At 46.0% G+C, this 63,218-nt stretch overlaps 1 protein-coding gene across 1 annotated transcript; it reads left to right on the top strand.

Annotated features, from left to right (window-relative positions):
- The first annotated feature begins 21,192 nt into the window (after positions 1 to 21,192).
- On the top strand, positions 21,193 to 53,168 carry LOC125758323 (glucose 1-dehydrogenase 1-like). Its single transcript, XM_049415374.1, has 8 exons — positions 21,193 to 21,324; positions 27,057 to 27,149; positions 29,991 to 30,078; positions 30,526 to 30,566; positions 34,353 to 34,422; positions 36,318 to 36,354; positions 37,586 to 37,649; positions 52,968 to 53,168. The coding sequence occupies exons 1-8, from the start codon at positions 21,193 to 21,195 to the stop codon at positions 53,166 to 53,168; spliced, it is 726 nt and encodes a 241-aa protein (XP_049271331.1).
- Positions 53,169 to 63,218: the final 10,050 nt, after the last annotated feature.

The following is a 63,218-nucleotide window of genomic DNA, read 5'->3' on the forward strand; positions in this document are numbered from 1 at the left end:
AAAATCCGGCAGATCCCACGCACTGTGGGAATCGATGTAATGCGAAGCAGCCAGCAAAGAGCTGCATACATCGCTTTGTTTATTTTTGAGCCAAATGAAATCATTCATGCCATGACATCTAGTTCACCATATATCGCATGTGTGCCGTGCACGCGTGCATGTACAATATTGTATATACCATGCCAATGAAACGTATATTCTGGTATATAAACTGCATGACCGGTCATTTATGTTCATCACGCACTCCTGTCATGCCATACCAATTTTGGTTATATCCACTTATCTAAACGGCCGGAAGCGCACTATAACAGTGTCATGTAAATCATACCGTACATGACATACATAACATAATTCGCATGTTAGGACCTGTCATTTATGTTCATCATACATTCACATCGCACAATACCAATTTTGGTGTATATCAAACGAGCGAAATGGCCGCGAGTCGACCATGAGCGTGGCATCTAAATCATGCCATATGACATGCATGTCATGGTTTTCATGTTACCACCTGTCATTTATGTTCGTCATACATTCGCGTCACGCAAGGCCAATTTTGGTGTATATCAAGCTAGCGAAACGGCTGCGATCGGACAATGAGCGAGGCATGTAAATCATGCCGTAAATGATATGCATATCGTAATTTTCAAGTTACCACCTGTCATATATGTTTGTCATACAGTCACGTTGCGCAATACCAGTTTTGGTGTAAATCAAGCGAGCGAGACGGCTGCGAGCGCATCATGAGCGTGGCATGTAATTCATGTCGCACATGACTTAACCTGTCACGATTTTCGTGTTACCACCTCTCATTTACGTTCGTCCTACAGGCACGTCGCGCAATACCAATTTTGGCGTATATCAAGCTAGTGAAACGTCCGCGAATGCACCATGAGCGTGGCATGTAAATCATGACATGCATGTCATGGTTTTCATGTTACCACCTGTTATTCATGTTCTTGATACAGTCACATCGCGCAATACCAATTTTGGTGCATATCAATCTAGCGAAACGGCCGCGAGTGCGTTGAGGGTGGCATGTAAATTATGTCGTGCATGACACGCGTGTCATGATTTTCATGTTACCACCTCTAATTTACGTTCGTCATACAGTCGCGTCGCGCAATACAAATTTTGGTGTATATAAAGCCAGCGAAACGGCCGCGAATGCGCCATGAGCGTGGCATGTAAAGCATGAAATACATGACATGCATATCATTGTTTTCATGTTACCACCTGTTATTCATGTTCTTCATACAGTCACATCGCGCAACACCAATTTTGATGTATATCAACCTAGCGAAATGGCCGCGAGTGCGTCATGAGCGTGGCATGTAAATCATGACGTGCATGACACGCGTGTCATGATTTTCATGTTACCACGTGTCAGTTATGTTCCTCATGTCGAAATGTCTCGTCATACCAGTTTTCGTATATATCCATTCATTAAACGGCCGCGAGCGCCCCGAGACCATGTCATGTAAATCATGACGCACATGACATGCGTGTCATGATTTGCACGGTAGGACCTGCCATTATGTTCGCCATGAACTCTTGTCACGTCATACTAGTTTTGGTATATATGAAATTAACGGAATGGCCGCAAGAGCCCCAAGGCTGTGGAATGTAAACCATGCTGTTCATGACATGCATGTCATGATTTTCAAGTTATGACGTGTCATTTAAGTTCGTAATACGGTCATGTTATTCCTTACCAATTTTGGTATACATCCGATTAACGAAACGGCCAGGAGAGCCCAAAGTCGTAGGCGGCTAGATAGATAGATAGATCGATACGCGCAAACTCGCAGAAGTTCGCTAAGAAATGCTTCGCATTTAAAATGCTGCGTCTCCGGCGCGCCGTTGCTGACACCTCCCCCTCTAGCCACCATAGCGGCGTGTTTCATGTCGTTGTCAGCACACGACACACGTACCGAATGTCATTGCGACCTGGATTTCCCAGTCTACGCGCGTATGAAATATAGCATTCGCAAGTGATCAGCATGGTGCTTAAACGACAAAACGTTTCGGTGCTCTTCGGTGCTGTTGACCATGGAGAGACGATGAGCGTATGTGCTGAGCATAAATGTTCATTTTGCCTCCATAATGGATAAAATTTGCGTGGTCGAATATCCGACCACGTCACCTTCGCTTAGCCGAGAGATGAAAGGGTTTATGACCATGGCCGATCGAAGCCTTCGGTGGCAGATAAGAAGAGTGAATAGCGTAAATTTCTTCATATATGGTTGTGTATGTTTAATAATGATAATTATATCTTCTGGGCGTTCCACGAACCACATGATCAAAGCATGATGTTTGCCAGGCCCGTAGTCAGGACTGTTTTTTCGGGGGGAGGGGGGGGCACTTGCTGAAGGCCTTGACTTCTTGAGGAAAACATCTATTATCATTATTTTTTTCTGGTAAAACACCACCCCTCGACAAAATTTCGGTTGCGGCAGAGGAGCCTGGGCCCCTGGGGCTCCCCCTGGCTACGAGGCTGTGGTACGCCGTAGTAAGGGACTCAAGATTAATTTTTACCACGTAGTGCACCTAAATTTAAAGCACAAATGTGTTTTGTATTTTGCTGCGCGGAATTGCGGCCGCCAAGGCTGGGAGTCGAACCGGTGTCCTCAGACTTGGTTGCGCACCTTAGCAGCTAATCCGCCACGGCGGTTGGACTGCGTCTAAAAATGATAAAAATGTAAAGAACACGAAGTAATGAGGACGTTCACTTTGGTTACTTTTTGCTCTTTCACATCAATTTTATAAATGTCTACCAAACTCGTGTCACTGTGATTACAGTAGCCTCGTGCATACGAGTTCAAAAGCGTTCAACGGGCGAATGTCAATTTCTTTGAATCGCATTTGCTATGCTCATTTATCAGTAAAAAAAGAGGCACAGAGAGACTGCGTTATCAGAACATGGCATTCTCTGAGAATAACATTAATGTGCCCGGTGAAAGGTGCACGCAGGAATACACGTTGGAATGCTCAGGGCTGCATAAACGTCGAGCTCCATAAAGAATACAATGCTTTAAAAACTACTTATTGGTCACGATAAATGTGTTGTCTAGGAATGAGGGGGGGGGGGGGGATGACTCTGCCGTTGCCTTAGCTTTCCGGGTAGATCGCGTTCTTTTTCTTTTTTTTTCTTTTTCTGCATGGAACGGGAGGCGGTGGCCTTGTACAGTCTCTAAGGCTCAGGCACTCGCATGAATGCAAGAAAACCGTCCATTTAGGCGGTAGATATGAAGTTGCATACATTACGTACATATCTATATGTCTGGAATTACCAAACGAGAAAGAATATGGCACAGCTTCTACTCCGTCACACAAGAAACGAGAACACAGCACAGGCTTCCTTTTTTGCGGAGAAAGAAGCTAGTTGTAATCGCCACGCGCAACTCGCCCACCGCATTCCTATGCTTGAATAATGAATGGGCACAGGATAACGCCAAGTATGAATCAATCATTACTAGGCAAACACACATAGTCGTGAGGCCATGGCGTGCATGGCCATAGAGTGCACATAGCAGCGCCAGAACAGCAAGGTATTAACGTAGTCAGCAGAACAAAAGGACGTTTATTGAATAGTGTAGCCCGTATTTATAGGCAGCCTAGTGGCAGAAAGATAACGAGAAACACGTACTACTAGCGATAGTCTGATAGGGTGCAGGCAGTCCAGATGAGGCGATAAAATGTGCCCACACAAAGAACACGTAAATATGCAGCATTCTCCTTGAATAATGAATGGACATTGGATATCGCCAAGCATGAATCAACCTTAACTAGGCAGACACACATAGTCGTGGGATAGGATCTACAGGCACGTCGAAGAATTCCTCTGGAATAGAAAAGCTTATACACCAAGCCACAAAACCATTGCTGCTGAGTGGGTGTGGTCGTAGGCATGCCTACGGTTTGCCATTAGGCGGAAGAAGGTTTCACCGTAGAGCCGCCCCTCCTCCACCTTGCTTCTTTGGTCGAGTCGGAAAGAAAAATACGCTTCATAACGGGTGCAAAAATGGATATGAAGCAATGAAGTGATTCTCACAAAGGCTTGCCATTGGTTTTTAGTATTCGGACGGTGAAGGCGGGAAATAGACAAAATGCAATGTGGAGAACTCGGCCGTTCTTATCGTCAAATACCTGCATGGGATATTCCTGCACTTTGAACGATTACGCGAATGGTCCGACAGAGTGAAAGTATGGCGCAGACTTCGCGCTCCGCTGGCCCCTCCGTGCGCGCGCCTATGCGTGCGGCACTCTACGGGCGCATCGTTATCCCTTCGTGTTCAGTATTGAAATAAGAGGCTTGGATCCGCTCCTCGATGATATCTCGAGGATTTCGCACGGACATTATGCGGACGAAATTACGACCTGGTCGCCCACAGGGAGCATAGGGGTGTGGAGAGCCGTGGGCCAAAGCAGCAGTCATGTGAGACTGTGTTACGCCTTGGCTTCTATCATCCATGAAGTAAGAGCTACGCCTGGTCTCACCGTGAAATAAGGTACACCCGACACATCCACTAACAAGATGCAGCAGAAAGACAGACTACAGTCTCGGTTCAAAGCGTGAAGGTGTTGGGAATGTGTTTGCACCACATGAAAGCATAACCCATTTCACCCATACCATCCGGTGATCAGCTAAAAGGAAAAAATAAGCATGTGGGAGGCAGGTACACTTCTGCGTCTCCAAGCCTTCATTGTGTCTCAAATAACTTACTGTAGGACCCCTTTTGTGCAGTTTTCGAGATGCGACAGTAGCGCGAAAACACATATCCTAGCGAGTAGCACATCAGGCCCGGCAGTGCATTTTTGAGGGTGAGACATATTTACAACATCCCAGAGGGGGATTATAGCCGTATGCCTGGTTCCTTCGTTGATAATCTGCACAGAACGAGGGCACTTTAAGTGCTCCGATTCGTTCGGCGAACATCTCGTTTTTTCGGTATCCCTGGCGGCCAGAATTCGACCCGCTGAATTCACCACAGAATTCAACCCGCCGCGGTAGCTTAGAAAGCGGAGGCGTTGCTGGCTATGGCCTACGTCACGGGTTCAATTACCCAGAACGACGGCCGCATTGCGATGAGGCGAAACGCAATAGCGCACGTGTACCTGGATGTAGGTGCACGTTAAATGACCTAGATTTATTTCTCAGTGCTGCATTACGGCGTCGTTCATAATGATGTGGTGGTGTTGCATTTGAAAACCCAGAAATTATCCCATTATTGAATTTAAGAGAATTGACACCAATGATCGTCGGGACATGCAGCAGGTGATCGGTTTTCCTATAAGCACGTCTGCAGAAAACCCACGACGGCTAAGCTTGCAGAAGGTGGCGGAGGAAGGCACATCTTTCCAGCTAGCGAACAAAGTTGGTGGTCAAGCACACACAGAGGTCGCTCATCTGACTTCCGGGACTCTCTGATCTGCTCTGCTCAACCACCCAACGCCTCAAAGTGTAACATTACCCCGCGCGATCCTGACCAACAGCGTCAGTGTGCCTGATGGCAGCGCAACATACATTCAAAGCCCCTGTAGATGGGAAGCCACAAGCCATACTGGAGTCAACCATCCGAAGCATACATGAACGTGCCATCTTAACCTTGACGAGCAGGCAAAATACTCCCGTAATTGTCAACAAGGAACACAGGAGCAGCATAAGAATCCTCTTCAAGGCGGATAAAGTAGCCATATACTTCAGTCTCTCCTAAATTGAGACTGAAGTCGTCATAACCGTCGTTTCGCAGTTTCAATGACAGCAGTATCCATACGAATGGGCTTGAAATCGTTAACCAAAGCCACGAACAATACCATTTGTGGTCATCTGGGTGCCAGTTCACCACTGCATAAAATCGCCATACTCACGGCTCCAGATATGAGCTACTGAGCCGACACCGAGGAAGCAGTGCTTAAGCCCGTGCGCCCTCCAGTATCATGCTTAGTCATCACACAGATTTAGAAGCTGACAGCCAGAGCATACCCTCCCGCACACAAGGCACTAAAAGAAAGACGTAGTATTACCCGAGCTCTACAGGTCAGTGCATTGCACTAATAGTCAGAAATCACTTTAAAGACTCTATGAAGTGCCGGTCTGAATGTCCCTTCTGCGGAGAACGCAGATCCCTTCGACATGTTTACCCGTGGTCCCCTTTCTCCCATTACTGAGAACGGGATTTCGCTGGGTGAAACTCTCAAACGTGTTATCACTAGACGAAGGCCAAGCCTCAATTCACTGGAACCTTGAGCGCTTTCCAAAGTTTTGATCATATTATGCACACTACGCGTATGATTGAGTTCGTTCTTGAACTTACGCCAGCTTCAGCGACAACGGTAGAATGCACGGTGACGCGTTCGACCCACGGGGAAAGTGGCCGTCGGCCGTCGACAGTGCTCGCCGCCATTACTGCATTGTGAGCTTTTAGTGTTGCTGGGCGCAGTACGACCGAAAAAGCAAAAAAAGAACCCTCTTGAGTCCTTACTGGTTTGTGTGCTGCATTTTTCACAGCCACTTCCACGGGACGAAGGAAGGATGGACCGGAGCACGAATAGGTGAAACAGTAACCACACCGAAAGCGTTATGCGAAAACACCTCCCTCCGCTTGGGCCTTCCGCGTGACGAAAGACGGAGCGCTCTCTCTCTTATAGAAGAGTTCGTCGGCTGTGCTCGCACGTTTTCACTCGCACATAGATCACACGAAGCGCGCTGCGACGTTATAGATTTAGACTTGATACGGAACCTCACGGCGGCCCCGATGGCAAAGACGCGCCGGGAGTGTCCATATATTTACTAGTGCAAAAAAAACGAGCTAACAAAGGTAACTGACTATGTGACGGAGAAACTGAGCCCATTGCGTGATAACGCATGTCACCTGTGGCACTGTGATAAGCGGAACCGGTCACCAGTTCCGCTCGAACATGGCGCCATTTTCCCTGCCAGACGCAAAAATCTGTGCAAAAAAATCTGCATACAATGTACCATGCCTCCATATTAAATAAACTATATCAGAACGTAACGCCTGGGCCTGCACAAACCGACAGTCACCCCTGTGCTCGTATGCTTCAGCGTCCCCGTCGCTTATTTCATAAGCCCTTGCAGTACTTGGTTATTTGTGCGGTGTGTGTACCTCGTATTACTACTACTGGTGGCATCTTCAATGTCTGCTCTTGTATCCAAAAGTTGTATGTATACATTATGATGGCCCGAGCCATTATGAGTGGGCGGCGTCTCTACGGCAACACCGTGCGGCGTAGCTTTACAGTGGTAAAAGTTTACCGATACGTCTTCGCCTGGGCATCAGAGAGCCAGGTGTGCTAGACGGCGCTTCATATAAAGGCCTCTAATTTGTGTGTACGTGTGCGTGTGTGTGTTCGCTGTACTAAAGGCGCAATACGTTCACTTTTCTAGTTTTGCTGTTCCTGTTGTATCCATTTGTGCGTACACGTTTTGGAGCATCGCTTATGTATCATCTCACGTCATCATCATTCAAAAAGGAAAGAAAAGAGAGAGACGATATCATTAAGGAATTGGATAGAACATTAGAGCAAGCGAAATGTGACTCTCTGTTTTATGATCAGCTAGCATTTACCCCTTTGCAGCTACACATGCGCGCCATAGGTCATAACAAACCTTTCAGATGAATTCCAATGGGTATTTGCGCGCAGTTTAGCAGAACCGAAAGTCGCGGACAGCGAGCGATTTCAATTCAGTCATCGCAACTGTGTGGCGACCGTTCGTGCGGACCTGCACAGCACACAGCTATTTTCGCGGCAGTCACTGTGATCACTCGTGTCCGCCTATGTTAGGAGCATTCCTTTTTCCACATCCATCTTTTTTCATTCTTATTTGTGCGCCGGCGTATACAGTGCGGCCCATGACCTCTGTGTGCGCGTAGTATAGACATAAACGAACGCCGGATGCCGCACCACTGAATATACAAGAGCATTGCCCTAAGCGGATGGTGGCTTGTAGTGAAAACAACTATTGTAGTGCCGTCATACTTTCGTAGGATTGTTTCCGTGACACCCACCACAAGACCCCGTCGAAACGTATAGGCCGCTGTGCTACCACTTGCAGCAAATCTTCTAAATGCTTTGATACATTTATTTTGCCCTGTTCACGCTTCTTATGAGACTGTAAATTGCACTATTAGGCCAAGTGCAAAGAAAAAGTACGCAGCAACTCAGGGAAAGGAAAGCATGAGATATGCAGTATGTGATGTACAGATTAGGTTCATGCCCTTTGAGGTTCGGCGAGGTTGTCGAATGTGAAAAATACTTCTCTGCAAAACGGTGCTCAAAGCGAACTTCCAAAACGGTATCAAGATGAAATAAAATTGAGGCGACCCCAATCCCTTACCTAGGTGTCTCGTAGGGGCAGTCGCACCTCGAATTTGGTGTGCCCTGGTGCAATCCTTAGGTGAAGATTGCTTTTCGTCGCGCCACCGAAGCGCATCGCGGAGGCAACACGCGTGGGTGAGATTTACTCCGCCAGGTTCGATCGGAGCTGCTCTCAAGAAAACTGTCCGCTTTTTCAACGAACTTATTCAATTAATTTTCATTACTATCCTGAAACTGAACAGGCCCTTACTTTAAGCGCACTTATGCTCTCATATCATATATATGCAATATAATTTAAAGTAAACCACCGCCATCGACTTGGACACTTTTTATCCAACTGTCGGGCTTCTCAAACACAACTTAGAACAATCTCCGATGTACATTAAATGCGTAGCGTAACACCACGCTATAATAACTGTTGGGGTTTCACGTCCCAAAACCACGATATGATTATGAGGGATGCCGTAGAGTAGGACTCCGGAAATTTCGACCACCTGGGGTTCTTTAACGTGCACCTAAATCTAAGTAGGCGGGTCTCAAACATTCTCGCCTCCATCAAAAGTGCGGCCGCGAGTCGGTCCCGTGACCTTCGAATCAGCAGTCGGGCACCATAACCACTACACCACATTGGAGGGTCCGCGTACGCCACACTAATAGGTGCGAAACTAAAAGACACGTCTGCAATTTGTGATCCTGAAGAAACAGATATCACGAGTAACATCGAAGCTTTGCCAAGCCCTGCTGCGCGATTCATTATTTAAGACTATTTAGGTCACACGAGGGTCACCTCGTTAAAAAATGACGTCGGGTTAGGCAACTTCGCAAATCTCAATAAAATTTAGCACCTTTCGCTTTCGATAAGCTTTATCACAATCCTTTGCTTCAAAAAAAATTCTGTCAGTCACCACCTTTCCAAGTCGTCATCATCCATAAAACACCAAACACGCAGGCAGTCGGTCTGTTCATTACGCACATTCGTTTTCACGGCACAATATCTAGCTGATCGCTATGGGTTACCATCAGACATCGCCACTGAACGAAGTAGTATAAACACCTTTTGATCAACCCTCGAACATGACGGATATTACCGTAGTAACTGCTGGGGCATAACGTGCCGAAACGACGACATAAATATGAGGCCCATTGTAGTGGAGGGCTCCGGAAATTTTGACCACTTGAGGTTCCTAAAGGTACAGTGATATTAAATAGTACACGGGTACGTCTCTAGCATTTTCTTCTTAATCAAAACACCCGACCGCCGTGACTGGGATCGCACTCGCCTCTTTTCAGTCAGCAGCCGATCACCGCAACCATTGTAACACCGCGGCGGCTATGAGCGATATGAATGTACATACATTTGAAGTGTTTGTAGAACGAACACTACTACAGTTTGTGCATGATGCACACAGTTAGGATATTGTGTCACATTCACTTAATGCATCTATCTATCCGGATCCGTCAATATTTCGCCTGTGTACCACGTCATTCGCTTGTAGCATTCAACTTTTGATCATCGCATGACTACCGGAGCCGCGTTGCCAATATCAGAACATTTTCCGGTGTATACAAGAAAAATGAATATTATTTTTCTGCAATAATGTTGCCAGCACACGATGCCACACACCGCGCAAAAACATTTTTGAAATATTCTTGAAAATAACAAGAATGAGATCATCTTGCCGCATCGACGAACGAACGGACGCGTCCACAATAACACCAACGCGCACCTATAAAATCTGTGCATGGTTGCGGTGCCTTTTTTGAATCCCCTGCAATTGCAGAATGATTGTACTCTCAGCACGGCATTAGTTGAAACGCATGTGGTGACGAACGACAAGCGAAATGAGTTAGGAGGCACAATGAACTCATAGAGCGCAGCTGCAATGGTTTTTACGCATTGGGAAAGAGGGAAAGCGAGGAACATATTCCGCGGTTAGCGGGACTCACTACGTATGCTTCAGTCGGCGTGAAGAAGCCCCGCCGTATTCGCAGTTCGTAACGTTGCGCGCAATATGCCGGACTTAAAGACAAAAGTTGCCCTCATAACAGGTAGGTTTCCATATGAATCCATGTAGTGCCTTCTCCTTAAATTCTCCTTTGTTTTTTTTTTAAATACGAGCCTTCAACTAACCCGGCACGCCATCTTGTTGGGTTTTAGAGATTTGTACATGATTTCTGCCTGACTGCAGTGCCTTGCGGCTTAAATTTGCGAACATGAAATATGTGCTTCCACATGCATTAGCTACGCTTAATCAGTTGCAGAATCATTCAAGTGTTTCGCATCAGAAGGGCAGGCATATCTACATGCAACTCCTGCGAAACCGGAGAGACGATTCAGCACTTCCTCCGCAGCTGCGCTCGCTTTGACATGAAGCGATGCCCTATGCAGGTGCTTCTGACCCAACTGGAATCAAGCCTATTTTCTGTAGCCAAAGTTCTAGCCCAACGAACATTTGCCTCGAAGGCGCAGATGGCAACCAAAACATTGGTGACGTGCTGAAGGTCAACAGGTCTATGCAACTGCCTTTAAATTTAATATGCTCCGCCATGTGCACGATTGATTCTGCCAATCTCTATCTTTTCTTTTGCCTCTCCTTTCGCCCGTTTATTCCTTCCGACAGTGCAGGGTAGAAAACCGGGCATGCGTAATGATAACCTGCCTGCCTTTCCTTACTTATGTTTCTCTCTCTATATATATCTCTCTCTTTCATACAAGTGCTGTATTAATTTATTAAATTATGATATTACGAGTTTCGTTTCACCTTGGCCATTCAGTGGCAGCAGCGACGTTGCCGAAGAGGTGGATGAAATTGAGTAATCTGTTAATTACAACTTTGCATCACCTGCTCGGCAGCAGCTTAATCCTTTCAGACGCCACCTATGAAAAACTTTCTGTCGATACGTCAGATTGATGCGACGTTATTTCAGGGCACTCGATATTCTATTCCAACAAAAATAATGTCATAATACGCTAATTTATGCCTGTTTAGTATTTAATTCTAATCCAACTGCATTTAAATATCTATTTATTCTGAAGTCAGTCACGCTCTGTTTTTGCATAAATGTAATACAGTCTAAGGCTAGAAATGTGGTGCAAATTCGTTTTCGGTTATGTCCTTTCTGAGCAAAGAAAAATTATACTTTTGACGTGGCGTGCGCGGAGCGAAACGCCGAGTGATTCGTCTAACACTGTAGTGCCTTCAGCCAAGTGACCATATGCAACAGTACACTGTAAAATGACGTTAATTGAAGACAAATTTATTATGCAGGAGGTAAAATTCATCTCAAGCTCAATGTATCTTCCTCTTTCATAGCCCCTAGCCGACACAACTAGCAAAAACAAATGATGTACACAATTGTGTGCATGGGGTTTCAAAGGTTTAAAAATACCAGTCAGTGAAGTCAGTGTAAGTCCTTGAGAAAAGGCCTTGCGCATTTAAAAAAAGATGAATGATCCCTCCTTCATAGGAATCGATATAGCACGAAAGTGAACCGCGACGTCACAGAAGTAGTTGATTGTTCATAGTGCATCGGTATATGAGAGCTGGTACAATGTCTACTGTTGTTTAGCACATATAGCACCGCTTGATGGTGGACGCACTGACTTTGACGCCTAGTGGCACATCTCCGTACCGACGACTAGCGCCCATGATCATGATTGAACCCTTGCGGTAGCTGAAGTTTGTGGACACCGCAAATGGCGAATCCCGCGCAAATATGGCATGAACAAGCAGATAATCAACACTGATACTCGATATTCACTCTTTCAAAGCGTCGTGAAACGCGAACAGAAACGCTACGCGCATCGTGTCTTCCCTCTAGCCTGGCCGCTAAAGGGGCCCTCCAACACTTTTTTCGAAGCGCCTACATCGCTGCCGAACGCATCAACGCGTAGTGGCGCTCGCCAGAACTATTGCGGGCGGATTTGACGAAGATGAGCGCTGGTCCATGATTGCATAAATGTAACGTTAGAAATAATAACGGCGTTGCAACCCCACAGGGGTTATTATTGGGTATAGGTTTTCTTTAGCATGCTTTTTTCACTGAACACCAACTATATGAATGATCTTAGACCTTTTCAGCTTTAAAACTGCAGCGTCCGGCAAAGAATGCGCCGAACGCCCCGGCTCTCGGGGAAACGCGCTGGGGACGCTCCAGGCGCCGTTAAAATGTAAGTTCGGTGATATAGACGCCGTCGCAACAAGAAAGATGACTAAAACTACAAAACATAATAGAGGCGTTCGCGATCTGCCTCGTTTCGCACGTGCAATTCACTCTTAATGCACCACATTGTTTGTTACTATCGCAACGGCGTCATCATTACGTTGAAAAGAACGGGCAACATTGCATGCAAGCTTCCTGTACGCAGAATATTTCAGTTCATTTCATTGGGGCGCCATCAAACGTCACAGGGCGAGTGAAACGTGGTAAGGTGACCCCGCGAAAATCGAGTTGAGGGTAGGCCTCCATTTTATTGTATTGTGAGTGCTCTAGGCTGAATAACTTCGGACTGCGTGTCCCTATCGCTACCGTTCTTGCTGCATTAACCCGAAAGTAAAAAGTGTGAAACAATGAGGTCTGGAAAAGTGTTAGTGGGTCCCTTTATTCTCACAGGGCGAACGGGGAACGCGGTGCGACATCCAGGCGAGCGTCGGAGAGCTATTTCTCGATACGGTTAAATGCTATGAGCGAGGCGTGGGCTAACGCCACCGCTTCGCGGTCTGTTGAAGCGTTGATGAAATTACACTTCTGTTCGAAACGTGCCGAATGGGACGGTCGTAGCAACGGCGCGTTTTTTTTTCGAGCCTGGTGGTGCACATGTCACCACCCCGTTATAAAGCGGACACTCGTAACGTCCATCCATCCATGCAAGAACACTGTGAGTGTGGTGGACTTCAAGGTCCGCCGGCTACCAGACTGTCGTTAAGAAAAATAGACGGCACGTCCGAACGAACATTTTTAATGGAACATGAATGAAAAAAAAAAAAAAGATGGCTTCGTGCCCTCGAGCGAGCGGCAGCTTGTGCGGAGAAATCCCGATGATGATAAAACGTTCGTCTGCTGGGTTGGTGAAGATGAAGTTATAACATCTTCCCGCGCCCAACAGATGGCGTCACTCGGCTTCCAGTGGGTGGAGCATTTGAACAGGGCATTTGACTATGGCTCCGTCCGACAGACGAATAGAACATGAGCAGGCCTTTTACACAAACTAGTCTGTCCTTGTCGAGATGAACTTAACCTGGGTCATCATATGAAAAGGCCTTCTTTCGTGAAGGCACGTCAGGTTGTCGACGAGGTGCCCTTAGTCTGAGATGTGTCGGGTAGCATTCAGTCTCTTGAAGTTCAGTCAAAAGCCCATGTGGTGAAGTCGGCTCTCCTGTCAGATTTCTCTTGGATCTCATTAAGCAGGAGGTGAATCGTAGAACATTCATACGAGAACTGAACCACTGCGTGTCAATTATTTGTTTTAATGGTGGTTTCATGCTGACAGCATGAAAAATGTCGTGGTGGCGCATTCTGGTTTTCCTACTCGTACGTCTTCACCAACGTCTTCTGGCCACCTTGAAGAATCCCTCATCCATTTTGGTTCATGCCACCACAGTCTTCTCTGCTGTAGCTTCTCTGCTGATATGTCTCTTGCCTGTAAGTCTCGGATTTTCTTTACCTATGTGGAAGGCTTGTGGATTTTTGCCACCCGGTTCCCAACGAAGATTTTTCTTGTTCAATGCTCGATGTGTCCTGTAGTTGTGGAATCTGTAAGCTGGTCCTTGATCCAGGTACATACGAATGATTTTGTTCTTCGTTTCCAAGTGACAGCGGTGCTTGTAAAACCTTCGAATCAAATTTCTAAGGCCTCGAAAATTATAGGGGCCGTCCTCTTTCGTCTGATTTCTAGTGAACTGTTGTAGCCTCATTTCGTTGTCCAACACAGTTTCTTCATCATCTCCACCGAGTAAACTTACCGGATCTCAAATATCTGTGAGAGCGTCAGAAGCACAGTCCTCTTCTATACATGTCTGAAGTATAATGACTGTGGAACAGTGAGTGCTGTTGCTTGGGAAAGGAACTGGCCCTTGCACAGACCATCCTAGTTTAGTCTGCACAGCGTTTAGGTTCTTCCATTTGTTGCGCACGGTTTTCACGTCGCCAGTCACAAAATTCCAGTAGTAGTCGGATCCCACGAGCAAAGAAATTCAGTTTTCGTTTTCACCTTTTAGACAAAGGGCTCGCGTGTTTAATCCAGTTTCCTCCAGCTTCTTTGTGACTTCTTCGCCTGAAATTGGAATGTGCTCGCTACACATGTCTTCTGCTTCTAAAGCATCGATTACAATCGGTTCCTTCATGGCTTCTTCAAAAATGCTGGCACGGACTCTTCTCATCGTTTTCTGCGTCTTGTGACCTCCGATAACTCCAACTGTCATCGTTTCTTCTCGAAACAGCTGGCAGCCAAGTTGCAGAGATGATTCGACGGTGATGAAGCTCCGCTGACTCCCTCCGTCGAAGAGTACGCTGTAGTACCTTGAAGACATCGTACCTGCTATCTTGGCTGTTAAGGACTGTAATAATATAATAGGGCTCGCTTGTTCCGAGAGGATGTTGCCTGCTGTCGCAGAAGCGTCGTTTGCCTTCTTCCGGAAGTCCGGATCACACTAGGATGTTACGTGTCGTCGAGAGCATATGCCGCATTTTTGTCTTCCCCTGCAGTCTTGTGCCAGGTGACCTTGCTTGAGACAACGAAAGCATCGCCCGGCATTGGCGAAAATCTGCTTCTTGACTGCCAAATTCGTGTCGTCGTCGCAGACTTCGGCACGATGCTTCGTCGACTTAAAAAATAGACATGGATCAGGCTTCCCCAGCACACTTTGCAGAGACGCTGCTGATGACATGGTACAGTGCCCAACTCGTCGCGGCATTCCTCCAGTTGGCTTACGGATTTCATGTCTTCTTGGGGACGCACACGCCACCAGAGTTTCTCTGCAATGAAGCTAATGTTCGATGAAGTCCAGAAGATCTTGCAGCTCTTTCTTGATTTCGGTCGTCCGGTCCTGTGGGTCCCTTTGCGCAAGAGAATCTCCTGTAGCATGGAGCAGTATGTGTTGGGGCTTGCTCCAAGCGCTTTGAGACTCCTCACATATACTTGTACTTCGTCGTAGAAGTCTGAACTTCTACGACGACAAGAAGAAGAAGACGACAAGACTGGCCTGAGATCTAAGAGGCTTCGAAGATGTTCCTGAACAATAATCTTCTCGTCCCCGAAGCGTTTCTTGAGGATATCTATTGCGTCTTCATAGCACTCTCCCATTGCCTGGAGTCGGGAAATGGCTGCAGCGGCAGTTTCAGTGACAAGCGTGCTCAAGTAGTTGAATTTCTTGGCAGCGCTGAGGTCGTCGTTGTTGTGCACTGCCGTCGAGAACTGCATCCAAAATCGATGCCATTTTTGTTGGTTGCCGTGGAATTTCTGCAGTTCTAGTTGCGGCAGTCTCGACCTGAAACCGACGGAAGCTTGGCTCGTCGTCGGGCTCGAGGCTTGAGACGCCTGGTTGTCCAGAATCGCAAAGCGAAGCTTTGCTGTCAATGTTACAATCTTGTCCCCATAATTGCTCGCGTCTATCATCTCTGCCTCGATCAGCTCGTCAGGCGTCTCGTCTATTAGGCTTTCATCTATCGTCGTTATCTGTGTGTAGATCGCGTTGATTCGGCCAATTGGAACGCTGACCCGTGACAATGACAGCTCTTGTGCTCGTAGGAGTCCTTCCGCTTCTTAGACGATGCCATTCATTCGCGAGCGCAGGCACTTGCGTCGTCGGAGTAGCCGTTCCATGGGTCGTTCGGCAGCCCGGAACTCTTCGCCAAAGGCTCAGGGGTCGCAACGCGACACCTTGAATCTATGACGCGTCGTTCAGAAGATCCCGCTTGGTTTCAGCACCATGTGGTGGACCTCAAGGTCCGCCGGCTACCAGACTGTCATTTAGAAAAATAGACGGCACGTCCGAACGAACCCTTTTATGGAACATGAATGAAAAAGAAAAGATGTCTTCGTGCCTTCGAGCGAGCGGCAGCTCGTGAGGAGAAATCACGATGATGATAAAACGTTAATCTACTAGGTTGGTGAAGACGAAGTTACAACAGTGAGAGGAAAGTGTGAAAGATAAAAGGCGCGTTCCTGTAGCCTCCGTTATGTGTTTGGCGGCAGCTTAGTAGGCTAGGCGCCTGCCAGCCATTGTCGCGAACCTAGAAGGCATGGGTTCAATCATGCCCTCTCATGACGTATTTCCGTGACGGAAATACGTAATGAAAGACTTGGTGGACCCCGGCATAAAACACTTTCGTGTCAAAAGGGAGCGACTAGCACATCATCAAAAAAATAAAGAAAGACAGGAGGGCGGGAGCGGGGGGGGGGGGGCGATTTACTCAAGCTGCAAAACATGGCCACACTAACTTTATGCCGCATCAACGTAATGCGAGTAACTAAGATTGACCACGACGATGTGTGATGTTCGCATAGCGCCGCATGTGCTCATAAGCTGTGACAAAGAGCGGTCCACTGGTATATAATATATATGCAAGGCGTCCCAGCTACCGCGCAGAACGATTTTAAAAAATATGAAGGTCGTGCGAAGCATGCACACCTTGTGAATATTGTTCCTAGTATACTGTAGCAGCCACTAGTAACGTTTTCGTTAATCAGGTTTAGCTAATGAGTCCTAATTATGTTTCTAACTCGACAAGTACTCACCAAGCCATTAAAACGTCAATGAGGCATATGTAGGCATGCTCAAATGACATCTAACTACGCTATTCTTAACAACTTACTAATTGCGTGCTGATTTTTTGCGGCTGATAAAGCCAAGGAAATATGAAAAATAACACCCCCCCCCCCCCATATATATATATATCGGGTGTTCAGTTGCTGAGCTTTATGGTTTGCTTGCGGAGCTTTATTCAGCACTGGGACGAACGTGAAAACCACATTTGCGGATAAGGTATGTATCAAGGGGGACGCAAAATGAGGCAATAATTATTGCTGTCAGCCGCCCAATTAACTAAGATTGAATAATTAACTTTTTAGTGACGGCAGCAAGCGGGCGTGTTTGTATTGGAAGGTTGGTGGCAGGCGCGTTTCCAAGAAATACCACTTGGAAGATTTCTTCTGGCTAGTTGTGTCCCGAGATATCTCGCAGCAAACCTTAATTGAGGTTTGCATGATTAAGCATGCACGACAGTGACCAGTGGCGCGAAGCTCCTCCCCGATGTGCCGCTGCAGTTGCGTGTGGCGTTTATTCTGACAACGGGTCGAAGGTATAGGCAATGATGATAGCGGTTACTCTTTTGCTACCGGCTGACGACAGCAAGCAATGACTGCTCGTCACATCAGGGCGGAACATTGCGCCGATTATCACCGTCTTTCATTCGTAATCATGCAAGCCGCAATTAAGCTTTGCAGCGGGATGTCTCTGGGCACAAACATGCTAGCAGAATTCTTCCAAATGGAACTGTGTAGAAACGCGATGGCCTCCAACTTTTCAATACAAAGATGCCCGCTTTCTGCCGTCACTAAAAAACTCATTATACAATCTTAATTGTTTGGGTGGCTTACAGCGATGAATATTTCTCACTTTGTGTCTCCCTCGATATATAACTCAGCTGCAAAGGTAGTTTTCGCGTATCTACCAGTGCTGAATTTTGAACACCCCATATGTGTGAGTGTGTGTGCTTGTGTCATTATACCGTACGTGCCGTTGTGGAGTTATCTTGTGGTGTGTCACATTAGTGGATTCAAAAAGAGACTGTCGCCATCGTAGTTGTTGAACACTTCTGTCGCCACACGTTTTTTTACGTCAGAAAGTGTCGCTTCCCATTCTGGGTGGCGGATTTACTAAAAAAACCACCTTTCGTCTTCTGCATTGACGCTCGCAACGAACGCGCAATACGTACATGCCTCCCACAGCCATTTATCTCTTGTCCTGGGTGAGTCGGTGCGAAATTATGCCTGCATCACAAATTCGCGTCCCTCACATTATCAAACAAAATATGGCGCTATATTGTCGCACTAATGTCCAGAGCATCTGTTATCTCGCATTAAGACTGCAATGATGTAGTACGATTGCGGTACAATATTTCAGATAAGTTCTGTGTTTGTTTCAATTATATGCTTTTGCCTTGTGTGACCTACGAAAGACGTTCCCGGAGACACTAACAATTCTGGCTGTAATCTGTGGTCTCTGGCTGTAATCTTTTAAGGCTGAATCTTTTACACCTGCAGGGCTACATTACGAAGCTGTACGCTGGCCTTCGTATTCATATATTGCCGACGGTGAACGCCAAGTTCTCCGCAGTAACTCACAGTCGAATAAGGCACTCACTGCAACAGATTATTCTAGGATGCATCGGTGCCTTACACGCTTAAAATGCTTTCCGATTAAAATAGAAGTCTGCGCCCGCTGGCACTTTTCCATGTGATAAAGCTATTTACTGTGCGATATTTACATCGTTGAAAAAATGTGGTGAAAGCAGTGCAAGTGCTTGGACTGAAGATTTCATCCGTGATATTGTGCATAGCTTTTATTCTTTAGGTGATATCGAGCTACCCAATACAGTGCCACTCGAGCTGATACGATGCCCTGACATTGCCACGCGAACAATGTTTGTTTCAGTTATATAAATTTCGTTACCACTCAGCATTTCCGCATGCCTTACAAGCTCATTCAATTATAATCTCTGATTTCGTTTGCACAAATATTATTTTCTACAAATTGTACAAAAGTGAAACCGGGTAACATCCGCGCCCACATATGCATTCGTCCCGTTGTGCTTGGCCTCTGCGGAGGTAAATACCTCGAAGTTACAAAAGCCAAGGAAGCCGCCCAAGACCAAGGGCTCGCAGCCGATGCTTAGGCCGTGGCTGAGGCCCACCCCGAAGCAACTTCGCTGAACTTTGTAAATAAAGTTCTTTCATCATCATCAGCTATCTGGATATTTTGTGGGACTTTAGTAGTTGCTTCTGAGCACATGTGCCCCGTAATTACAAGAAGTATTTGAGGAATAGTAGTGAAAAGCCGGCCACAGGTGTCTTTTTCGTTGGGATGCTGGAAAGGCAGCTTGCACTGAACAGCTTGAAGAATACAAGGAGCTATTTAAAAAGACACCATCTCCCGCTAAAGGGGACCATGAGCCGATGCGAAGCCGGAGCACTTGCACGATCGCGTTCCGTTGGCGTTCGTTGGGAATGCTACGAACTCGCGTCGTGGAACGCGAAGAGGGACGCTACGCGCGTCGTATCTTCCATCTAGCCTGGCCGTTAGTTTTCACAGGGCGAGCGGGGAACGCGGTCGACAGGCGGGCGAGAGGGGGGCAGGGTAGGAGAGGAGAAAGAAGGGGAGGGGATGCGCATGCGCATGAGCTCATCGCGGCGTTGCGCAGGAGAGAATTTCGGCATGTCTAGCTCGCGTTTCAGAGGAAGAGTGGAAAGGGGGAGGGAAGAGGGGAATGGGAGAGGGGCAGGGGAGAGGGGAATGGGCGAGGGGAAGGGAAGAGGGTGAGTGGAGAGAGGAAAGGAGAGAGGGGGAATGGTGAGGGGAGTGGAGAGGAGGTGTGTGGGGAGGGTATGCGCATGCGCAGTAAGGGTGGTCACGCCGCACACCACCACCACCACCACCACTGGATTGAGCTCCGCCTTAAGATACTTCGTATCTAAAAAAAGGAGCTGATGCACAGAACAATATGTACATTACTTCGTTGGTACAGCGCCTATTCATCTAATATTAGCTAGTCCCACATATTATCAGTCTGATTTTTTCATTGCGATCGGCAGGTGCCTCGGCGGGCATCGGCGAAAGCACGGCGAAGCATTTTGCCTCCCTGGGCTGCTGGCTTTCTCTGACTGGACGGAACACGGAGAATCTGGCAAGAGTGGCCGAGGCTTGCTACGAAAGAGGGCTACCTCAAGACAAGGCTAGTAGCCGGTGTGGTCTAGCTCAAAGCTCACATACTAACGTTTCGAAAGCGGCACTCAGGCACCAGTTCACTAAGAGAATAACTTCACTGTTTGTTTACCCTATTGCAAGCACCTGAAATGTGGCAGTAGGCCTCAAGTGCACAAAAATAGCCACTGTATGTTGAATATGCGGCGAATGATGTTCGCTATTATAATCACAATTCATTCACAATCGCACAACGCCTACAGAAAATCTGAGTAGGGAAACCGGAGAAAGCGGCTTGTTGAACAAGCGCGTCAGAAATATTACTATATTCCTAATGTTTATTCATTTGTGGACTGCAATATGCATTCAAACCGCTAGGTTTCACAAAGATTGTTCATATGAGCAGGATTTGGCAACACAGCGCTTAATGGCAGTAATATTTTATTTTGAAACATAACGCATATCAATAAACGAACTATAGCGGCAAGCTCGGCCTAGCCGAAGATGAACGCCAAGTTCTCCGCAGTAACTGACAGTCGAATAAGGAACTAATTGCGACAGATTATTCTAGGATGCATCGGTGTCTTACACGCTTAAAATGCTTAGCAATTCAAATTTACTTCACTTTTGTAGTTTTCTGTGCTTCCAATGCACAGAAAACTAGATAATATTCAGTAATATTGTTACGAAGTGTCACTGCCAGGGGGAAACGAGAGAAGCAGGGGAAGAGGAAGAGGACGACGACGCTGCTCCTGCGATCACTACGGTCTGTTGTGGCTTGGTGCTCATTAAATACCCCTTAGACATCTCCTGTGCACGTAACAGATTAGTGGAGGTGCGGGGTACGACGAACCTCACGACGGAAGCACTACTACCTGGACTTCGCCGCAGCCGCCGTCTTGCCGGACTCCCACCATCGCCGATCGAAATGTCTCACGACCAGAGCGCTGGTGCTTCGAGGGCGACAGCGATAGGTTCCTTGCCTTACTATCGAGTTCCGCCGAACTTTGGCGGGACCTCTGGAGAAGACGTGGACGAGTGGCTGAAGAAATACAAGAGGGTGAGCAGAAGCAACGGCTGGGATTCTTCAGAGCAGCTCAGTCATGTTGTATTTTCACTGATTAACACAGCTCTCATGTGGTATGAAAACCACGAAGACATGTTCACATCTTGGGATCGTTTTGTTGAGGAAGTACAGAAATGCTTCGGTGATTCCAACGCGAAGAAGAAGCGGACGGAGCAGACATTGGCCCAGAGGGCACAGCTTCCAGGTGAGACGTGTACCACATACATTGAAGAAATTTTGAAGCTGTGTGACATAGTGGATGCCAGGATGACTGAATAAGATAAGGTTGGACACGTTCTGAAGGGGATAGCGGAAGATGTGTACAATTTCCTGATCGGAAAAGAGAGCCTGACCTCCGTGTCCGACGTGATGCAGCATTGTCGCACATTTGAAACGCTAAAGATGCGACGGATAGCGCCAAAATTTGGCCGTCTCTCTAACGTCTCGACGGTGGCTAGTGTCGACACAATGACACCCAATGACCTGGTATCTACAATACGGCAGATTGTGACAGAAAAACTGTTTCGGTGTCAGCGAATCTCTCATGACTCCAGCGACTGCCAGGACAGCTATGCAAGAGACGCAGAACGCGCACGAACCCCGGCTACTCTGGCTCCATGGCAACCATCAGTTAATTCGGCAGATTCCGACGAATACAGAGGCAAACGGCGATCTGGCTTCTCGTATCGGCCACCCTCGAATGACGAACGACGTTTGCGCTCACCTCGTTTCCCTCAGCGAATTTCGGCTGGCTACGGTGCCCGCGAAGAGCGATATTCCCATCCTACGCCTTCTCATAGGGCTGGCTACTCTGAGCAGCCGCGTGTGTCCCGACATCTTCCGGTGTGCTACCGATGTGGTGTTCCGGGTCGCATCTCACGTTTCTGCAACTACCGCCCTTCATACCAGCGAGAGCCCTTGCCCATGGACACCCAACCTTTTGACCACACGTTCTCTACACCACAGCCACCACGCACACCTGCTAGTTTACACTACCCGTCGCCGGGCTCTGATCGAAGCTTGACTCCACCGCCAGCTCCACGTGCTCCACGATCCCCATCGCCGCGGCGTCGTACGCAATCACCGCCGCCGGAAAACTAGCAGGTGCGGCCAATGGGGGTGAGGCCGCAGGATACCAGGCACTATCGACAGACATAGCTCCGTCATTGTTTATGCTCAAGAACAAAGTTCACGTACTTGTTGATGGTGTCCCTACCATGGCACTTGTGGATACGGGTGCGACTATTTGTGTAATGAGTGTTAATTTCAAGAACCTTCTTGGGCCTAAGGTGATGTTTTGTTTGAGTCGTGGTGTGACATTACGTGGTGTGAGTGGTGACGCGTTGTGTCCTGTGGGAGTTTGTACTGTGGATGTGTCCTTGTGCGGCAAAGTGTTTCCCGCAGAATTTGCTGTTATTACGCGATCCACGCATGACGTTATTTTGGGAATCGATTTCTTGCGGGAGTGTGGGGCAACCGTTGACTGCAGAAGTGGGCACCTTTCCGTGCACGGTAGTTTTCCAGCTGCGCTCTTGGAGAATTCACCGCGTGATGATTGCAGCTTTTTTGTCTCCGAGGACACGGTCGTTCCTGCATTCTCTGTCATGCGTGTTCCAGTGACTTGTTCTAGTAACGACCTCGCCACGTTCGACACCACACTCGAACCGATTCTTTGGGCCTGTGTGAAAAAGAACATTTTAGTCCCCCATTGCGTGGTGTCTGTAGTTAACGGACGCACAAGTGTGTGGGCAATCAACAATTCAATGGAGCCTACAGTATTGCCTGGTGGCATGAAACTTGCTGCATTCAACCCCGAATCATCTACGACGCTGGTGGCTCTTCTCGATGCTGCAGGCGAGAACGGACATGCAGCTTCTCAACGGTCAGATGATTTAAAACTGCTACAAATTATCAGCAAGTCACTTAGCCAAAGCGAACGTCACACCCTCCTTAACGTTCTCTCCAAGCACTCTAAAGTGTTCGACTTCTCAAAACGCAGCCAAATGCCCTCAATTCCATCGTCTCGAATACGTCATCGAATCAACACCGCGTCCGCGCATCCCATACGGCAGAAACTTTACAGAGTGGCACGATCAGAGCGCGAGATTATCAACGAGCAAGTGCAAGAGATGCTAACGAAGGGAGTAATTCAAGAATCAGCGAGTCCCTGGGCCGCACCAGTCATTCTTGTGAAGAAGAAAGATGGTACGTGGAGATTCTGCGTAGACTATCGCCGACTGAATTCCGTTACCAAAAAAGATGTCTATCCGCTGCCGCGTATTGATGACGCCATAGACTGTTTACATTCTGCTTCCTATTTTTCATCTGTTGATTTAAGGTCCGGTTATTCCAATGCACGCAGCTGACAAGGAAATAACGGCATTCGTTACCCCAGACGGGCTGTACGAATTCAACGTGATGCCGTTCGGATTGTGTAGTGCGCCGGCGACATTCGAAAGATTCATGGACACTGTTCTGCGGGGTTTGAAATGGCAGATTTGTATTTGCTACCTTGATGACGTAGTAATTTTTAAACGGACATTTCAGGAGCATAATACTCGTCTGGATATTGTGCTCGACTGTATTGAAAAGGCTGGGCTTGTGTTGAATTCAAAGAAGTGCCATTTTGCTGAGCGTCAAACTTTAGTGTTAGTATATCTCGTCGATAAAGATGGCATTAGACCTGACCCACAGAAGACAGAAGCCGTTGCATCATTCGAACATCCTAAATCTCTGAAACAGCTTCGTAGCTTCATCGGGCTCTGCTCATATTTTCGGCGGTTCATACCCGGCTTCTCGGATATCTGTCACCCCTTCACGAATCTTCTACGCAAGAACACTCCGTTTCAGTGGAGCCCTGACTGTGATACCGCTTTTCGCCAGCTGAAGTTTCTGTTAACTTCACAACCAATCCTTCGGCACTTCGACCCTTCGTCTCCGACAGAGATTCACACAGACGCAAGTGGCATCGGCATCGGCGCCGTTCTTATTCAGCGCTCTGGCAACAAAGAACATGTCGTAGCGTATGCAAGCCGTTCCTTAAGCAAGCCTGAACGCAACTACACTGTCACCGAGCAGGAATGCCTCGCAGTCGTATTTGCCGTGCAGCGGTTTCGCTCGTACATTTACGGTCGCCCGTTTACCATCGTAACAGATCACCATTCTCTATGCTGGTTGGTCAACCTTCGCGACCCATCCGGACGCCTCGCTCGATGGGCCCTTCGTCTACAAGAATACGAATTCACTATTTCGTACAAAAGTGGCCGTCGACACGCTGATGCGGATTGCCTTTCTAGGATGCCACTACCGACGACAGATTGTGAAGCCGACAACTTTGACCATCTTATCGCTTCCCTGTCAGCTGACTTTCCGATGCTTCGACTTTCGCCGCTGAGCAGCGCAAAGACCCCAGCTTGAAAGCTCTTTTTCCTCCACGCAAGGCTCCATAAGCGAAGGCCGATTTTGCACCCGAGATGGTCTTCTTTACAAGAGGAACTTATCAACGACGGGCGCTCGCTTTCTACTGGTGGTTCCCGCGTCTCTTCAGACATCTGTTCTGCGTATTACGCACGATGACCCGACGTCTGGTCACTTGGGGACCACGCGAACACTAAGCCGCACCAAAGACCAATTCTACTGGCCTCAAATGCGCAAAACAGTTGACACCTTGGTGGCTAGTTGTAACCAAAGTAAGAGCCACAAGCGACCTAACTCAGCTCCAGTCGGTTACCTCCAGCCAGTAAATCCACCGAGCACTCCGTTCGAAAAGGTCGGCATTGACTTGATTGGACCGTTTCCACGTTCTTCCAGAGGCAACAGGTGGATAATAGTGTGTGCTGACTACATGACACGGTACTGCGAGACGGCAGCCTTATCCTCCGCCACGGCAGCCCAGGTTTCTGAGTTTATACTCCACTCCATCATACTTCGACACGGGTCTCCTCGAGTGATAATAAGTGACCGTGGTCGCCAGTTTACTGCCGATGTTGTGGAAGAATTACTCCGTTCGTGTGCCTCCAAGTTCCGTCACTCAACAGCTTATCATCCGCAAACTAATGGCCTCACCGAGCGCACAAACCGAACATTGATCAACATGTTATCAATGTACGTCGCTTCGGACCACAAAAACTGGGATGAAGTATTACCGTTCGTGACATACGCTTTCAACACTGCGAAGCACGAAACCACAGGCTATAGCTCTTTCTTCCTCCTGTACGCACGTTCACCGCGTCATTCGCTGGACACTGTCTTTCCTTTTGTTATCCATGACGATTTGTCTATCGCCGAGACATTGTGTCGTGCTGAAGAGGCTCGTCGACTTTCACGCCTACGTACATTGGCCGCGCGAGACAGCTCTAAAACACGCTATGACAGCCAGCACTGACATGTCACCTATGTTCCCGGTGAACGTGTTTGGCTGTGGACTCCCATACGCCGACGCGGCTTGAGCCAAAAACTTCTCGCAGACTACACCGGCCCGTTCGTTATTCTCGATCGTCTAAGCGAGGTCAATTACGATAGCGCGTCTTACTTCAAGTGGCCGCTGTTCACGCAAGACTGAGGTGACGCATGTTGCCCGCCTGAAGCCGTTCACGGAAAGAAAGCAGGAATGACTCGCCCGGAGGGCTTTGTCTGAGAGAGGAAGAATGTTACGAAGTGTCACTGCCAGGGGGAAACGAGAGAAGCAGGGGAAGAGGAAGAGGACGACGACGCTGCTCCTGCGAACACTACGGTCGTTTGTGCCTCGGTGCTCATTAAATACCCCTTAAACATCTCCTGTGCACGTAACAATATAAGAACACAAAAATTTCGATTTGGAACAGTGAGTGATGCAGTAAATTATACTTATCTACTAATATACTTAAGTGCCACCATTCGCTACGTTAGGTGGCGCAACTATGAAACAATCGTAAAATAACTATGAAAAGTGCAGCGACCTGAAAACAATCGGCCTAGATGCTCCCAATGTGAAACACAATTTTACATACGAGCTTCTCTAATTATTCAAGTAATTGTTAACCTTCGTGACAATTTTTACTAATGAATCAGTGCAACCACTAAAATTTCACGTTAGAGCAATGCGATGGCGAAGAAAACTCGGTTGTTCCCATAGTCGCATTCCTTCGCCTCCTTGCTCCTCATTTTCCATGGCCTATGTTAGCTGAGGAAAATTGTAGAAAATGCGCACCATCTGAAGAACTTTCCCACCACAGCATGCTGCGTAGGAATGCACTTAGTTCCCGCGGAAAACAAACTCGCACTAGTTTCTTATCTAGGCTAGGGAGTCGTGGGATATTCTCCTCGCCCAGCCTAGGGTGGAGACTGAAAGTGCCCTCTTAGAACAGGCGGAGTGGGCAGCTAGGTTCACTAATGTTGTGGCATAGGAATCAACCCACCCACATGCTGCTCTAATTCACCCCAACCCTTACATTATTAGTTTCTTGTACACATCTTGTACACAATGTCATTGACCCAACTGCCTTGTAAAGGTTTCACTGGCCTCGTCAAGCTCTCCATAAACAGCTTTTAGCCAGTGAACCTCTCCAGATTCTGTTTCTTTCTGGGAAATCAAATTTGACTTGATTTGATTTTTTCCTTGCTAAATCAATAGCTTTTCCGCGGCCGACCTACTACAGACCACACACCTCTGAGACCGCAGTGCAAATTATTTGAGTTTCAGCGGCGCTGTATATAACTATTGTAATTTGCTTCCCCATATTTTGCAGGTTCTCGTCGTGCCCGGCGACGTGTCCGTGGTTGCGGACGTCGCAAATGTTGTGCAGAAGACAGTCAAGCATTTCGGAAAAATTGATATCCTGGTGAGTCAATGCTGCATGAACGGCACTTAATATCCCGGAGCACGCCTTGTGCTCAAAGTTAGTATATCATGCAGAAAGACCAAGAAATTAGACTTGCCGTGGTTGCTTAGCATAGGCAGTGTACCGCGCTGCTAAACTCGAAAGCGCGAGTTCGATTTCGGGTATTTCCTTGAGAACGAAATTCAGGAACACCCGTTTACCCGGATTTAGGTGCAGGATAAAGAATCCTGGGTGCTCGAAATTTGTCCGGTGTCTTCAGTTACATTGTGCCTCATAATGGTATCGTGATTTTGGCGCATAAATGCTATAGGCCTGACTGGCTGCCCAGGCGGCGCTGCGAAAACGGTGCTAAAAAGCGCCCCCTACGATAAGTTATTTGGTTTCGAGTAGTCAGACTGGCGGCCGCATGCAGCACTAAGCTCAGATGCGCAATGGAGCCGCCGCTGGCGGTTGTGCTGCGCTTTGGATCTCGGCCTATTTCTGGCGTGGCTGAGTTCTTCAGGCCAAGCAATCTGCGTAAACGCAAGAAGCTCGTCAACGTCAAGTATGTTTACGACGTGCAGGAGATTGAAGGAACCATTTCGGCGCGCTGCAACTCGCAAGTGCAGCGAATCTCATACGACGATGAACTCGAGTTAAGTTTTACGAGGCATGCTCGCGCGATTAACGACAGCGCATTAACGAAAAGATTGCTGTTAAGAAAGCCGAAATGATTTGCATTACACGACGAAACGGAATCAAGAAAGGTCCAGTGACGGAGCCTAGCCGTCGGCGGCCCGAATGAGCGCATTCGCGCCGTGTGCCGTTTTCTGCCGCATTCATTCGCAAACACACTTTTTCCCTATGCACGGTCGTAATTTTCAACATTTGCTTTTAGGGAATTTGTCAAATTCTGTCAGCGTGCGGTGGCGGTCGAGAAGCGACGGCGCGATGTTTACAGCCGGCCGATGGAAGCAGCCGGCTGTAAGCTGCCGGAAAAATCGTAGGCACATACGCAGGGTGACTCATGTCATCGTTTTTCTCGTTTCCCACGAAATGCCGGCTGCACATCCTCGTGATCGCCGTCGGCAGCCACGGCGTGCCGTCTGGACTGCACACAGGGAATATATACATATATAAACGCGTGCACGCGCGTACCAAAAAGTAATCAGCACGTTGCGTTGCCAACCACGTTTTGCTCGCGTACTCACTTCACGCGTCGGACGGCACGTATCCAGCGGTTCCTTCGCTCCACTTCGTACGGCTTTCAGGGGAACCAGTAAAACCGCACATCAGGATCCTTACCCCCACTTTCGAGGCAATTAACCACGCAACAATAACGGCAGCGACCGCGCTTCGGGACCGCGCGCTGCTCAGAGCCGTCGCCCGGACCACCTGCTTTCGGCACGGTTTGTTGAAGCAGGGATCGCTCGTCAAACATGTCAGACTCTGCAGGCATAGCGGACAAGTTCCTGCGTACGTTTTAAGCTCTTTTTGAGCCTGAAAACTAGGCGCAAAATTAAGTAAAACGCTCAAAGCAACTGAGATCTGCGTAACTCGCCGGTCGGCGTCCATTTTTGACTACCCAAGCAACTTCGGCGCACGCCACCAGGCTCCGCCACAGTACTCAAAACTCCAGCGCGTCAGCCCTATAAGCTGTAATTAGCCCAACAAGCAAAATATCATAATATTGCAGCAACATTAACGTTACTTATCATAGTATTATTGAAATTGAGGTTTAGTGAACAGCCTTCACGTAAACGATGATCTCGAAATGCTGATGTTTAACTGCCACATAAATATAACGGCACGCGTTTGCTTTGGTAAAACTCATCCTTGATAGGAGCATAAGGTGTCTCATTGCAGTGAATTGGTAACATAGTTGTGAGAACGGCAGTAACTAAATCTTTTGTCTAGTACTAACTCTTTTGCGACAGTAATGTACTCACATTTGTGTTTTTGTTCTGTTCTTGTGCTCTTCACAACTAACGGTTTTGTTTGTTACGAGGTACGTATATCACTTTTTAACATTTGGATCTATCTTTCATTACCTGAACGGCAACCGAGGACCTGGCTGCTCTTACCGACGTCTTACAGCTCCCATACAACCAAACTACTTTGTGCGCGATCAAATGTTTCTTTTACACTCTCAGAATTGGTTAACTGGTTGAAAGAAGTGACCAATAAGTATGCCTAAAATAATCACTTAGGTGGTAGGAAGTAAACATAGAAAGCACTTTAAGGTGAAGATAATCCCGTACGCTTAAGCCTTTCACAATGCAATATTTATACTCTTGCGGTACAAGTATAGCGTTGTTCCGGTTACTTGACAATCACAACGCTGTTTTCCTGTTGAAGCACAAAACAAAAGTCGAAACACCGCTTTATTTCGCAGCAGTTAAGGAATACATATGAAAATGTTGCGTGGCGAGGAGACTCGCTCCACGGATGCGCTCTGTGATCGTTGCCTGCGCCGAGAAGTAACTGTTAACACTGATTTACCACAATTTTCTACGTTAGCAAAATAACGTGTTTTTTTTTATTGTTCAAGAAATATCTGCGTTACGAGTGATACTCCTCAAGGGCAGTGATCCTACTATGTGCCACAAAAACATTCCTTAAAACAATTCATATTGGTGAACGTCTCACGTAAACGAGGGAACCGAATAAAATTTTGACGAAGTGGTCTTACCTCTGGAATCCACAATCACAAGGTTTGCGCAGCCACGGATAAAGAGGCAGATGTACTTACCTACGTGGATTATAACTGAATATACATCGTGTGCCCAGCATAATCTGCGACGGCAAAGAAGTGAAACATCATTGCTTACTTGCTGCAGCCTGGCGTTCTTTTTGTTGCAGGTAAACAATGCTGGTATTGCCGTCCAAGGATCCGTTCAAAGGTCCTCAGTCGAGGACTTTACCGAAGCTTGGGAGACGAATTTGTGCGGTCCGCTCTGCATGATGAAAAACGCGCTTCCATTCTTGCGTCAAACTAAAGGCACGCCTTCATGCATATTCTCTTCAGCACTTCGAGCTATGCTAGCTAACCTGTTCGGCCACTCTGCGTAAGGTCATGTCTCAGGTGACGACACTTTCGAAATTCTGAGTGCTAATCGTTTAACTCCGCAAATTCAGTATATTTACACGTGGCTTTCTTCCGCGCAATATTGAAGAACGTGTCGCGAACCCTCTGCAAGTGTAAATAATGCATTTATATGCGAACCACAAACGCTATGAGTGGACCTTTGATGCCCCACAAGACCGAAATCTTGCCTCGAGCAGTGGGCGGACCTTAACATTTACAATCAACGATCCACGGTACTCACGACTTTTGTTCCGTATGTAGGTAATTATATGGTCAATGATCCAGTTTTTCTGATACTCGATATTTCAGGTAGCATCGTCAACATTTCCGCCGCCTCGGGGCAGACTCCGGTGAGTAAAGTATAAAAAAACTGTCGCCTTTCTTTCATTCTCTATAAACTTTGTCAGTCCATAGAGTGTCTTACGTAAGACACATGGCCAATGCCATCTTGCACAGGTAATGGAAAGTTTCCTTATTTTTGCTTATCGCGACGTCAGTTATTAAGGGGAAGCTGAACCACGTCTTAAAAATGACTTTTGAATTGTAAGCGCAGTTTATTCCCTGCTGAAATCTGAAATCGATGTGAGAGGTCTCAAAAGTAAACGCAACTAGTATTTTTCTTTCCTTTGAAAAGATACAGCGGCTGCGGCCGCAGGGCTTCTTGAGACGCTGAGCGAACGCGATGACGTCATATTCGGTATGCCATGTCATCTGCAACAGCCCAGCCCTACTGTTGAAGCGTGGCCTACGCGATTAGTTCTTGCAACGGCGCGCAGCCGGAACTAGTCATGGAGGCCACAGTTGAAGATACGAGAAGAGACGGTTGTTCGCATTGCACTCGGCTGTTTGTCGTCATTTAGATATCGTCATCTTTTTGCAGAGCTTTCAGCGTCTCTATGCTTACTTTATCCTCGGGTACATAGACAGCGATCTCGCAGTTCGGATAGGTGACAGGCGGAAACCTTCCGTTGGAGTGCAGCGCGGCTCCGCAAAAGGAACCGAAGGCGACGTAGTTACGTTGTTCGTTTGCACGCTGTTCGTTGTTCGATTGCACGCGTTGTGGCTGCTCTCCGGTCTTCGTGGATGCGGAACTCCTTTCAAGGCAGAGTAGCCAAATAACCCGTGAAGTTATCGAGGCTTTTCACATTTAAAGAATGGGAGACGCATGCGTGAGCCATCCGTCGATTTTCTTGACAGACAAGGAGTTTACGTATCTGCTTGGCTCATGCATTATCAGGTGACATGTTTGAATTTGTTCTTAAAGATGTGCACGTGTTGTTGTTCAATAAGTAGCTTTACTGTCTTACTTATGCGCATGTCTGCTATGCCCTGCTTTGTATTTCCCGTTTTGCTTTTTTCGAAATAAATTTTTCAGTCGCGAGACAGCGCCCGTCCTGTGCACTCTGTGTTCCTTTAGTCTTAGTCTTCGTCTTTAGCGCTGCATCAATCATGAATGCATTCCAACTAGCCCAACGTTCCATTCCACCACGCTGGCACCTTCGACGCGCTCGCATGGGCGGAGCAAGATAAACATCTCTTTCGCGTATTCTGAACGCTCGTTCACACTGAAGGCAGGGCAGCCAAAGCGGAAGAGCGGAAAAGCGGAAAGCGGGCGGTCGATGAGGCGGCGAGCCGGATCGGTCGGGGACCGATTTTTTCCGCCCGCCGAAGGTATCCGCTTTGCTGCAGCCATTCAGAAGGTCATGCGGCGGTGGCGTTGGTAAAAACATCCGGTGAAGCCGGAACTGGCGCGAGATCTCCACAGGCTGCTCAGGTGGACAAGCAGTGCCACGTGATGACAGCACGTCCGCAAAACCGCGAGATTCCTCGTTTCCTCGGCCACACGGGCAGCCAGTTACAGGGGTACAGGTGAGTGCACTCGTCTGAACAGGCACGTGCACTAGCCATCTCGCCTCGGAAAAAATTACGCCATGGTCGACAATGACGTCGGTCCTTGTTATTTATGAGGTTTTATGGAATTCTAAAACAACTTCAGCTTCGCTTTCAGGCCATGGAACGTCGAATGCACCAACCCAGCCGTCTTTTGCGTACGCATCTACCGTCGCACTGTTTGTTTAGTTGTTAAAGATACAAAATAGCAAAGCTAACGGCCCAATATGGCCGCACCGAAACCCATCCGTAGGTCGGAAGGTCTATACGTCGAACCGCCGAACCGTGCTGTCGAAGCTTTAGCGAGAATTGCCGCACAGGGCGGAGACATCACTTAATATGCATAGTAAATAAACGAGTAAACGCCTGCAATAATGACATCGATTTTCAGGTTGGAAAATATATTGGATTCCTCTTCAATCAGCTCATCAATGAGCGGAGCTTTATTGCCACAACCTATTTTGATGCAAAAATACATTAAGACCAAAAGCCTAAGCTGGCCGCTACGATACGGTATACAACTAAACTTTTCAGGCCAACTAGGAGAACAAAACACGTGCATTGTAAAAGTGAAAATAAATGTAACGAGAAACAAATTTATTCCGCATCTCCGCCTCTCTGACGCTCATGATAAGTCGAAAAACAAATGGCGTGCAAAAGGGCTGTATCGTGCAATGTATAACTCTCACAGTATGCAAATGCGTTCACCATGAATTTAAAATACCTATCAATCAAATAAAAACTAACTAATTCTTCCAGTCTAACGTCCCAAAACCACTATTCCTTTATGAGGGACGCCGTAACGGAGTTCTCCAGAATGTGAGACCACCTGGGGTTCTTTAACGCGCATCTAAATCTAACTACACGGACCTCAAGCATTTTTGCCTCCGTCGAAAATGCGGCCGCCGCGGCAGGGATTCGATCCCGCGACCTTTGGCTCAGCAGTCGAGCACCACATACTACAGGACCACTGTAGCGTGTGCGACGCACAATATAGAAGATTAGTAAAAGAAAGACACGGAAAACAACGCACTCTGTGTCCGTTTTGTGCGTCCTACTATTACTGCGCTTCCGTATTTTGCGCTGTTGTAATTTCTGGTACGCTTTACAAACTCGTCCGAGTATCCATTTTAGCTGCCATCAACACTGTTGCGTTTACGCAAGTTTTGCTCTCTATATGCAGAAGGTGACATGCTACGTATTAGAAAAAGAAAGGCTAACAGTAAGAGGGAAGCGTCGGTGATTAATTGCCGCAATATTCTTGTACACCCGTAGCACCGTAACCGTAAAGACATCTCGTGTGAGAAAACTTTGTCTTTCATGTGGTTTGGAAAGAAAAACAAAAGTTCAAGCGAATATGGAGGCTTCAACTGATCAGATAAGGTAGCAAAGAAAATGCTACTGGAGATAACGCTTCGAGAACTCTATCCTCGTCGTCATCCCTAGGGGATGACAAGTCTTCTTGTCTAAACGTTCACCCCAGCGGCAGTGCCTGTTCGACTTTTACGCTAGTTGTGGCTTATAAATTGCAATAGGTCCCGTTGGTGATGTGGCAGAAGCTTTGGAAAAGTGGGGCACGCGTCGCACGTTGCCAGTCCGGACAGAGGCTGATTTTACATTTGCTTAATGCGAATTACATCAAGTAAATATAATGTGTGGGAAGTGTGGAGGAGTCATTATTATAGCATAGTGGATATGGCTACTTTTTGCGTAAATGTTTGATGCTTGCTCATGAAAGTGCAAGTTCTCGTGAGAAAAGGGTCGGTTGCGCTAATATACAAAGAAACGACGGACCAACTTGTAAGGCAGTTTCTAAAACGTATAGGAAAGAATTCTAAGAGATGCCATTTGCTGCCTTTCTTTTTTGCAACGCGTTTTCTCTTAAACAATAACATAAATGATAAACCAACTCGATCAATAACATGTTTATATAAAAATATAAGTTAAAATAATACCCAGACCGAAGTTTTTTTTTTTTTATATGCATAAGACCATACTAGGCGTCTTGCTGTCATGTATTTTCCTTAAATATTGAAATGAAAGAAAAAAACTGGGACCAATTTATGGTCCCTTTAAAGGTACGATCTGCTACTTCTAGCACGCATACTACTTTATGCGGAACGCTGCTCGGCATGAACGCAATATTACCCCTGATATTCTAATTGAAACTGTTACTTCAGCGGCTGCAACTCATATTCAGTGTCTTGACTCGGTGAAACGTACACATTTATCACCTCTCTTAACAGACTCAGCGCGCCGTGCCCTACTGCGTTACAAAGGCAGCCCTGAATCACCTGACACGATGCGCTGCACTGGGTAAGTGCACCGCAGGTGCTGTGACAAGCGCGGCACGCCCGCCACGAGTGACGAGCGAGAGGTGAAATGCAGCCAACAAGCGCTGTGCGCATGTGTTCCTGATGGCATTACTAGACTGTGTCTTGCTATCAACTTGCAGTGGAGCGAAAGCTGACGACTGCGTCAGCCAGAAGTACTAAGCAGTCACAGTCATACGGGTAGTACGTGGCGCGGAAGCCGTAATAATCCGCGCAGGGGCGTAGTGGAGTAACTCAAGTTCTGAAATTAGAGAAAATCCCGCCCTCGCATTACGAATACCATATACGCCAATGTAATCAATGTAAGTTTATTTCCTTCAAATGCGAAGCTATATGGAGGTTAATTCGTTGTATTTAGGCGGACTGTTGTGAATTTTTCAAATTCGAAAAAAAAAAAACATTTCTCTGTCTAGCATGCTCAAACGTAGACTCTAAGAAAAAAAAAGTCTTTTGACTCATTTTTGCCGCGTATATATCTGCCACATATATACCTCACTCTAAAGACAAAAGTGAGCCCTTTTTTGGAGATCGTGCCCCTGACGACTCTCGAAAGATGAAGTCACAAAACGCAGAGGAACACGTGTGTCGGTTCATACCTTGGACCAGAATTAAACTTATGGTACTGAATACAAGTGCAATTGAAAGCATAAGCCCCAGCGAGTGAGCTTTTATGTGCATCCTTTTAACAACGCCTGACAGCAGAGGACATGTCGTTTAGAAAAGACTGGCCACATAGGGATAGGCGCTACGTTCTCAAGCTCAGGACATACTTATAAATTACAAGCGCTAACGCGGCAGGGACAAGAAAGGGCATGTCTGCTGGATGCATGCACCCCAGTCTATCAAGCATCAAAGCTTGGTAGCAATAAAACAATACAGCCTACCAAGCAATAAAGCTTGCAGCATAAAGCATAAAGCTTTCAGTTGTGAGTAAGCGCTCATGTTGCGCCCTTTCCTGTCCCTGCCGTCTTAGCGCTTGTAATTTATAATTATGAATCAGTACAAACTAGCTCGCCTTTCCGTATTGCTGCTTAGGACACACTGTAGAGCCAATACATCATGTGACTGACAATTTCTTGAAGTGTAGACGCCGTTCACGACGCCCCTTTCAGTGGCGAACCGCAGAGGTACTGACCGCAGGTCCAAACCATGAGACTCATGCAACTAGAAGAATAAAAGTGGGGTAGAGCACATTTAGCAGGTATATTCAGATCATAAATGACCGTTTACCATTATCCCTCAAAGGCAAAGTATATAACAGCTGCGCGTTGCCGGTACTTACCGGTCGTGAAGAAACAGGGAGGGTTACGAAAAGGGTTCAACCTAAATTAAGGACCACACAGCGAGCCATGGAAATAAATATGCTCGTTCTAACCTGGAGAAACAAGGAGAGCGCAGAAACAAAAAGCGTTAAGGGCATCTTAGTCAAAATGAAGGAGAAATGGGCATGGGCCGGGCATGCAGCGAGAAGGCAAGGAAACCGCTGATCATTAAGAGTAACAGATTGGATTACAAGACAAGACAAGAGCCCTAGAGAGAGGCCGAATGTTAGGTGGGTAGATGAGGGTAAGATGTTTGCGGGTATAACGTGACGCAGCAAAGCACAGGGGCCGGTTAATTGGAGAAACACGGGACAGCCCTTTGCCCTGTACTTGGCGAATCAGGCTGACGATGACGATGCGCTTCACGAAGTCGAGTGAGCGGTATAGAGCTTTAGGATTGTTAAACGCGAAGGCTGAACGTTGATCCGAATGACGGTGTAGGAATGACTCCATCTAAAGGATCTAAGAATGCCAACGCCTCCACATTGCGTTTGGTATTCCATATTCCAGATAACTACTGTGTCCCATTATTACAGTTTTGTTTCTTTCATTTCAGAGAATGCTCCGTATGGTGTACGTGTAAACACGCTCAGGTAAGAGCACTCCGCGGCCTCATAGTGAATTTGCGGGTTCAAGCACCTCGCGTTTTGCTACACCAAGGAACTAACTCAATAACTCTAAGTGTACGCCATAGTCCATGAAATTTGTGAATCGATATTCTACGAAGCCGTAGAATATCGTAGCAAGTAGCAGGGTGTTGGGCACCGTACCATGTACAAAGCGTTTCTATAGCAACATACATGTTTTTGGCAGGCAGCCTAATTGTGTGAATGAAAACAGGTCGCGAGAACAATTGAATTAACGGCTCGTTTTTTTTTTCTTAGACGCAACATCAATGACAATCAACAGTCAATCAATAAATTGTCTGTTGAGAGACAATCAATAGACAACTAATAGATCGGCAGGCCACAAAAACGGCGACATTGTGACGGCAATAGCGCAAAGCCTGATTTTTTTTCGGTTCAGCCCAGGAAACGATATACAGTGGTTCCACGCAGAAGACAGATTTTTTGGCATGATATGTAACCATTTGCACATCGCGGTATTCAGAAGCTGCAGCGAAAGGCAAGAAACATATGACACGGGTGTCGCATTATATAATCCATTGTCAAGTTTTGTCAAGACGTATGTTATTCGGCTTGTCGTTGGAAAAAAACGGCGGTGACAAACACTTTCTATATGTATTTAGGTATACATAAACAAACTTCATTGAGTGCAACTTCACCTCTGTGCACAGCTAAACCTATATAAGTATATATGAAGTGCACTACAGGATTATCAAAGCTGAGCTTCGTAGATGCGGTAAAATTACGCGCTGAGACACTGCTCGCGATACCAACCTCTGCCCATAAACTATGCGTTCTGAGAGATACCAAGGTTAATGTTATTTGACCCCTGCAATCATCAATGTATTTAACTAGCACTGTTTTCTCAAGTGTTCGTTACCTGCAGTAAGTGCGTGCACTGGTTTTTGAAGTTAATATCCCGAAACGCAGTAATTACAGAGCTTCCCTTTCTGAGGAGTGTTGCCAGTGCTATGAACAAAGAGCAAATAATGCATTGCAGCTGATAATCCCGCTGACGTACGCGAGAACCGGCGGTGCATAAGAGAAATATTTGGGCTCCAGTGCCATTGTTAGCCGATTGAATTGGAACCCTTTTGACCCAGCCTCAGCTCCCTCGGCTTGCAGATAAGGAGTGAACTTGCAAAGGGGCTGTTATGACAAATGATTTGACATGTGCATTATCTGCTGTTTCCTTCAGCCCTGGCGCTGTCAGGACGTTGATAGCGAAGAGACCTGACCAAAGTGCAGAGGAATACCTTGAGGTAAGTGAAACAGGCAATTTAATAATAACAACAACAACAATAATAATAATAATAATAATAATAATAATAATAATAATAATAATAATAATAATAATAATAATAATAATAGCAGCAGTGTAAATTACATTGCTCATTTTATTGGGGGTGTTATCTCTATTAAATGGCAATATTCGTCGTCCGCATTATGTATAGTGTAGCTACCACGTTCAATTTCACGCATGTAATGGAGCTATTTACGTTTAATCTATTTTTCATATTTGCGGTATATGAAACCTTATTTAGGAGAGTAGTGCGAAATATGGTCTATCATAAACATGAAATGCTGTGACCGAAAGACGATGTCGGGCATAAGGTATCTTTTTTTTGCTGGCTCTAAGGCAGCCTACGTTCCCACCTTTTGGCAATTACATAAAATTATCCTTCCGAGCAATACTGTACTCTATTGGACAGAACAAAGTCTGGAAAACATAGTAAAGAAGCTCTGATAGCTAAAGTATTATCAGAAAATGTTGTATATTGTATGCACACCAGGTGGGAGTCGGTTCCTATCTGCACACGTGCGAAGCGACAAGACACGGCAAAACTAGTCAGCCTCACCAAGGCTCATGCGACGGGGATGATCACAGTGGAGTTCACAATGCGATCAAAACAGAGAGAGAGAGAGAGAAAGAGATAAAAGTGAAGGAAAGGCAGGGAGGTTAACCAGGATGTAACCGGTTTGCTACCCTACACGGGGGAAGGGGAGAAAAAGAATCGAGAAGGGAAATAGGGAACAAGTAATATGTGCACACACATCACTCAGTGTTCACCGCACACACACAGACAGTCGCAACCGAGAAATATTTGACAACGGTTCCTCTGCGGTTGTCTAAAAGTAGGCTAAAATCCGAGATGTTAAAAAAGGCTTGCAAGGACTGGTTCCAAAGAATCCAGAACTTGCAGAGAACATTGAGCTGACGGAGTTGTCATTTCGTTGAGGAGAGTGCGCATCGTGGTCATGAGAGACCTCAACACAGCGAGGATTTGTACATTTTTGTCGTGGCAATCATCTGTGGACGATGATGCACATTAAGGGGCATTCGGCATCGGCTCTTTATGAGTGCGCAGTAGTGGCAGTCGGGGTCACGCAACATCCGCCGCCGCTTTCAAAGCCTCTGCGTCTTTTCGGCTCTTCGATTGTAATGCATTGGGCGCTGGTGGTGGCGGCAGTGGCAGCTGCCGCTTAAGAGAAGTCTGACGGTCTGTTGGAGTAGGGGATCGCGTTATGCGTCCAGATTGGGCAGCAGTAGTATTAAACCTTCTTCGCCCATGCGAGCGTAGTTGTCTATTTCTCACCACATCAGCAGCCTCTTTGTGCATTGAGCCGTCCCGTACCATCTGTTTCATGACGCTCCATTCTTTTTTCACTAATGGACAGTCCCTTGGGGAGGCTTCGTGTGATCCATGGCAGTTGGCATATTTCAGGGCAGTTGCGCGGCAGGATTCCGCATTGTGTGGCTCTGCATAGTGGGGGCAAATCGCCACGTTCCAGCAAACGCCGCTCACATGACCCATTTTTTGACATTTACGGCACTGGAGTGGTCTTGGTCTAAATGGACGGACCACCTGACGAAAGTGTCCGACCTTGACGTGGGATGGCAATATGTCGCCTTTGAAGACAATCTTTAAGCAACGCGAGTTGCCCAGACGTGAGACTTGGACGATGTTGCTATGGTCACTAACTTCCTTGATGAGCATTGGAAGATCGCCACAAGGAATGGAGATGTCGACATCGTATATTACACCTACCACCATGTCTTTGTTAAGTGGAAGGTGAGCTCGAACCTTGATACCGTCGAGTCGAAGTCCGTGACCCTGGTCAGAGCAAGCAGAGATGCCTGGTGTATAACGTCGATGGCCAAGACATTCTTGCGGGGGTTACTCGAACATCCTTGATTTCGCTTGGAGCCAGAGACTCGAGTTTGCTCGAGGTTGTCTGCCGATTCAGGTGTCTCAGATTGTCCGATGGCGTAACAGGCACAAATAAGACGGTGTAGTCTGCTGAAGCCACCTTCCGATTCACAGTAGGTGCGGTTGAAGCTGGTGAAGCGCCCATAGATCTTCGTTTTGGTTTACGACAGTAAACAGCGTGAATTCATCGTCCTAGTCATCACTGATCGCCGAAAAAGTTCGGTGGACTGAGTGTCGGCGTCGCTGAGTTCGCTGTTCCTTTACCTCGAGGAGCACGCCGACGGCGGAGGCATGCCTGGAGGGTGTGCAGGCCAGTCTACTTCCAGTGTAGCCAAATAAAATACTGATGGCTACGCGAGGAACATGAAAAATCACCAAAAAAGCTGTCACCCGGTAAACAAAGCAAAACAACACGCATAATTATGAGTAAGGTGTTAAAAATATTCAGCAGTGGATGCGACAGTGAATAGAATGCGAGGAAAGGATAGTCTGTCCTGCTCTAGCTAATGAAACATTAGTGCACAAGTTCATAAAGCAATTTCTACTGAATGTTCAAGCAAAATGCCCAACGAAATCGAGCGGAGTTGCCGTCGGGAGCACGTTCAGTGTCGATAGCCCCTGGTGTTGTCTGCTAGCCATCAATGTGTATGTGCATGTATGGCGACGATTTCTTCTCGCGACAGTTCTTTGGCTGTGGCGCACTCCAAATGACTTTCCTGCCCATTTTCGATCCCTGATTTCAGCGTTGGAGCTTCGGCTACCGTGTCTGCGTTAAAGAGCATTACACGTATACCGCGTGCTGCGCGTGTTCGGTTGCCAAGCCTGCTGCTTCGATTCAGTTCCTTTGTTCGGAGTTTTAAGCGCATGAAAAGCGACGTGTGATGTCATTCACATTAATTAAATGGTCTTTACTGGCAGGAGCCTTTGAATAAATCCAGGTTTTCAGCAGCTGACGTGTAATCGCGTCGGAAGTACTTGAAGTTTAAACAAGGAATGAGAAGATTGAGGACACGTGTCATAAGGGGTGCAGACGGTGATATGAAATATTTCGTAGGTTGTGCGGAGTTATTTTTGTTTTCACATATTCTAATCCATGCGTTAATAAACCGACGTTTGCTGACTCGTTCCGGGTCGTTTGAAAGTATGATGAACAGAATTAGTATAATCATACTTACGTAGATAAATACAAAGCTTCCGCATCGAAAATCGTAGTAAGATGTATTTGCAATAAAATAGTGTAAAACACTCTCAACGGTCGCCTCCTGATAGGGCGTGATGCGGTCACTGTACTGAAAAGACTCGCAGGGTTCCTAATGCATTCGCCTAAGATGACTCGGAAGGCGAAATCCATGTTCTTTTTGTGCACTTGAAATATTGTTCCTTCCCCGCCTCCTTCCAAATGCTTTTTGGACGCAACGTGGTTTTGCACTGCCTCCAGGATTGGAGACAATGCAAGCTTTCTACACATCACCTGGTTGTGCGTTGCCTCCGTGATCGACCCACAGATCACGGAGGCAATGTAAACCGCCGATGTCATGTGACGTGACGTTATGGCATCACGAATTTTTGCGGTTTCTGATGTCATGAGGAAGTCATGAGGTGACGTTATCGTGTGATGATTTTTGCATCACTTGTGTTACCGCCGACGAGGGACGCCGACGGTAAATTTTCGCGTTTGATCACAAATCCATAGTTTTCACCGTAAAATAATCAATCCTGCTACAGCGCGGTAAAGAATAGCAATAAGACCCCAAATGGGCCAAAATAATGGTGGGAAAGAGCTCTCTTTTTCCTCTTCCCTGACATATTCGCCGTTTTTTCCTGCTGTTTACCAAGCAGTATTGTCGGTGACAAATGAAATACGAACAGTGGAGCGCGTTCCCTAAGCGTTAGGAACTATATAATGCGCGCCGTCCTGTCATCACCATTGAGAGGGACGCACACTCGATTAGGCAGCACTGCACAATCGAAAGCATGAATCTGGCTCACGAGCGTCAAACCGCAAGAGCGCATCTATACCTAATCATAGGGGTGCGAACTGTAGCACGCACACCACTCCTGGCGTGTCATTCCGAGCCTACAGTACGTGTAACAAGTCTTAATGTGCATCCAACTCGCCCAATATACGCTAGCTGTCCGCAATAACCCGCTCGTCGATGAAGTTATCAGTTTTATTTTGTCGGCAAACATTTTGTGTACATGACTACAATAGGGAGTGGAGTATGAACTTTCGTTCAAGTCTGTTTACATAACGCAAACTTTTACGAATAAGCCGTAAAATTGATCGCGCTTCGCTTCTAAAGCAGCGTAGACTCTATTTACCTCGCTTGGCGGGACGTTCGCGCTTTCACGTAAGCTATTTCAACGCCATCCAGCCCAGTGAGTGACGCTACGAACACGGTGGCATGATCCTCACCGCGATAGCTCTGGTCGATTCCACGAAAGATCAAAAAAGTGTGTATATTTGATGTTCCCGATTTTCCTAATAATTTTGTATGTTGTGCACATATGACTGCACAGCACGAAATCGCAGTTCGCTTTCAAATAAAAATTTTTTTCATAACAGGAAAATTCGACAAGTGTCGCCGGTTGACGACGACCAGTTTACGAAGAGTGCGTTTTCGTAAATTCGCGATCATGCTGGCAGCTACTGAAGCTATATATTACAAATATCTTTCTTTTTGGCGGAAGTAGAAGTAAAGAGGAAATAGATCTTATGATTTCATGGAATTCTGAGCAAATTATGTATTTTTAAAAATTCATGAAAAACGCTGCGTTTTTGAAAATCAGTCAAATTTGGGACGCTAAGGCTACTTCTGTGAACATCTTAGCTTGTTCATATTTGCAGCATGAATAGGCCTCTATGTGAATAATGAACCTCTGCATTTGTATTTCTCTAATAATTTTCAAAGTAGTAAATTTTCATGCTCGAATCACCAAAAAGAGAAAAGTGCTCCTCGATTCAAAAATCTATAATAAAAAAACCTAATCTCAATTTTGTTCAAAGTCCCCCAAAATGTTCTCAAAGGACTGCAGAATGATATTATGAAAAAACATGTTGCATCATTTTTATTAGGGCAAAAGCAGAAAATGTCAAACATTGTGTTTCCAGAGCGTGGTGGTTACTGCGTAAAGGACATCTCTAGTAACAAGAAAATACAGTAACACGTCTTTTTTCTTCTCTGTGCTTCGCTAAACAACAGTAATGATCTATTGTCGGAAAGTGGGAACTGTTTTGTAAAGAAAAAAAGATCGTTCCAATTAAATGCATTTGCGACACCACATATATTCCTCGTCGACGGGCAGCACGGACACTTTCATTCCTCTTGATAATTTTTTTTTAAGTAAATGCGCTTACCTATATAAAAGCAACGAAGCTAAACGCGAAATTTGTGTAGCTGAGTCGATCATGCATTGTAAGAATGTGAGAAATCGCAAATAGCGAGAGTGGTGAACGGCGAGTACCGCAGTGCAACCTAAGCACAGCAGCCACACATTGTTTGCCAGGCTTTGTCGCTCTGCACGAGAAAATGCTGGGGTGTCGATTGCGTTGGTTACACGATACATTTTTCACCACTCGTCGCTCTTCAGCCCGGTCTCTGGATCGGCACCGTGCGGATCGTGTGGCGGATCGAGTGGCCCGCGCTACAAGCACTCGTGTAAACGGAGTAGCATGCGTTAGGCGGACAGGTGCAAGGGGCGGCGCGATAGACGCCCGCCTGAGCAGACGACAGCAACGAGCACGGCTGTGCCAGTCAGCCAAACACCACCTGAGATAGAAGTTAAGCATCCAAATTGTGCTTCACCTTGATGCGATCACTGTCCTACGCTCTGAAGGTGGCTACGGGTAGGCGTTATAGCCATGACCGAGATTTTGTACGGACTGCCTCATGGTGCACAAAAAGAAAATTCCGCTGCAGCGGAATTTCCGTTATGTAGAAGATATCGTATCGAGTCTCTTTTGCGGAGGGTCATGAAGTAGGATGCGCGCTCAATTCAAGAGGGAGACCAGATCTGCCAGCACTGCTTCAAGACATACAAGGAGATGCAAAACAAAGCAGATGCAATGCAAACAAAACGTGTTTTGTCCGTGGCCAAAACTGCTGCCACCAATCTTCACGTAATCGATTCTTTTTAAACTCTGCATAGATGACATAAGGTTTGACAACGTACACATTTGGGCCAACAAAAACCACACGTCTTGGCGACCGCTCTCCAGTAATTCATTTCCATTCATGAAGAGACCTTGGCTTTTATACCAATCTCTCAATTCTGGCGCACCACATCATCATAGAGACGCATGGAGGGAATGCGTTCTTTAGCACTCAAGATATGAATTATACTCAACTGAAATAGATGAAAGAAAAGGAGGCTACAACTGAAAGTGCCTACTGTGGACTGAGGGATGTCTAACACTGGCGTCAAGTCGCAAACCACGCAAATGCATTTAATTGGAACGATCTTTTTTTCTTTACAAAACAGTTCCCACTTTCCGACAATAGATCATTACTGTTGTTTAGCGAAGCACAGAGAAGAAAAAAGACGTGTTACTGTATTTTCTTGTTACTAGAGATGTCCTTTACGCAGTAACCACCACGCTCTGGAAACACAATGTTTGACATTTTCTGCTTTTGTCCTAATAAAAATGATGCAACATGTTTTTTCATAATATCATTCTGCAGTCCTTTGAGAACATTTTGGGGGACTTTGAACAAAATTGAGATTGGGTTTTTTTTTATTATAGATTTTTGAATCGAGGAGCACTTTTCTCTTTTTGGTGTTTCGAGCATGAAAATTTACTACTTTGAAAATTATTAGAGAAATACAAATGCAGAGGTTCATTATTCACATAGAGGCCTATTCATGCTGCAAATATGAACAAGCTAAGATGTTCACAGAAGTAGCCATAGCGTCCCAAATTTGACTGATTTTCAAAAACGCAGCGTTTTTCATGAATTTTTAAAAATACATAATTTGCTCAGAATTTCATGAAATCATAACATCTATTTCCTCTTTACTTCTACTTCCGCCAAAAAGAAAGATATTTGTTATATATAGCTTCAGTAGCTGCCAGCATGATTGTGAATTTACGAAAACGCACTCTTCGTAAAATGGTCGTCGTCAACCGGTGACACTTGTCGAATATTCCTGTGATGAAAAAAATTTTTATTTGAAAACGAACTGCGATTTCGTGCTGTGCAGTCATATGTGCACAACATACAAAATTATCAGGAAAATCGGAAACATCAAATATACACCGTTTTTCGATCTTTCGTGGAATCGACCCTCTGTGTATACAGCAGATACGTTAAATGTTAACGTTTCTTAACCTCCAGAAATGCTAGCAGCCATTTAAAGAGCTATCAGTAGAAGAAAATACAGCTAGGAGTCGAGGAACGCCGTGCGACGCGAGCGAGCTATAACGAAAATTCTGCTGTTCTAGCCAGAGCCTAGCAGACGACAAAAGCCGGATCCCCGCCTTTGCGTCACCGGAGGCCGTTCGCAGCGCCGCCATCGGCGGCGCACCAGGCGAATGCTATAATACAGATGGGTAACTCCACGTAAGACCGAACAAACGATGAGTGGTCGACCTCTTCAATTTATTTCATATTTTATATATTATTGCCTGATGAGTGGAAAGAAGAGATCCGCAATTTTTTTTTGCCGCCAAAAATTTTTTCGATGCACAGAAAATCAATAATGGAGCGCTCATCCGCTCAGCTGTTTTGGCCAACTTTCGTTATGATTTGAACAATGTATATTAACGTTAGGTAGGTGAACTTTCTTTAACTAAATATATGCATGATTTTGCTCCTGCTCAGATATTTTCGGTTTTTATGTGTACTGAAGATGTTTTCATAAAAAACTCAAAATTGTCACAGGAAACGTTATTTTCTTTAATTTGAAGGTATTTATTTAAAAGAGCCTTGTAGCAGAGCGACAAAAATTCCGTATTACGTTGTTCGCATATCTACCAAGATGCCGAATCTTATATTTATATACCTTTTCACCACAGAGACACGATCGGGCTAAGTTCAAGAAAACACCGAAAAATGTAAACTTCTGACGACAATTAAAAAAAACCCAGTTTTTATATTTCTTAAACTTTGTCCACTTATTCTCCTCTACATCAGCTTTCACAATCACTGCAAACATATTGCATAATTTTGTTGCACTAATAGTTACGGCCCCTCCAATGAGACCCTTAGGCAAGAAATGGCAATTTCGACTTCTTGCCCAGCAAGTGTACAAAATGAAGGCCGGATTGAATTTCTTTTTATTAAAAGGCCAGCACTACCGAAAAAGGTGTCGGCGGCACTGTAGACGTTAATTGTGAAATTATTTGGTCACTGTTGCGGGCCCGAGCGCGGGGCTACCAAGCAGGCGCGCGCGCACCCGAGATGCTCGTTGTAAGAGACGGCGCCGAGAGAGCTCGTTTTCGTGTCCTCAGACCAATTGAGTTCGAAACACCAACACCTCTCGTGTGACTTGAACGCACGTGCACCGGTAGTCACAGTGATCTGGTTAATTACGTCGATTTCTTTTTCAGGGGGCATAAGAATGTCATCGTTCAACTGTGCGTTCCGTGAAGATCTTTCATTGCAGTCTTAGGAAAAGCACGCGTAGCACAAGTAGTCTGTTTCACTGACAGTCACAGATCTTTCGGGCGTTAAACGTTCCTTCAAAGCATGGATGTCTAGGTCGGTAACTGTAGGAAATTTTCCCTTCTTTGCAATAATTAAAGGAGCACTGACACGATTTTCAGACATCGCAAAAGGGACATTTTTTGTTTCGTAGGTATGCTGTGTCAACGCTGTCCACACACTAGAGTCGAACACGTATAAAATATTTTAATTTTACTTGGAAGTATTCGTCGCTGAGCATCTGCAAGCCAGCCCCACTGCAAGGACATTATCCCGACGAGTCAAGACAGTTCCCCCGAGTTTGCGAGTTCTGCGTCCTGCATGCAGCCTAAATGGTTGAAATCACTGTCAGGATTACTGGACGACAATTCACTCATCGTTGTTTATATGCACCATGAGCAGATGACGGATTTGCCGCTAGTACGTCGCAATTTTCTGTATCCCCGTGATATCGCACTGCTATGAAACGTCACTGAGAAGCCACCCCCTCGATATCAAAACCGAAAGTGTCTTTTTAAGGTGGTGCTAATTAAAAGATATACTTTGCATTCCCAGGCACCATAATAGTAGTTTTAGGTTTCTCGACACCAGTAGTTTTATTTAGAGCAACAATCCGAATTTTCTCGACACCAGTAGTTTTATTTAGAGCAACAATCCGAATTTTTTTTTAATTCTTGTCAGTACTCATTTAAGCTCTTTGTGCTTCGAAAGGTAGTCTCCACAATACACTCATTCAGAGCTATATTTTCTCGCCATGAGACGCACAGGAGGAGTAGAGCAAGGGATAAGCGCAAGAACTATTGGCGCCGAACGAAGTCTGAACAGCGGACCGAACGCGCGGCCAGTTCAGGCCGTCTGCTGCCGACGTCTAAGATAGGCAAGCGCATCCGGTTACCAATAGTTTTGCATTTCTTTTGTTTTACATTCCATATTTTGCTTTACCATTCGAACGCCACGTTCATGCTTTCTCCTGATCGCAAATGGCGCAGTGCAGTTTCTCTGGCAGCAGCGTGCGTGAAGCGGGCGCTCATAGCTCCCTTATAGAGCTCCGCCGTGTTATCAGCGACTAGCTGCGATGCGAACAGAGGGTGGATAGAGTAGCGAAGCTCCAGTGCGCGTGCGTTCAAATCATCCGAGAGGTTTTGCTGTTTCGAACTCAATCGGTCTGAGGACGCGAAAACGAGCTCTCTCTGCGCCATCACTTATAGCGAGCATCTCGGGTGCGTGCGCGCCTGCTTGGTAGCCTCGCGCTCGTGCCCGCTGCAGTAACCAAATAATTTCATAATTAACGTCTTCAGTGCCGCCGACACCTATTTCGGCATTGCTGGCCTTTAAATAAAAAGAAATTCAATCCTGCCTTCATTTTATACACTTGCTCGGCAAGAAGTCGGAATTGCCAATCCTTGCCTAAGGGTCTCATTGCAGGGGCCGTAACTATTAATACGACAAAATTATGCAATATGTTTTCAATGATTGTGAAAGCTGATGTGGAGGAGAACAAGTGAATAAAGTTTAAGAAATATAATTTTTTTTTGTGTTGTCAGAAGTTGCCATTGTTCGGTGTTTTCGTGAATTTAGCCCGATCGTATGTCTTTACTGAAAAGTTATGTAAATATAAGATTCGGCACTTTGGTAGATACGTATGCGAAGAACGCAATATGGAAATTTTGTCGCTCTGCTACAAGGCCTTTTGAGATATAAACATTCAAAGTAAAGTAAATAACTTTTCCTGGGCCAATTTTGATGTTTTTTATAAAAACATCTACACTACATATAAAAACTAAAAATACCTGAGCAGAACGAAACGCATGCATATATTTAGTTAAAGAAATGTCAGCCACCTAACTTTAATATATTTTGTGCAATTCATAACGAAATTTGGCCAAAACAGCAGAGCAGATGAGCGGTCCACTCCACCTCTTCGTCATTATTGATTTTCTGTGCTTCGAAAAAAGTTTTGGCGGCAAAACAAATTGCGAATGTCTTCTCTCCACTCATCAGGCAATAATATATACAATTTTGAAATAAATTGAAGAGGTCGACCAGCCATTGTTTATTCTATCTTACGTGGAATTACCCACATGGCTATATGTTATACTATGGTGTCTATGCGGTGCTTCACTTTCTCCCCTCCCATTCCCTTTTCCGCCCCCTTTTCATAATACAGTAAAACCTCGGCGATACGAATTTCGCGGGGTTACCAAAAATATCCGTATCATCCGAAATTCGTATCACCAGAACGCATGGAAAATTAGTACGCGATAACAAAAAATTTCGCATACGTTTGGATTTAGTGTTTCTCAGGGCCGCAGCGACGACATGAACAGCTCTGAATGACTGCCAGTAAATTTTTTAGACATCAACGATCATACTTGTGCTCGTAAATATAAGGTGCATGCGCGTGTGTGTAATTAATGAACCAGCTGTGTTGTGCCCCGTGACCGCCAGTAGCCCCTTCCTACTTGTGCTACGCTTTTTTGCATGACACTAAAGTAGTGCGGCGAAAGTGACTTAAGAAGCGCTTTGTACACGATAGACGCCAAGCTCCTTCGCCAAGACCGTCCGCTTCGTCTCTTGGGGTCTTCGTCCACTTTTAATGAGACTTCATGACGGACCCGCAGCCAAAGTTTCAGTCTTGTTTCGTAGAACGTCTGATCGCGAGGACATGGCTTGCATCGACGTGGCAGGCACGTGTTAACACAGTACAAAGACGCTGCTCCCTCGAGCACAGGAGCACGCGTCAACGCGTCGGGGAAAAAAAAAAAAGGCGCGACGTCAACGTCATCTGTAATCTAAACGCGAAGGCGCCTAAAGGCCTCCAAGATTCGCGCGCACCATCTCAGAGGCAACAACGCGGCCGTGCGTGACTGCCGCGTCTTCCGCGACAGCGCGGACAGCATCTTTTCGTGCCCGTGAGCTAGCGTCCGTTCGTATCAAACGTCGCGGGGTGCAAACCGGTTCGCAACAACCGTACTCCAATACATTACAGGCTAATGGGCCTTGGTCGGGACCACTGAAAAATTCGTATCACCCCGAAATTCGTACGAGCCGTGATCGTATCACCGAGGTTTTACTGTATATTATACCCGGCTATGCTATATGCTTTACCCTCCCCCTGCTTTCCCTCCTTATCACCGTCACTTTCCTTTCCCACGCCCTTGCTGGATTCTAGTATACACGACTATGCTATGCTGTAATCTGCCCCCATGTTTCCCCTCGTCCTCACCCTCTCCCCTTTCTAAGCTCTTTCTATACTATAATACACATGGCTATGCTATGCTTCACTTTCCATCCTCCTCACACCACTTCTGCTCACCCTGTCTTCCCTTTACCGCCCCCTTGCATAATACTTACCATACATGGCCACCCTATGCATCTGTGCTATACATGGTTTTATCTAAGTGACGCCATACATGGCTATGCTATGCTTTGCTCTCCGCCTCCTCTTTTCCCTCCTCCCCACCCTCACATCTCTATCCCTCCTTCTTGCTATACCATACTATACATGGCTATGCTACACATGACTACGCTATACATACTTTTTCCATATTTAAACATTTTTAGCGCACACAAAAGACAAGGACAAGAAAGATAGAGACACAGGACCGCTAGCTCTCAACTATATATTTTTGAAAGGAACTATACATATAAGTACCCAAGAACCAGCATAGAGCATGTGCGGCGCAAGTCATGTGACACACTGTCAGAAGAGCTAAACAGAGTTGAAAAAAACGAACTCCTTATCTGTTGATGTCTGATGTCTATTTTATGTACACCAGGTGCAAGTCGGTTCCCATCTGGAGCACACGTGCGAAGCGATACCACACGGCAAAACTCGTTAGCCTCACTAAGGCTCATGCGACGGGGATCATCACAATGGGGTTCACAATGCGATCAAAACAACACGCATTATCATGAGTAAGCTGTCAAAAATGCTCAACATTGGATGTGACAGCGAGTAGAGTGTGAAGGAAGGACAGAACTTGATTTCAACGATTTATTGTTCACATTTACGTCACAGTAACAAAATATAAGACGACATGAGAGATGAGAGTGAGAAATTTACGGGCATGTTTTAATGAAGTTTCGAATCCCGCAAAGCTGTCTTAATGGAAGACAGCGCTCGTAAAGCTGTCTGTGAATTGCACAGGGCGAACGACGGAAACGCGGTAATGAGAAAAAAAAGAAGCTAGCATCTGTTACAAAGCAGTCCTTACTCGTGTGGTGTTCGTGCAGTGTCTGGTTGCAGTAGGGGTATCGTGGGAGCATCTGTGTGGTGTCGATGGTCTATAACCGCAGTCGGCAACCTGTGGCCTGCGGGGCAGTATTATGCGGCCCCCCGCACTACGTCAGAACTTCCACTCCTCCTTCCTCTTGGATGTTCTTATCTTGAGGCAGACATGGCAGCTTTGACCTCAGGTGGAGTTAGACAGGAACAAAGAAACATCGCTTCCAGTTGGCATTACATCTTAAGTTTTTTAATGGCAAGAACTGCAACCTTAGGGCCGTGTGCGCTCAAAACAGACGTGATTTCTATTCCAGTTTTGTGCATTACAGTCAATCCGCCGAATTTTTTTCTATTTGCCTGGAATCCCCCCTCCCACCCGCCCCCCTTGTCGATTCGCCGTCGGCCCCCGCCGTGTCGGCTTCATGCCACTCGGACCTCTACCTCAAAAGGTTGCGGATAATAATGATTAAAATCAAGTAATCAACATAGTAATTATTAAAATCAAGAACGCACGGGCACGTCCAAGGTTAAAAGTGTGGAGCAAGAGACCGCCCCTGAGACGGGAAACGTACAATGCATATGTCTGAACAACTACGCTGTCAAGGGAAATCACACGCTCCAACTGCTGGTGGCGAGTTGCAACCATATGCGTAAGAAGCCGGAACCAGATTGCAGTTGGAAGGAACACCTGGTGCCATCCAAAGTAGCGGTGCTCGTGTTTTCCTCACTTAGAAGTTTTTACATCAATTGGCAAAAATTCGGACACACAACTTTCTCAGCGAAGGCTTGTAGGCATTGAGGTAAGAGTTGCTGCCAACGGTTAATGCATTTACCAATCCGACAGTGAGGGATACACTAGTCAATGGCGAGGCTTTTCACCTGTGGCACTGGTGGTAGCCTTCCGCTACATTGCAGGATGTGCGGCTGCACTCTCTTATTTAGCAATGTATCAGCTGCGAGTAAGGATGAGATGCACATTGTTCAAATGAGCAACGAGAAGCACTGAAGTGTGGAGATACAGGTAAGGCAGGACTGAGGTAGCGAAATAATGACAAACACGAGCACTGACTAACAACTGGGTTTCTTGCACACAATACAGGTACATATACTGGGCGCCCTAGCTATATTTTGCAAGAGTTTGTAAATATGCCAACGCACTCAATGACGACGCGACCAAATGGATGTTCGTGGCTGTTACCTGGAATAAGTCCGACAATTTTTTGTGTTCTGAGTCACTGAATATTTAGCCCACTTTAATTAACTACATTTTGAAGCAACGAAGCTGCGCCAAAACTTCGATTGAGAAAGTTGTAGATCGGTAGCAAAACGTCCGATTATAAAGTTTTTAACTTTTTATCTGTAAACTATTAATGTTTGTCAGCTTACTACAGATGCCTGCGAAATAAAAAATATACCACTTGACATGCCCGCTTGCGCTCCGGTGCCAGCGACAATTCTAGTGCTTCCTAACGTTCAGCATGCAAACGACCATAGCATTTGTCCAGTTCTGCTGCCTCGACAGGGCAGCGACGATAGTGGTGGCTGTGCGACGAACACGGTTTGCTAGCGGCAACACAAGCGATAACCGCTGCGTCTGCTTATCGCTGTCATGAAGCGGCGTGAGGGAAGCATATCGTTTGTGCGCGGAACGTTAGGGGTCAGTAGAACAACGGTGCGCAGAGGCGCGCAAGCTGGCATGTCACATGGTATCTTTTTGTATTTTACGGGCATCTTCAGTAAGCAGAAAAACGCTAATACCTAATAGATAGAAAGCTAGTAACTATCTAGTCGGACATTTTGCAAACCGATGTACAATTTTGTCATTAGAATTTTTTGTGCAGTTTCGTTGCTTCATAAGGTAATTAATAAAGGAGCCTAATTAGGTAATTAATTAAAACAAAAAATATAGTATGACGTACTGCAGTCTACAGCAACATGCATTTGGTCCGTCGTCACAGAGTCTGTAAGCGTATTTTAAAACTTCGGCTAAAAATAACTGGTGTACCCTGTATATAGATAAGATATTCTGTAACTCGAACATGGCGACACAAAACTCGTCTCACGTATATTTACCAGATTATAAGGCTGTCAGTGTGCTAGACACGAGTCAGATCAGCACGGGTACGAACCAGCCATGAGGACGAAACAGAATTAGTGTTGGCTAGTTAGGTAGTTAGTTAGTTATGTGGGGTTTTATGGCGCAAAAGCAGCAATGGCTATGATGCGCCAGACACAAATTAGTGTTGGCATACGCGCAAAATTCGAATTACTTGTCATGTAAGGAATTATTAAAAATTTAATAACGAAACTAGCGAAATCCTCATCATTAAGAAATTTGGAGCCACCAATGGTCTTACAGGATAAGAAATTCGCACGTGTGAGCCTGTCTGTGTCTGTACCATAAACTATGTTTGAAATCAGTAACTTTCAACCGAAACTACAAAACGAATGACAACTCTTTTGTAGCCTGGAGATCGCAACATTTTTTCCCTGCAGCACCTGGACAAAATTGCCAGTTCCCAGCACGCGCTTGGACGAGCGGCCACACCGGAAGAAGTCGCTCAATGCATCGCTTTTCTGGCATCCGATGACTCCGCGTTCGTCACCGGGATCACGATGCTCATGGATGGAGGCTTGCTTCTTCTGTCCAGCATCTCAGGTCCCGTCCCACAACAGAATACCAAGAAGACTGTATGAAGTTCCACGATAGCAGTATTGCTCGACCGAACCCGACCTGCGACGCTTACGTGCACGAAATACCTACAACGTAGCAACCACTATTAACGCAGAAATTCTCTGTCTCTCAGTTAACGCGTACCTACCATAAAAAAACGATATTTGTACCAAATTTACCGAAAGATTTCGTTCGCTTAACATGTAGAGCTTTTTTTTTCTGAATGAAAAGGTAGCATTATTGCAATTCAATGGGTATCCTTTATTTCACTAATTGCGTAAAAAATAGAACTGAAAGAAAGCTTCAAGACAAGGAAACAGAATGAAAGATGGCTATGAAATGAAAGCCGAGACACAAATGGCACGACATGGGCAAGTGTGGCCATATAAGGTCAAGAAACATGATTATGAGGAGTGCAGTTGCCATTGGTTCTATGTTGGGCGAAATTTCTTTGATAAGTATAGTCGTCATCGGCTATTTTTGTACAAAATCTCATGTCGTCTATCAACATCAACGGGAAAGAAATAATTTTAAGCCAATTTTGTTGCTATACCTTGTCCAAATATTCTATTTTGTCCTGCTCGTTCCCCGGAAGGTCAAGTGAAGTAACCAGGCTCTGCTATCCGCCTAAACTTTCCACAACCAGCCACACCACCAAAAGAGTTCTTGATGACACGCCATCACTAAAACAACAGTTGGCTCCGCAAATTGAACAGAGAGTCAAGCTAAGCTGTATGCATTTAATTTAACGCCGGCTTCGTTACCGTGTTTGTGAAGCCTTGGGTGAGCGCTAGCACCTATTCTCTTCGGTATCGAATGTTCATATTGTTACAAACAGTATGCTGGCGAAACCGTACAGCCCGTTAATTTTATATTAAACGGGCATCGCGCGGACACAGCTAGGAAAAAACTGAAAGCAGTTGCACAGCTTTTTAATGTAGCAGTGGTGCTACGCACGATGCCCGAGCTTTTCGGGAACACGAGTTTGCTTCGAGCTCGCACTACGGTGGTCATGACAGGAAGACAGTGCTAAGCGCGCAATAGCGGCGTTGATAAAAACGGCTACGAGAACTACCATAGTGTCACAAGTACATGTGCGGCATTTCCGGCGGTTTTCAAAGAGACACCGCGTACGAACGAGCGCCGCTATTCAGTCAGCATTTCATAAGTGTAGCGACGTCAGCGTGGTTGTCGCGCTATCGTTTTGCGAAATGAACATTGCGCCTAGCAAAGCCGTGTTCGTGTGCGTTTGTCCTCTTTTGGGCAAGTTCTTTGGTTCCACCTGCGCCATGGCAATTTTCACTATCGAAGGCATAAGGGCGCACACGCAGTGCTCTTGTTCAGCTCGTTCCTCTGCTTTCGAATAATGCAGATAAATAATTAACAGATTACTGATACTTACATTACACGTCTAAAGATTTTTCGTCAGTAACAAATCGGTAGAAACAATGCCACCAGAAACAAGCAAGTATTGACATTTCTCGCGCAAGTGCGCCAGTGACATTTGCTTCATGGCTGTGAGTGCATGGTACGTCGTGAGCGCGGTGAAATTGAATGCAAGATATCGTAGCCACGTGATGATATTACCTTTAGTTCTTCACGCATGGTCTGTGCGAATAAGCTAATAGAATAATCGTGCCGCTCGCTGTCGTTCCGGCTTGAGCCCTGCTCTTCGCCAAGGGCAAACGCGGTGGGCGGACCCGATCTTCGCCGCAGTCGTCTGTCAATCAAGCTGATTGACACGCGAACTAAGGTACAAACAGCTTGATTCTGAAAAGGCCCCAGTTCAACTCGTGACTGTCATAGTGCCGGCGTGCCTGTTAAGCATTTTATGCGGTGGACGCTAAGCAGCATCTTCGCATATAAAATTGCTCAGCTTGCACTACTTGTGCAAGGCTGTAGCCATCGGAGGAGCTTGTGATCACCTAGCTTCTTCTAGCTTTTTACGTGGCTCGTCTACTCTGTCAGCTCGGCCTGCTTCGGAGTGAAGATCAGATAACTTCGGTCTCAATTTTGATGCTAATAATTAGCTACGCCTTGATTAGCATGTTACTGAATAACCATGTCCTAATTGCGAATGTTTTATAATCGCGGCATCAGTTACTCAGTTTTATTCAGCGCCGTTTTAATGAGAATGGGACGAATTATCTCAGTACTAATTTGCACGTTCGTAATGAGTAAGGTCCCAATTAGCTCGGTTTTTATTAATGCGCCATAATTAGCATCGCGTTAATAAGCATGACCTTAATTGTGTCAGTCCTAACCTCACACGCCTTCATTACCATGGTCTTAGCAAGACGTGGCTCAGTTAGCTCAGTCATAGCATGACCTGGCTGAAATAGCTTGGTGATAGCATGTCCTCACTTAATTAGCTGGGCATACCGCCCAGCAAATTATTTAATCTGCCGGGCGCACGTGCTCGGGGAGCGAGCAGACGATTAATAAGAGGACGAATAGGGCGTTCGGCAGCCAAGCAACGCGCTAGAATGTACAGGCCGACCATCATGACTACACACGTGGCCTCGGCGATTAGCTCAGGCTGCGGTGTTGTAAGGCGCTCGGCCGGAGCTAAACTCAGAGGCCACGGGGCTGACTATTCTAAATTATACTTAGTGCAGACAATAAACGCTCGAAAATGAATTTAAAGAGCCAGTGCCTATTAAAATATTGTAGTAAAAGTGTCTGACAGTTTTCTTGCCTGGGTGCACTTCTGGACTCATTGGAACGACAAAGAAATGAAAGAAGATGCCTCTCATTTGTAAACACCACCCAACTTTGTAGACCGCCCTTGACGTGACCCCGCCTTTCATCTAACCAACGGAACGCAGCGCACGCTGAGGGATGGATTTGACCTTTTCGTACTGTTAGCTCGCTCAAAAGTGGGTGTCGCAGAGCTCGAAAAAAATCCAAGTTTCGCAAAACTCAGGCCATCTTGCACAGCACCCCAGGCCACAACTACAACGATTTCAGACATTACATACTTCAGCCAAAGTTTCGGTCCCCAAGAGACAGAACATGTACAGAGTCATACCTCATTCACAAGTTTAATACACTCCAGCCAGCAGGTATACACGTTTCAAAGGGGGCTCTTGAACCCTTCCGATATGGTACATACGCAACGACAGCCAATTAGAGTTAAGCCCTTAGTCCGTACTCGGCGAGAACTTTTCTTGGTAGGACTATGGGAAGCTACAGAACGGAAACACATTCATTCTACCAAAAGATAGTAGTAGTACCAAAAGATAGCAAAAGATAGTACTTAAGCTTACTGATAACTTTATCATTCCCCTTGTTGAAATAAATAGTGCTTTATTTATTACCATACTCAAACACTTGCAGGAAGCGTAGGTAAAATATAGGTATTGTTCAATTTGCAAAAATGCCTTCCTTTTCTTTCCATTTCTTAGACAGCTCCGCCTCTTCAGCACACCCGTTTACCAAAGTAAAGCTGGCGTCCATGACGTAGTGCGTCAGTGCGCGGCCGCAAACGCGCTGTTTATTCATTCAAGACAAATATACTCGTGATAGGACACTAAACCGTGCACTGAACAATTGAAACTTTTATGCCATTCGCATTTTTCGTGTATATAATTTTCTAAACGGATTAACGATGCGAGCGAGCAAAACCAAAATCACCTGCAAACTGCCGTACCACTTGCGGAGCAACACGAATGTGCGGAAGTCCCGCCTCCGTAGTCTTCGCTCCAGTCCACAGTCAAGGTAAGTTGTCACCAAATATACCAATTTCAAACCTAACATTGTGATGTGGTACTTCCTTCTGACAACCATAATTCAGCGAAACGTCTACCCCCCTCTACACCCCCGCTTTTTTCCTCCCGCCCCCTCTCCACCCCCACCCTCACCCCTCTTTCGCCGTGGATCTCTCCTCCTCCTTTGTTTGGATTAGAGGAAAGAGTACGAAGCGTATAGGCACTGGGCGGCCATCGTAAGGTGCCAGCTACGCCTCTCCCGAAGAGCGCCCCAAGCGGCGGCAGGGACAGCACTGGCATGTGATGCAGACGACGCGGAGCAGGCTCTACTACTTTCGGCACGTATTCTAAGAGAAGCGCGGCGTTTCTTTTTGAGCAATTCGAAGCTGTATGTTGTTGTGTTTCTTGCCGAGAGGGAAGGAGAAGGGGCAACAACAGTGTTCTTTTGAACAATGCACGAATCGCTCGACTCTCGGACATGTGTTCAGACAACGGGGCCCGTCGTGGGGCTTCAGGAAGACTCCCGCGCAGTCATTTGCGGTCGTGGACGCGTTTAATGGCCGCCAAGTCATCTAGAAAGAATGACACGTGTCCCTGTCGTGTCCACACCGATTAGCACCGATGACAAAACAAAATATTTTTTTCACAAAAAGTGTACTTCTACCCTCAAAAGAAAGCACGAGTTTTTAATTTAGTGCCAGGTAAACGCAACACTGTTTTTCAAGCCGCCATATACATATACGACACTGGGCATTAGGGGTGCTATGCGCGGGTGTTGTGAGCCTTAAAACATTTCACGTGCACACCGACATTGCAGTTCTTCCTCTTCAAGAAGTCTTTCATACAAAGCAAGCGTTTGCCTGGAGAAAGCGCTGGGCACGTGGCAGCATGAAAAGCAAGCAATGTCTAAGCTTGCACACGTTGAGAATAAGGCCTCCTTGATGTGCTGTAGGTGGCGCTAGTCGTCACCTAAAGAAATAGCGGTGTAAGAGTGAATCAAAGAAGCATTCTATATGTAGGACACTGGGCACATATGGGTTACCTCGATAAGCTACGATGTGGAGCTAGATGTAAGTAGCACAATTTATATTTTTAAATGCGAAGCATTTCTTAGCGAACCCTAGGCACTTTGAGCGTTTCTATCTAGGTATCTGTTTATCTAGCCGCCTACGTCTGAGTGCTCTCGTGATCGCCTCCTTAACTTGGTGTAGACCAAAATTTGCATAGGAGGGTAAGCGGGATTTGACAAATATGACTGTGTGTTCATGACATGAATAAAGTGAAAATCCTGTCGCTTACGTCGTCAAACCATTTCCTTCAGACACGTGTGGCACCAACCCGCTTACCACGGGCATCGGTGTACGGGTATGCGCCACAGGTGATTGACAGTTTATATCTACCCAGGAACGGCGAGATCAGACATTGGTAATAAATGCGAGAGTGTTAATAAAAACCCACAACTTCAGCGTTGACCCGACAAATGCAGAGAAGAAATATTAGGATCCCAGCAAGTATCGAACTCAATGGTTCTGGGTGGCAGTCAAGTATTCTACCACAGAGCCACGCCAGGACTAGAGCTTGCTTTGCAAAAACATCCTATGCACGCGTAATGTCGGTGCAACGTCAGTTGTGGTTGTGGTGCTGGCTATCTAATTTTATAACAAAGCAATAAACACTACATATGTACTCCTATGATACAGGCGTCATATCAGGTTAACGTCTGTGGTTCCAGTGTTTGCTCTGCTTTTATAGCAGTGTAATAAACATTACTTTTGTATTTCTATATCATTCAGCAAGCTATATTCAAGCGTTTCTCGACCCCGGAGGATTACGCAAACGAAAGTTACGTATGATGTTCACATAATCGCACCGTGAAGTGCACTTCACTGCAAAAATACTGACGTATGTGCTGTAACGTGGGTGCTGACGTTACGTCAGACCATAAGTTGCCCTTTTAACGCCAGTGTAGTCGACGTGCCTGGTAAGACCACGATGTGTACACAACTACTGCACTTACAAAAACACGTCGATCCACCTCGTAACGCTTGGCTCAACAACAAAAAGAATGCAGCATAGAACTACTCGCTGAGTGGTTCGCATGAAACCGATTCCCACAAGGCGTGGGATCTGCCGAATATTTAACTCCTTGTTATTCTGTCCACACGTTAACATTGTCTCCCAACATTTGAAAAGAATACCCCACGTCTCCTATTTGATTTTCGGCTTTCTTTACGCAATGCTTGGCCGATTGCACGTGTTGTTCCTCCGTTGTACATCTTGCAAACTTTCGTTCCCGTTTTGTTTTCCTTTTCTTTTCGATGCGTCGCTGATGATAATATTTCCACAGCTATCTCCATTCTATGTATTTCATGTAGCTTGACGCAACAAGGGCCGTCTTCGGCGGCCGGTGCGCGAACAACGCCGTCGGCGACGGCGATTGCAGACGGGAACCAATGCAACTGGATCTACTCCCCAGCTTTATTCATGTTTGCATAGCTGTTTGTGCAGCCTAAAGCGCAGCCTGTCTGCTGGGGCTTGGTACCCAGGGCCTTTCGGCAGCGCAGGACACAAGCGCATGCTCCTTTCTGGCACTCACATGCCCTTAGTTCCGCGCCTCCACTGAAAGAGGCGCCACCAGTCCAAACTCGCCCCGCACCCGGTGCCTATAGACCTTTTCACGTGAGAGAAGAAGCACCTCCTTTCTAGACTGTAGCATGGGATAACAGGGGCGGACGTCACAGCCTCATCAGTGCATTTTTGGGGGTCACGCATTTATTACCAAAGCCCAAAAGAATTTATGGCGGCGCCCATGGAGTCTACTTTAGAAAAATGGCACCATCTCCGGCTAAAGGGGACCATGAGGCTATGCGAAGCAGCGTTTCCGCCCGGGTTTCAGAGGGGGAGTGGAGAGGACGAGTGGAGAGCGGGAATTGGGAGAGGGGGTGGAAAGGAGATGTGTGGAGAGGGCCTGCTCATACGTAGTAAGGATGGTCACGCCGAACCCCCCCCCCCCCCCACCGCCACCGGTTTGAACTCCGCCATAAGATTCTTCGCATCTAAAATGTCTGTACACACAAGCACTAAGGAAATCAGTTGCAGCCTTGAGGAAGACATGTCCGTTTGTCGAAAAGTGGGCACCAGCATAAATCCTCTTTACGAATTTTTCATTACTAGTTTCCAGCTTCCTCTCACTCCTTCCTTTTATTGATGTAGTAGTATATATTTACTTCCATAACTCAGTTTTGGAGCTAATAAAGAGAATGATACGGCATGTGAACGAACCATGAGTAATCGAAATGTCAATAAATCAACACCGAAGGACGCGATATGGATGACATATACCGAGATAAATATTTATACAAGCATACACGCAGCCATTACAATGTAACTCACCACATTGACCGATTGTGCGCGCTACACACTAAACATTTTTACACCCTTAAGGGTGTAAATCGGCTTGTCGCCAGACGGACACCCTTAGGGTGTTATTGACAACATCCTTCAATTAGGGTGTTAATTTAACACCCTAGAGAAAGGGTGTTCAGCAAAAATTTTGTGGGGTGTTAGGGTGTTAGCTCGTATTAACACCCTTTCGTATGGGTGTTGGAAGGGTGCACCCCATTCATTTCGCGTGATGTTTAATGGCCAAAACAGAAGCTTCAGGTCGCCACAAAGGGCGTCATGCATGTGTTCCTGCGGATATCATTATTTCGGGGTGTACTACCGAGTCTGTTTCCTTTGCACAAACGCGTCATCATATTGGTTTGGCAAAGGTCGTGTTCACATAAGGAAGGCTCGATTGGAAAGACACCCCGAATTAGTGAATTCTGCAGTGATCCATGCGTAAGCCTCGTGCGTCCACCTGAAGCTTCAAATTCGGTCATCACCCACTTGTGCTGCATATTAAGGATCATGAAACGAAATCAGAAGTAATACACACATATAAATATGTATATACAACATCATGTACGAGCATATGTCCAAAGCAATGCTTAATATGGCTTGCACATCCAGTCACACTGGCCTGCAAGACATAACGCTTGATTTTGAAAAAAAATCTAAAATATTTATTGTCTACTGTGATACAGAAAGGTATGAAAAGTTGGAAAAAAACAGACATGGGTAATTATCAAACTTTTTTTACGTACAACAAAATTTGCATGTTATGTGCACTTTGACAACAAACAAACATAAGCTGATCGAACCTGCCGATGAGGGTGCCTGATACTTGAAAACCATTTGTTTGTGGATGAAAAAGAAATTTGAAAGAATGTAAACTTCAGTTTTTATGGCCTGGCAAAAAAAAAACCACAATGGAAAGTTAACGTAGGCGATACCAAAATTCGAATTGTAAAACAGTAACTGAATCCTACTATGCATTGTATTAAAAAGCCATTGTGAAAAGCAGGCCCGTAGCCAGGAATATTTTTTTGAGGGGGGGGGGGGGGATGAGGGAGCCATTTGCTGAAAGCCCTGAAAAACGCCCATTTTATATATTTTTCGGTAAAACATCCCCCTCCGTCAGAATTTCAGGAGGGGGGACATGGCCCCCTCTGCCTCCTGGCTATTACGGACCTTGTGAAAAGTATATGTGATGCTTCGACACTGAATATAATGGAGAGGACGACATAGTATTCCAAGAATACAACTTTGCTTCAAAATAGTTTTCGAGCCAGTAGCTTCATTTCATTGTAAATATTTTGTTGAGTAGGTTGATCCCCTCAATTGAAATCTCTGCACCAGCATTTCAACACTACATCACTTCTGAAATTTTTTCTAACATCAACGCACAACTACAATATAAAAAAATCACGTCAACTGTGGGGAGTTGTACAGTAAAACGACAGCTTTACGTTACTATACCAGTGTTCAAAGTTATGGTTTAGGGTTTTCTTAAAATTCAGCACTCGAAAGAATGTGAAAACCACCTTTGCAGACATGTATCCAGGGAGACACAAAGTGAGACAATTGTAATTGCTGTCAGCCACCAAATTACCTAAGATTCAATACTGAACATTTTAGTGACTGTGGCAAGCCGGCACGTTTGTACTGAAAAGTTGGGAGCAGTCCCTTTTCTACACGGTTCCACTAGGAACAATTCCAGCATGTCTGTGCTCGAGATATCTGGCTGCAAAGTTTGATGGCGGATTGCATAATCACGCATGCAGGGCGGTGTGGACCGGGGCAATCTTACTCCGTGATGTGACGAGCAGTTACTATCGCCAGCCGTTAGTAACAGCGTGGGGGGAGGGAGAGGGGCTTTGCGCCAGCGCTCACCGTCTTGCATGTGTAATGATGCAAATCGCAATGAAATTTTGCAGCAAGATATCTCGCAGCACAGACATGCTAGAAGAATCCTTCTGTAGAACTGCGTAGAAAAGCGATCGCCTCCAACTTTTCAATACAAAAATGCCCGCTTGCTGCAGTCACTAAGAAGTACTTCATTCAATCAGTTAACTGGGCGGCTGACAGCGATAAATATTGTCTCACTGTGGCTCCATGGACACATAACTTATCAGCAAAGGTGATTATAACGTACCTCCCGGTGCTGAAATAAAAAAAGTAATAAAGCTGACTTCTGAACACCCTGTATTCTGCTCTTGATGAAGTGAAAAATCAACCCAAAATCAACCAAGAGCACAACTGCACTATAGCCCCAGTGAACATAAATCACCAAACTTTAAATTTATTGCATAAAGTTGCAGTAATGCAAGTTTAACGCTTCTTTCAAGTCGAACAAAATACTGAAATCATTGGGCGAACATTGCTAGTGGTGACAGGAGTTGAAGCTTGTGTTTCTTGGTACTGCGCTGATTTTATCGAAAACCTATACACAGAGGCACAGAAAGACATAACAGCGCTCTGCTGCTCTGTCTGTAAGTGTATCAATGCATACATCACATTCTGTGCTATGATTTGCAGTGATACTAGTGAAGCATCATTACGGTTCTTAAAGCAGAACTTGTCATGAATGTTGCACATAATTTTCAAGAGAAACAGTTTCGCCACACAGTGCAAGTTGAACATCAGAAATAAAATTCACCAGCACAAAATTTACCCAGCAATTAAAATAATGAATTCGTTATTAAGATGTCTTCAATAGTAAAAAAATTCAAACATTCTTACTGTGCTCGAGAACTAACAACAGACCTTTGCATTATATCAACACTAAAAATATAATTCAAGCAAACAGGTGCCGAAAATTGCCCGTTGTACTAAAAATTGTAAAATTGAAACAGGCGTTTTCATACAGCAAGTCGTTTCATCGTCCTTAACAGAAAATGTTCATATTTGACCTCGAGGTAGGGGAAATCCGCAAAACCGCAAGTAGACGCACTTGGAACCAATGGAACACCACTGTCT

The sequence above is a fragment of the Rhipicephalus sanguineus genome, chromosome 4 (genome assembly GCF_013339695.2).
Source record: "Rhipicephalus sanguineus isolate Rsan-2018 chromosome 4, BIME_Rsan_1.4, whole genome shotgun sequence".
Classification (NCBI taxonomy): domain Eukaryota; kingdom Metazoa; phylum Arthropoda; class Arachnida; order Ixodida; family Ixodidae; genus Rhipicephalus; species Rhipicephalus sanguineus.

Bases quoted from the DNA above. Each gene is read 5' to 3' on its own strand.
- LOC125758323 (XM_049415374.1), top strand. From the start codon at position 21,193: ATGTCTCACGACCAGAGCGCTGGTGCTTCGAGGGCGACAGCGATAGGT. The intron at 21,325-27,056 runs GTGAGCAGAAGC...CATATTTTGCAG, and splicing joins GGCTGAAGAAATACAAGAGG to GTTCTCGTCGTGCCCGGCGA. The intron at 30,079-30,525 runs GTCCGCTCTGCA...TCGATATTTCAG, and splicing joins TTGGGAGACGAATTTGTGCG to GTAGCATCGTCAACATTTCC.